The 53559-nt window shown below is 39.2% G+C and overlaps 4 protein-coding genes across 6 annotated transcripts in view; 2 read left to right on the top strand and 2 right to left on the bottom strand.

The window, feature by feature from the left end:
• LOC143857718 (protein STRUBBELIG-RECEPTOR FAMILY 8-like) overlaps nucleotides 1-5673 on the top strand; it is an 18784-nt gene extending 13111 nt beyond the window's left edge. For 2 of the 3 annotated variants that reach the window (XM_077368175.1, XM_077368190.1), the window contains exons 9-16: nucleotides 1-40; nucleotides 137-468; nucleotides 1095-1357; nucleotides 2457-2728; nucleotides 3104-3239; nucleotides 3334-3473; nucleotides 3904-4060; nucleotides 5178-5673. The exon at nucleotides 1-40 is cut by the window's left edge and continues 26 nt beyond it. In XM_077368175.1, coding sequence (XP_077224290.1) covers nucleotides 1-40; nucleotides 137-468; nucleotides 1095-1357; nucleotides 2457-2728; nucleotides 3104-3239; nucleotides 3334-3473; nucleotides 3904-4060; nucleotides 5178-5330 — 1493 coding nt within the window. In that variant the 3' untranslated portion in view covers nucleotides 5331-5673. The remainder of the gene's footprint in view (nucleotides 41-136; nucleotides 469-1094; nucleotides 1358-2456; nucleotides 2729-3103; nucleotides 3240-3333; nucleotides 3474-3903; nucleotides 4061-5177) is intronic. The other variant, XM_077368182.1, reaches the window with a different exon arrangement.
• A 533-nt stretch (nucleotides 5674-6206) lies between these two features.
• LOC143857738 (O-fucosyltransferase 20-like) lies at nucleotides 6207-11262 on the bottom strand. Its single transcript, XM_077368199.1, has 6 exons — nucleotides 10740-11262; nucleotides 10081-10249; nucleotides 9848-9937; nucleotides 9168-9451; nucleotides 7693-7951; nucleotides 6207-6905 (listed from the first exon to the last, which is right to left on the bottom strand). Exons 1-6 carry the CDS (start codon nucleotides 11228-11230, stop codon nucleotides 6675-6677), a joined length of 1524 nt encoding a protein of 507 aa, XP_077224314.1. The 5' UTR covers nucleotides 11231-11262; the 3' UTR covers nucleotides 6207-6674.
• Nucleotides 11263-26501: 15239 nt separating this feature from the next.
• LOC143857710 (histone H4-like) lies at nucleotides 26502-27146 on the bottom strand. Its single transcript, XM_077368161.1, has one exon. It carries the CDS (start codon nucleotides 27094-27096, stop codon nucleotides 26785-26787), a length of 312 nt encoding a protein of 103 aa, XP_077224276.1. The 5' UTR covers nucleotides 27097-27146; the 3' UTR covers nucleotides 26502-26784.
• Nucleotides 27147-45543: 18397 nt separating this feature from the next.
• On the top strand, nucleotides 45544-51222 carry LOC143863963 (protein neprosin-like). Its single transcript, XM_077374776.1, has 7 exons — nucleotides 45544-45729; nucleotides 47250-47336; nucleotides 47443-47658; nucleotides 48790-48951; nucleotides 49278-49331; nucleotides 49436-49582; nucleotides 50739-51222. The coding sequence occupies exons 1-7, from the start codon at nucleotides 45565-45567 to the stop codon at nucleotides 51123-51125; spliced, it is 1218 nt and encodes a 405-aa protein (XP_077230891.1). The 5' UTR covers nucleotides 45544-45564; the 3' UTR covers nucleotides 51126-51222.
• Nucleotides 51223-53559: the final 2337 nt, after the last annotated feature.

The following is a 53559-nucleotide window of genomic DNA, read 5'->3' as shown; positions in this document are numbered from 1 at the left end:
GGTGGATTCCACAGGAGTTTAAATCGATCCCAAATCTTATGTAAGCTGTTAATTAGCCCCATTGCATTTGTTCATTTTTTTTTTTTTTTCTATAATCCTGTTCATCCTTTTTAATTCCATAATTACAATTACACAGAATTGGGGGAAATTCGTTTGATAATGGTCCTGCTCCTCCTCCACCTCCGTATACCTCACCTCCTCCGGGTAGATCTCATAATAACCGTAACCATACTGCAACCTTGAATCCATCTCAAGGAAATGAAGGCCAAGCCTCCCCTCCAGATCGCAATAATAAGAGAAGCCTTACAGTGGGCCCTATAGTAGGCATAGTTATGGGTTCCATTTTGATGGCTCTATGTGCAATCCTGGCTATTGTTTTTTGCCTTTGGAAATTTTCCAAAGGTAAAGCTGAGAAGAGAAGTACCTTGGAAGGCTCTTTGGGATCTCTTTCAGTTGGTACAGATAAAGGTAGTTATTCCTTAATTTAATTTTCTCTTTTCCTCTTCCTTCAAAGGAAAATCTCTTGATTTTCCTAGACAGAAAGCTTTAATTTTGCCTGAAAAGGAGATTTCTGTTCTGTCAAATATTCACTTGTGATGTACATTGTACACAACTGATTTTAGCCCGGGTTTACCAATTTTCTTTTGATTTTATTTATTTGATGCATTAAGTATTCCTATCGGAAATATTTCTGTAGGGTTAGCAGTGTTCACTATTTTGTTACTTGTTCAATGACGCTACTATGTGGAAATTGCTAACCAAATGTAGGGTGGGAGTCAATGTGCCAATTTTCAACATAATAGTAGCATATTGATGTTTTTTTGTTTTGAAATGAGAACATTAATGTGTAAGACACTTAATTATGCATCTATTTGTGGATTTGCCTATAAAACATATGACCTTAGAACATTTTGGCCCATGCATCATAAATTTTTTAAGTACGAACTGTATTCTTTGAATATACCTTATATAATATATGAATCTCTGTGTGTGTTTGTAAGCATTGTAATTTTTTTTGTATTTTATGAATAATGAAAGTTCTCGTGTCATCCATCTTGACTTTCTTCCTATTATCTGTTATGTTTCTTTTGTAGCAGCCAAAAAAGAGATGCAAGAGCAAAGGGGACAAACTGTGACTCCCATAACAAATCTGAAACCTCTCCCACCTGCAGAAAAATTGATGGGCGAGAGGATACATGGAAAAAATGGTTCTGGAAAGAGACCGAAATCCCCCATTACTGCAATTTCTTACACTGTTGCTACTCTTCAAACGGCAACAAACAGCTTTAGTCAGGAATGCCTCATCGGTGAAGGTTTCCTTGGTCGTGTTTATAGGGCGGAGTTCCCTAACGGAAAGGTTGTTAAAACTTTTCATTTGTCAACTTTGCAGTATTGTCTATTAAAATCTATATTTTACAATATATTTTAATCAAACTTCAAATCCATTTTTGTATTCCCTGGAATTGATCAACATAAACCTCAACAAAAAATGGTTTTAGATTCTTGCTATGAAAGTAAGTTTAAAATGGATTTCAGGCTGCCAATGTTGGGGCTAGATTTTGTGAGGTATTTATTAGTTTTTTTCCATTTTAGTGTCATATTACAGAAGTACCATATATGTATTTTGATGAATGCTGTTTTTACTTTGTTTACATTTTGTGTCCTATAGCATTGGTAGAACTATAGTTGTGCAGAGAGACCGATTCAAAGTTCGGATCGCCTTTCATATAAAACACGGTGAAACAAGTTCAGTTTGATTTCCTAAAGATGCGAAAATATGAGAGAAATGTCAGTAATATAGGGAACATAGAAAAAAATACAACAAAACTTCAAGCAGAACATGTATACATGGAAGCAAGTTTCAGAAAGGCTTCATTTCTTTCGACGTAAAAATGGACGTCAAATTTGTGTTCTGTTCATTTTTACAACATAAAACAAATTTTATGTCCATTTTTACGTCGAAATAAATGGAGCGAAATGCAATTTTTTTCTTAAGCATTCCCTCAAATTTTATGTCCATTTTTACGTCGAAATAAATAGAGCGAAATGCAATTTTTTTCTTAAGCATTCCCTCAGCATTCTTGAGTCTTCCCCATAAGTTTCTATTGGTATTTCTTGCTTCTCAGTCTCCCTAGTTCCCAAAGCCCATATTTCTCATTTTCCTTTTATGCGTATGATTCTTGCTCTGGTTATATGTAGAGCTTACACTGCTAAAAAGGATTTGAATATGCTTTTCCTTGGTCGTCTTTAGAAATGAATGACTTGAAATAGAACCCAGTTTTTGGCTTGGAGCTAAATTTATGACGCATTTGTCTTGTGGAGTGTGGGTCTTGCGGAAATCTCTGGTTCCATGCTGACTTTATTCTGGATCACTTTGTTTTGCTTTCCTTTTCCATCTTTGTTTTTCAGTTATTGTCAGAATTAACAAGTTACCATCAATATGTTGCTTGATCTAGGTAATGGCTGTCAAGAAAATCGATAGCGCGGCACTGTCTTTGCAAGAGGAAGATAATTTTCTTGAGGCTGTTTCAAACATGTCACGTTTAAGGCACTCCAACATCGTTACACTACTAGGTTATTGTGTTGAGCATGGGCAACGACTTCTGGTCTATGAATATGTTGGAAATGGAACTTTGCATGATATCTTGCACTTTACTGATGATGAAAGCAAGATATTAACGTGGAATGCACGTGTTAGGGTAGCACTTGGCACTGCTAGGGCTCTAGAGTAAGTTTGTAATGTTACACCATCTCAATTTGTTTTGGTCATGATTTTAAATTTCAGCTGAAATACCGAAATTCCGGCCCAAATCTCAGATTTCGGCTGGGACTGACACCGAAAGTACGTAAACCCGAAATTACGTTGAAATTTCACCGAAATCCGAAATTTTCGCCGAAGTTCAAGATTTTCACCAAAATTTTAAAAATTTCCACCGAAAATTTAAGATTTCCCGTAAAATATTGAAATTGAGTTTCCAAATTTTACATGATTTCGTCCAAAACCGATTTTCGGAAACCGACACTGAAACCGATATTTAAATCCTTGGTTTTGGTTTGGTACTGGTTGTTCCTTGTTAAATGGTGCCCTCAATTATGTGCCCAGGTATTTGCATGAAGTATGCTTGCCTTCTGTTGTTCATAGAAATTTCAAGTCAACAAACATATTACTTGATGAAGAGCTTAACCCCCACTTATCTGACTGTGGGTTGGCTGCACTAACACCAAACACTGAGAGACAGGTAAAACAAATTGAACCAGAATGTAATTCTGCACGTGAGAAGATTATTCTTTGGTTGAATTGTTTGAAAGGGCTACTTGATATGTGCTTGACAGGTTTCAACTCAGATGTTAGGCTCATTTGGCTACAGTGCCCCTGAATTTGCCATGTCTGGACTTTACACTGTCAAGAGTGATGTGTACAGCTTTGGAGTAGTGATGCTAGAGTTGTTGACAGGTCGGAAACCGTTGGACAGGTAAATCCTCTGTAATCTCATGAGTTTGTTCTCTCTATTGAAGTACATGGTTTGGAATTTCGGTTTCGGCCACAACTGAAACCGAAAAATTTCAGTTTCAGCCAAAATTTGGTAAAAAAAAAAAAAAACAAATTTCGGCTTTTACCGATTTTTTTTCCGAAATTGGCCAAAATTTCAGGTAAAAGTGGAAACTTTGGAAAAAAATTAAAAAAATGAGGCCAAAATTTCTGAAATTTCTGCCAAAATCTGGGCGGACACCGAAATTTGTATTTTCGGTGTCGGCCCCGGCCGAAATCCGAATTTTCAGCCGAAATTTCTGTATTTCGGCCGAAATTTAAAATCATGCTGGAGTATTATGCTGTTTCTGATCTCTGATTATTGTTTTTTTTTTTTTTTTTCGGTTTCTACTTTTTCGATGTTTACTGTTTAGTTCGAGGATAAGATCAGAACAATCCCTTGTCAGATGGGCTACCCCACAGCTTCATGATATTGATGCCTTAGCAAAAATGGTTGATCCTGCACTAAATGGCATGTACCCTGCGAAATCTCTTTCACGTTTTGCCGATGTCATTGCCCTATGCCTTCAGGTACAGTCCACAAATCTTGTTTTCTATTACACTGTGCATTGCTTGTAATTGTAATATATTAGGAATATCACTGAATTACTTTATGAAATCTCATGAAATTTTCATTGCATAAAATCTAATATTTTCATCAAGAAAAGTCCTTGAATAATTGCTGCAGATTAACCTTCATGAGATGAGAAGAGCAGATTTTTATTGACTACTACTTTCATGGACCCCTTGATCCTCTGATTAGATGACACTTCATCAATTTCACGAACCTTGCTCTGTCTTGGTTTTTAATGGTTGACACTGATAAAAGTTATCTAATTGGTCCTACTTGACACTAGTTTTTGTGCTGTGACCCATCACCCATTCCTTTGCTAGTATCATAGTATTATCAACTGTGAAGCCATAACAGATATGTGTATTTAGTATTTACTCTTATAGGGCTTGGTAATTTTTTTTTTTTTTTAAAGCTAATTCTATTTGGTAATTCTATTTATAGGGCTTGGTAATTCTATTTGCACGAATAAGTTAATGATATCGACTGAGCTCAATGCCTTCCCTTTTTTAGCCGATTAAACATTTGATGGAGCCTCATCATTTATGTTTATTTCTGTGCGAAAGATAGAAATAAGTGTTTGCATTGATTTCCTCAATACACTTTAATACATTGTCATACACACTAATATGCATGCACACCTTAGTACATGTACAGTTGTATATGTTGGGGGTTCCATGCAAAAGCAAAGATCCCACATGGGAAAAGTGAATGGATGTGGATGGGCTTATAAGGACTTGGGCACCCTCCCCTAAAGGGTTAGCTTTTAAGGGTGAGTTCTACCCAGGTCCCAGCAGTACATGCCATACTAATAGTTTAAATTATAAGTGGAAAAAGATTGCTACTTGGGGATATGTTAAGAATATTTTACTATCCCAATTCAACGAAAGAAAAAATATTTAACCACGCCCTTTTTATTTCTTCTGATTATTTTAGTGGCAAAATTTTCATTTTCTCTTTTCCTTTTCCTTTGTTTTTTTGTTCCCGGTGAGTCTTACTCTTAACAACTAGAAATGATGAATGTATTACATGCCAGCTTTAGAGTAGTTCTAAACAGTGGTTTCATGGTTCTTATAGCCGGAGCCAGAGTTTCGGCCTCCTATGTCTGAAGTCGTCCAAGCATTGGTCCGGTTAATGCAAAGAGCGAGTGTAATCAAAAGGCGTTCTAGTGATGAAACAGGGTTCTCATATAGGATCCCGGATCACGAGGCACCTGATATATCCTTCTAATTTTATGAGGCTTAAGCTATATGCTATTCTTATGACTTTCAATTTTGTATCCGAGCAAGCAATGATCAGGGTCACTTAAAGGAGATGTGGAACAGAATTCAGTTTTCTACGACAACATATTCTCATCTACATCCAATCTTGATGATCTCTATCATTGACAGCCGGCCGATGTCAGGTTCGGATGTGTATAACTATTTTTCCTACGGCTACGTTATATACATTTTTGTAAAATCAAGTGGTGTAATCCAATCTGAAATTCTGCTCGATTGTATTTTAACTTATTGGCATTTTGAATGTATTTTGTGGATATTCTGTTGTCAAATAAAATTGTTCGATTCAACCACGATCATTGGATAGATAGAACCGTTGATTTCTGCTATTGGATTCATGAATCTGCTTGACCAACATCTCGAACAAAACTCTTTTTTTTTATTATTGGTAAGCTATTTCCTTATAGGTGAAAAAAGACCGAGAGGTCAATACAAACAAAGAACATAAAAGGGAATAGAAAAACAAATACAAGCCCTTGCTATGCTCAAGGGGGAAGAAAATTGAAGAGCTCCACTCTCTCCAACCGTCCGCCACTCCATTAGCTAACTAACATGATGAAAGGATATAAAAACATTCCTAACTGTCTTGGATTTAATCGAAGAAAGGCGAATATCCATGGAACGATATTTGAGCCACTAAGCCTAATTTCTTGTTTACCACCACCTTATTCAAATCTTCATTCTCAAGCAGCTTAATTTCTTTCACAAAGCTCATTGTATTAACCTAGAATTTATCTAGGAACCTGGGCCTTCACCTTAAAGATACAAGAATAGGACAAAAAAGAAAGAAAAAAGGACTTGCCAAGCCTCCAAAACCCAAAAAACAAGAAAGAAATCACTTGGACAGATATTATGAATTCCCAATACATCACACCTTAAAGCCCTCCTTCAGGATTAGGGAGTAGGGAGATCTTTCCATTTGAAAAAATCGTTTTACATTTAAAAAATGAGACTACTGAACTGTAATCACTCTGCATTTCCAATTTAAGCTAGTCTGATTTTTTTTCTATGAACTGCTCTATCTGGACTTGCACACTGTCTTCCATCATAGTAAATCTTGCAAACCCAACACTGTAAATGATCCCATAGCGGTGCCACTGGATGAACGGCCCTGATCAGCGTACAGACATGTCGCCTGACCGGCAGGAGAGTGAGATGTGAGAATGATCTATATGTTTATTAAGATGAGAAGATTTTGTTCGATTGATCTGGTCCATTCATCTGGTGGGCCCAAGGTTTTGTTCGAGTGATCTGGCCCGTTCATCTGGCGGGCCCAAGGTTTCGATTTCATCGCTTAGGAGCGGGAATTCTCTCTGGTGCACATGCAATCAGGAACTGGGAACGCGATCACGTCTCTTCCGAGCTTTCCTGTCCTCAACAATGGTGAGCCTGATAAGTCTAAATGCATCATCTTTATTCTTGCCTTCATCTCTCTCTCATCCAAGCTCTTATTCATGGATAGCTCCACCATTCCCTTCTTGTTTGGCGTGATATATTTCCTGTGTCCTGCGAACGCTCGTTGCCCCTAAGCCATTAACCAAACACTTGGGTGATTTAGATAGATTAATGTTATAGAAGCTTGCTTAGTGAGTTTATTACTATGTTTTGCCAACTCAATGTCGGCCTATTCAATGGAAAACTCGTTCTTTGTCTTATCAAGTCATCAAAAGCTTGGTGAGTCACTAGAAAAACTCTTGCCTGGTGAATGAAAATTGAAAAACATGTTGAACTGGGTTGTAGTCTAATGTTGCCTAGAAAAAAAGATTTGGTTGAGTTGAGCCAATGAAAAATCCATCCAAGTTGGCTGACTCAGCTTGGATGAGAACTCAACCGAGTTGAAGGGGAGTCGACTCGGGCGAGTGGATGATTGATGTGGCCAATTTTTAATTAACTCGGATGAGTGAAAGGAGTTTTAATTGACTTGGTAGAGCAAAACTCGGACATGGACGAGAATTCATCTAAGGTAAAATAGAGTCAACTCAAGCGAGTCAATGACTGACTCGGTGAGTTTTTAAATATTATTTTCACCCGACAAAGTCATAAAAAACTTGAAATACGCAATTGGGCCAGTTAAAAAACTAAGTCTATTAATCAACCACTTTAAAAACTCGGTTGAGTCAATGGAAAACTCATTCAAGTGGGCTGTATAGACTCAATTTCGACTTGACCGGGTCAATAAAAAACTTGAAAAACTCAGCCTGGTCAATGAAAAACCGTTCAACTTAGCCAAGTCATTTCCTTTGGGAAGAGCTCGTTGAACTCAGCGAGTCATCTACCCGAACTCATTGACCGAGTTCATGAATGAGAAGTACCTGGATAGAGCGAGCCATATTCCCTCCATGGTTAGCCATGAAGACCGAGCTCTTTAGGCAGACAACATAGTCTATGGCCGCTAAAACCGATGACTTGTGCTTGATCCGATCAAGCTCACCTGCGTCGGCTAGGCTCCACTTGTTATACAACTGAGCGAAATTTGATCGGAGCGGTTCAAGCGCCATTTCGCCCCCATACGGGTCGCCCCCCGCCCAATAGATCCTCATACTTTCGGGTGCGCCAAGTCCTATGAGCAGCCTGTAGTGAAATTTAGGAGTGTCAATATCAAAGCAAGGGAGATTTTCATATCATTTATTTAATTTTTATTTAATTACACTTAGAAGAGTATCTTGAATTGGTTAGCACTACATTGACTCAGTGTTGTAGTAGTTGAGTTCCCTTTTGTTTTCTTCTTCATATCCATCATAATATTGAAAATTCTCGAGAAAATCTCTAGAAGATTTGCCCTATTTCAACTTTCAAAGTTCCAAATATTCAAAAATTCTTCCATTTTTCAAATTCAGTGCATTTTCTTGAATTAAATGCTAATTTGAGGAATAATTCATCAATTTCTTATATATTATTTGTAAAGCTCTTGAGATATTAAAAATAAAAATTGAAGTCATATCCTAATCTAGTTGAGCCAACACATGGATTTTTCCTGGAAAATAAGTGTTTATTGCATTTTACTATGGATTATATATTTAGAAAAATAACCAATTATGTAGTAGATTTAACTGTATAAATTGAAAAAAAAAAAAAAAAACATGTAATTTTCCTGAACTCTTCTCAAACATTTTGAATTTATTTGAACATTTTCCTTGTCAAATAGTTCCCAGAAGGCGTTATTTAATCTTTTATACTTTAACACTCCCCCTCACGAGTGACCCCTTTTTCTTTTGATTGGCCTATACGTGGCACATGTGGCCCCACTTTTTAGGTTTGGCATTTCATGTGGATTTTGCTGTTAAGGAGGTTTGAACCCAGACATTTGTTCTGATACCATGTGAAACAACCAGTAACTCCAAAAGCTTAAGCTATTGGAGAAGGCGTTATTTAATCTTTTAGACTTTAACAATGATCCTATCGATGAATTTCTAGTCGTAAAAAGGTGCAAAATATAATTAATACTCTTTCGGATCCCACCCACCGTACACGCGACCTGTGTAAATCAATCTGTACTGTCAATGTGGTGGGCCGACATTGCATTTTTGCTGGGCCCAAAAGAAACTTGATCGGACCATCCGAATTGTCTGATCGCCAAGAACCAACAAGTGGACGGTTCTAAATCCCACATAAGAAAAATTGATTGATGACTAGATAATTAAGATGGTTCGATCAGATTGACAATCTAGGCCATGGGTAATCCAAGGAGGTGCCCACGAAATGGACAGTATAGATCGGATCAAGGCACGGGCCAAATTTAGCGACCCCACTTGGAAGAACCAAAACAAGGGGTGCCAAATGTACCTACCTAGAGATCTCAACGGCGTTGAGAGGGCACTGGCCGGAAATGTAGCGGTGTCGGGCGGTGAAATTAGAACGAGACGTGAGGAGCTCGGGGTGTGCGGCTCGCTCGATCTTGATCGAACGGTCCGCGTCCTTGCCCAAACCAGGGAGGCAACCAGTCCTCACCCACACATCCTTCTCTAGCCTGAGGTGCAATGCCAGAAATGGGCCCCCATTTCCCATCCTCTTAGCAAGCTTTTGTCCAAGTTCCTCTATCCAAGCTCTGAACTTTAATGCATGAAATGCCACCTGAAAATTATGATCACTTACATTAGAACCCGAATTAAGAGTTCTTTAAGATTAGTCTTGATGTTGTTACTAACATTCTTGGCCCATGATATCAATGGGTGTAAAATAATGGACCCCATGCATGGGCTTGGGTGGAGATCATGGGATCCACACCATCGAAGCATGATGTAAAATGGAGGGCCCTACCAGATGCATGAGTTTTAATGGATGTGATCCACCTTGTCAAAACATGATATAAAATGGTGGGCCAGTGGTGGGCCCCACTGATTTTGGGTGAGGATGGGGGGCCCCACCGTATGTATGGGTTTGGTTAGAGATGGTAGCCGTTACCATATTAAAGCATCCATATCAAAACACTTGGGTAAACACTTTTGGTATATGGATAGATGTGTTAACCTTGCATCGAAGCTTTTGTAAATCCGAATTTAGGTCCTTTGAGAGCCTTGAATCGAACCCTCGGAGAATCAAGACACCATCTTTGTTGATCTGTGATTAGATTAGACAATGAATGAAGGGTGGTGTTATGATCAATTTGGGAGGGCATATCACCTTTAATCGATTTGAAGTGTCTTAATCAATGTACTTAAAGGATAATTAAAAGAGAAGGAAGAAAGGGAGAATGGACTAACCCTTCCCATGAATTGGGTTCGAACCCATGTCTCATCAATGTTCAAAGGCATGATAGTCTTGGTTACTGGCCGTTTTCTCAGGTGACTTGCCGGCAACGACGAGACCACATGCACATCATCCTTGAGTGTCTCTTTGAAGTGTCGATCATCGAAAATATCCGAAAATTCGCTGCACTAAACCATGATTAGGTGTTAACATAGTTATAAAGTTTGGATTTGGGTGAATAATTTGTTGAGGCGCTCAAATGATGGAAAAAATTATATTGGTCTCCATTGCACATATATGTACCTCTGTCGGGCAACTAAAAGTTGATTGGGTCTACATAGGTATGAGAATAGGTGGGACCCAATAGGTGGGACCCAGCCTGGGAGGTTTGAAGGGCCTAGCCTAACACATTCCATCCGTTATGGAGCTTTTGGAACGGATTAGGCTAGGCTGTTTAAACTTGTCCCATACCAGGCTGGGTCCCAACAAATCCCTAGCATGGGTATAGGTGGGACCCAGCCTAGGACAGGTTTGATCGGCCTAGCCTAATGCATTCCATCCGCTATGGACCTTTTGGAATGGGTTAGGCTAGGCCCTTCAAACCTGTCTGTTATGGCGAGGTCCCAACCATTCCCACCTAGGCAGGCCAATGGATAAGAAGGTAATAAAATACCTTTCATCACCCCAAACTAGATTGAATTGAAGTATAGGAAGGACTAGAACCGCGTCGAGAATCCGAGCGATGACTACCGCGTCTATGATCTGATTCCTTTGTTGGTTCAAACCCCCCGAAACCACGGCCATTAAGTACCTCCGCCTTTTCATCGCTACACCGGTCGGTGCTCTCTGATATTCCTTGCTGAAATTCAAACATGGACGGTATCCCAACCCGTCTGGCTGCCTCCAAAATTCTTCTTTGCTACGAGGCAATTTAGAGATTGATCGGAAAAGTTCGGTGATTATTTGCCTATCACTTGGAAGGGGGCGATCGGAAGTGCACAAGGGAGGAGAACTTAGCCGGAAAATGTTTAAGCTTAAACAAATTGCTAATAGGAAAAATAAGTATCCAGCTTTACGTGGGGTTAGAAGGTTGGGAGATGGTGTAATTGCCTTGTTTAAAGGCTTTAGTGAGATGGGTCTTTGAGTTGCCCATTTGTGAGACATTTCACGAGTATGTCTTTCATAATCCACTTGAAGGGAATGATGGAAAAGTGAAGGAAGAAGAAGGCTGGAGCCTTTAGATAAGAACAATTTTGAGAGGGAGCAGTTGAATAAAGCCACCAAACGCTTTTAGTTTTTGAAAATCATTTTCCAACAGCTCTCCTAATCATTTTTTTTTTTGTATTAGAAGGCTACAAAGAAAAGAAAATCAATATCTATTCCACCTACCGTCCGTCGTGAGATAAACAACCAAACCCAAATGGTTTTCTTTCTTGGTTATCAGCCTACCATGTACTGTTTAAGATATGGAATTATATTAGTTTCTGCAATTCTTATATTATTCACCTAATGTCATATCCCTGCCCAATTAATTTAACAAGCGTTTAGGTTGATTTGTGCACGATGTCCCATCCAACCTGGAGTCCTTCAGATGGAAGGTCAAGATCATTCGCTTTTTATATGTGAGAAAAAAACTATTGACTTTATATATATATATATATATATATATATATATATATATATATATAGAGAGAGAGAGAGAGAGAGAGAGAGAGAGAGAGAGAGAGGAGAGTGTTTCTGGCAGCTGCGAGAGCTTTCCTGTGCATAAGTGGCTTAAAAAGCTACCGATTGGTCCGTATAGCGGGTCTACCATTGCGGGGTCCACAAAAAGTGACCAATCGGTGGCCTTTTAAGCCACTTAAGGGCAGGGAGCGCCCTACGCAGCTGCGTAGGAACACTTTTCTCATATATATATATAGAGGAAAGTGAAGCTACACCGCCGGCTTAAAATACAGTGGGCCCACATTGTTTTGGTGATCCAAACCATTCATTTGATAGGCCCTTACATTGATAGGGTGTGCCCAAAAAATCAGCTAGGTAGGATCATCCCAACCCTTCAAACTGTGGAGGCAAAAATGGACAGATTTGTGAAGGTTTTTACACGTTCATTTTTGCCTCCACAAATCATAGGGTTGGGATGATCCTACCTAGCTGATTTTTGGGGCATACCCTATCAATGTGAGGGCCTATCAAATGAATGTTTTGGATCACCCAAACAATGTGGGCCCATTGTATTTTAAGCTGGCGGTGTAGCTACACTTTTCTCATATATATATATATATATATATATATATATATATATATATATATATATATTATGTGTTTTGAGGATGTGTTTTTGGAGTTAGCTTGCCCTCATGGGATTGTGACAATTTGTCCCGGCCATTGTAGTAAGTGTGCTGCTTCTGCTTATAACCTGCAATTGGTTCAGGGTTCCAAACTCAATGGTGGCAATATAGAAATGATATCATTAAAAAAAAAAAAACTATAGAAATGATATCAACTTTTTCTTGTTATTATAAGGGCAATTTAAAAAATTAACCATTGAAAGAGTCTGAAATTTTTGATGATTGATAGTTTCAACTCTATTGACGTAGGAGCAGCGTCGTAATCATTTTTGTCCTATTTGTGTCATTCTTATAATGTTTTCTATTTTTTTTTTATCTCCACCTCCTATGGATGTATTTGTAAAACCCCTAAAGAATAAGAGTAAGAAAGAACAAAGAATACTTAGCAAAAATTGTGTTGTAGTAAAAAAAACAGACTGCAAGTCTAAAAACAGACTACAAGAAATATGCTTTTCACCGGCTGTCTGAATCTTCAACAAGGGTCCTCGAGTTGTTAATGACTTTAAATGAAAATCACTATTTTAAAAAAATTTCTAACCATTTGAGCTCTGTAAGGCCATGTTTAGCAGCCATGAAAGTGTTTCTCATGGAATGTTGCTTTATCAAGTGGTGGGGGATGAGCAAGGAGGGTGGGAGAGGGGGAGAATTGAGAGGGCATGAATGAGAAAAGGTTGAGAAGTGGTTAAAAAAATAAGAAAAACAAACAAAAACTCTATAGTTTTGCTTATTTTTGAGCCACTTGGCATCATCTTCTCAATCATGGTTGCCAAACATGGACTGTCATTTTCTAATCATGTGGGTGGGCTGTCATAGCATTTAAGCTTGGTTAGATGAGTCCCAACCTAATTGACCTGAAATTAGAATAGATTCAAAAATTAAAACACTATTCAACACTAAGCAAATGATATTTGTACCCCCATTGTTTTTATTAGGGCACATCTCTCTTTATTTGACCATTTCTAATTGCTTGTTCACAATTTCCTAAGAACTGTCACAGCCTATACTATTCTAGTGTAAACGTCTAAATCAAAGAAAGTATTGGGAGAAATATTATGACACAACTATTATTATTATTTATAGTGGCCCACCTTTGGTTTATCTAAACCTAATATTTATTTAAATGTAATTTTAATCATTGAATGTGGATGGTCAAAAAACATTGTACAAGTTAGGGTTCACATTTAACTACCAAAATATGCATTATTGGACACTAGGATTCCTGTTACCATGTTTTTCATAATTTTTTTTCTAAGAATTTTTTTTATCTAGACCAAACACCTCTAAATTTGTGTATATAATAACACATGACAACATTGCAGGGGCTATTAGGATGAATTGATGAGTTGTCTAGAGTTTGGCTAATTGTTTTTATAAGGGCACTTCTCTCTTTATTTGACCTTTTCTAATTGCTTGTTCATAGTTTTCTAAGAACTGTCACAGCCTATACTAATTCTAATGTAAACGGCTAAATCAAAGAAAGCATTGCGAGAAACTGTCCACGTACGCATCTTGCAGTGTTTGAAGGCATGCTCCGATCACAGAAACTGTCCCCAGAACAGTTAGCATTGATCTTTCAGATGTCTCTGAAGGGCGTGGCACATAATTGGCTTTTGAATTTGCCTGAGTTACCGACTATGGGTTGGGACCACATAATGAATGAATTTATCAAGCAATTCTCTTATGAAGACGGAACAGAAATCTCTCGCCAGGATCTCCAGACCACTAGGCAAGAACCTATGGAGTCTTTCTCAAACTTCGTAAAACGTTGGCGTCAGAAGACAGCTTCGATGCTCAAACGACCGTATGAGGAAGAGTAGATCAAGATGATGCAACAAAATCTAACATTTTCCTTCCATCGCCCTATGGCTGTCCAGAGTTTCTCAAGTCTCAAACATCTCATTGACACGGGCAACAAGATAGAAGACTCCATGGCAAGAGGGTGGATACCAAGATCAGTACCAGAATTAAAGCGTGTATACTTCAAGAATCTTGAATCAGGGATAGAAGTTAACAGCACTTCAGCCAAAGTAGGAAATCTGGAGGAAAAACAGTCAGCGCGGCCCCACAAGAAATTCTCCACAGTACCATCTGACCCAGTCACGGGTATGATGTTTCTGATCAAGAACAACAAGCTCATTGCTCGTACACTTCCCCTCCCCCAAATCCACTACTGATAAACTACAGTGAGTGGGAATTTTGTAAATATCATAAAGAAAAGGGTCACTCGACCGAAAAGTGTCTCTTTGGAGCATGCCATTCAAAAACTCATCGACAAGGGTGACTTCATCATTCCATCAGGGGCGGATTTTACCTTCTAAAGGTCATAATTGCAAGCGGGAAAGCATGGGCATTTACGTTTTTTTCCCACAAAGTATGATTACCGATGTTGGCAACGCAGAACTCTCCAATTGGTCTGATACCTTCGTCCCATTACTCACTTCGAGTATCCCTTCAGATGCAGACTTCTCGTCTTTTGAATCTAAATACATCGTCGATTCTTGTTCTTCTTTAACAAACGTCAAATGTAATTGAGCCTGACAAAGGCGCGTCAGTCAGTTCTGCCTCTGATGATCTCGCAAATCAATGAAAGAACTTTTTCTGTACTCGCCCTTATCTCTCGATTTTTCTTAAGTAAATGCTTTAAAGTATAATGAACAACCCTCCTCGGATGAGGATGCAGACGAAACTCCCCTCGAGATTAAGGAATTAATCAAACGAGAGGAGAAGCATCAGGCATAACCCTTAGAAGATAAAATTGAAACTATTAACATCGGCCGTGAATCCCTGCTTCAGGAGATAAAGATTGGCAAAACCATATCCCCTGAAGAGTGTGCGGAATTAATCAAATTATTAAAAGAATTCAAAGAGGTCTTCGTTTGGTCTTACAAAAGATATGCCAGGATTAAGCAAGGAAATTGTCCAGCGCCATATCCCTCTCTTCCCAGAAGCTAAGCTGAAGAAGAAGAAGCTCAGAAGAATAAGACCTGAATGGGTCCTCAAAATCAGAGATGAAGTGATCAAACAATTGAAAGCCAGATTTCTATAGGTTGTCACGTATCCCGAGTGGTTAGCAAACATCGTTCCAGTACCCAAGAAAGATGGAAATGTTCGATGTTGTGTCGATTTTAGGGATCTGAACAAAACCAGTCCAAATGATTATTATCCAAACAATGGAACCATGAATGTCAAGAAGCCTTCGAAAAGATCAAGGATTGTTTGTCATCTCCCCCGATGTTATCATTAGCAGTCGCATGGCGACCATTCCTCTTTCAACAACAGACACAACTCTCGGATGTATGTTGGCATGGGAAGATCCTGAAACAAAAATAGAAATGCCAGTATACTATCTTAGCAAGAAGATGTTGGGATACAATTTGAACTACACTCTGTTGAAGAAAACCCGTTTAGCATTAGTATAGGCCACTTAAGGGCTTATCCACTATTTGTTATCACAGAAAATCCTTCTCATATCTCGAATGGACCCACTGAAATATCTGTTCGAGAAACCAACCCTGGTCAGTAGAACCATCCGCTGGATCCTTTTGTTGTCAGAATTCGACATCATGAATGTTACTCAGAAGACTGTCAAAGGCATAGTTGTTGCAGAATAATTAACTACTCACCTATTGAAGAAGCAGAGCTAAGTCGTGAACTACCAGAGAGGGGGATATGGTGTTTAGAGAATGCCCCTACATCGTTGATGAAATCCTGTCCGGAAAAGTCTTCAGACTTCTTGACCAAAATGGAGATAGAATGTCAGAACCTATTAACCTCGATCAAACATCGAAGGCTCCATACGCCGATCAGAGCCTAAAATGACTAACCTACAAATTCAAAACCCCTTTTGAAGATGCCTTCAAGCTTCAACTACGCGGACCTGAGCCCAACCTCTTTGGGGTACGTAGGCAGCCTGATAAACTCAAGTTCGGTCACCCTTTGGCGAAACCAACAAGATCTTTCGCATTATCCCATTCGACCCTTTTCCCCACAGAAAAGCCTCGAACTACGCGGACCTGATCCCAACCTTCCTTGGGGTACGTAGGCAGTCTGGTCAGTCCAGATTTGGTCACATTCTGCAAAGCAACCCAAAGTTTAGAACAAGAAGATCTGAAGACTAGTTAGGTTGAAAACCTGAAAGGGCGACTTAAGCAAAATTTAGGGTCATCATGCCCGCAGAAGCAGAAACCCGAAAGGGCGTTTCTGGCAAAAGTCATGACAAAACGGTCTGCCAAGTCAAAAATTTGCAAAAGGAGACTTGGTTGTTAGCAATGTGTGCCTTCAATAAAGACCGGACGAAGCACTCTTTGGTCTATAACAAAATGCGTTGAAACTCTGAACAATCTAAAGGGTCTTTGGACCATGATTGAAAAATCAGGGGCAAAGATCACTGCCCATATACAAATACATCTAAACTCATCTTCTAAGGTTCGACCTACTTAAAATAAATCGAAAGCATTTGTTTCAGTAAGAGTCGAGCCTTCTTCCTTTCTTCTAAATTCTCTCAGAGAAAGTCAGAGAAAAGATAGCCTTTCCCAAGCAAAGCCATTACCCAGCAAAGGTAATCTTACGTTGTAAGAAAGACACATCGAATCTCTCCCCGATTAGAAGAAATCGGGATATAGCTCAGTGCCCCGCGTGCAAAAGAAGAATGTTTAGAAAGATGTAACCTCATGATCAGGAGCGCTCAGAAAGAACCCTCTTGTCGTTGCAATGAAATTGCCCTCTTGTTTCTTACCTTGTATTAACTTTCTCTTGTCTATGAGAATATACACTAGGGGCATTTTGTATTATTAGCCATAGAAGTGGTTCGGTCCAAGCATAGGACCTACTCCACTCCACCAAGACTCTTGATGGCTTCACTAAAACGGATTCCCTTAACGGAGGGGAATCAGCCCAATTACAAACTCCGGAGAAAGCTACGCGTTTCCAACACTTGCTCTTGAGATGGCTCCGTGTCTCTTCACCCAAATACACTTCTTGAATATTGAAAGAAAAACAAAATCCCTCACATGAGTTACAATGGTTGAAGAAGATATACAAAGTGAAGCCAGTGATCTAAATCCTTAATCTAAGATTAGAGAGACATAAACAAGTTTAAGTCACTCTTGTTATGTTCTAAGATAGCTTAGGAGTGTTAGAATTAGGTTTAGAGAAATTTAGAATCCATATGCATAGGCAACTCCTCAAAACTAGCCGTTATACACTTTCGAACGGTCATCTCAGAAGCCTTTTGGACGCCTCTAAGATTTTGAGTTCCTCGGGACAAAACATGTTTGGACGCCTGAACAGTATCTTCGGATGCTCGAATGACAGATTTCCAGATTTTCCAAGTTATCTTCTAAAATTCATCTCTCTCTCGTTTCTTATCGGATTTCGACGTTCTTGTTCTCTACGGACATTAGAAGAACAATATCTATCTGTTAAAAATATTTTCAAAAACATATAAAAATATTTTGGACAAATTTTCCTAGGATTAAGATTAATGGTCAATTAAGAATGTTCCAATTTGATACTTGTCTTTTTGCTTACCCTTTGGGCTTTTGGTCTATTGATTTTAACTAACTCTTTTGAATTATTTGGGACCTTGTTAGTGACTTATTTCTACCTCAATAAACCTAATCTAAGGATGAATCTTACACATTCTAAAATGGACTCAAACACACTTGATCTTCTCTTGAATTCTCCTCTTCAAGTCCACCATTGCTCCTTGGATCTCTCAATGACTTTGGCACTACAAATATGGTCCAATTAGAGCTTCTTGGCCTCGATCCAAGTTTCTTTGAATGCACACTAATGAGATCTACAACTAAAGATAACCAAACACATTAGTGACTAAAAATCACTTGTGTTTGGAATCATCAAAACAAGAAGGATTGACATATTGGAACACTGTTTATCATCCTCGTCTCGACGTCTGTTAATTTTCTTTTCATTGTTCACTCTTCCAACGAGCTCTGAAACGTTCACATTCATCTCCTCATCTACCACCTTAATACTTATCGGATAGATTTTTGTTCCCACCTTAAGGCTAATAATTGGAATCTGGTAGATCTAGCTTGAAGTAAGAATTTTCGCTGAGGCATAAGCCATGCAATGGTCATGTCTCCCTGTTAAACGGACCTCAGTCACCTGCCCGAAATACTTTCCCAAAGCCTCAATTGTTGAGGTAGACCATTCGTGTAGCGGAATCCCGTAAAACCTAATCCATTTAGCTCTGATTCCAGTGTTGGGCAATGGACTCCAAGCCTGAATCGAGGAGAGGTGACCCCCAAGAGCATCATTACCTCTATTGAGGATCCCTTTTGCTTGAAATTCTGACTCGAAATTGTGAAGGATTAAAGATGGGCCAATGGAGAACGGTTTTGCCAGCTGAGGTAGCCCCCAAAAGCTTTTTGCTCAGGACCATACCTCTTCCAAGCCTGAAGCGAGGAGAAGTGACCCCCAAGAGTGTCATTACCTCTATTGAGGATCCCTTTTGCTTGAAATTCTGACTCGAAATTGAAAAGGGTTAAAGATGGGCCAATGTAGAATGGTTTTGCCAGCTGAGGTAGCCCCCAAAAGCTTTTTGCCCAGGACCATACCTCTTCCAGGATCCATGAGCTGTTTCTCATGCCTCCCACCAAACTTTGTTTGGGGCCAATTTGCGCTCCTCAACCCGGTCCATTGGTATATTAATCTCTGGAGGCCCACTGCTGGTGCTAATTTCGTTATCTTCATTTTTTTCGGTGTTTCATCCTTATCTCTCGAGAAATTCCTACCTCTTGCTCTTGCCTTTTGAGGCACTATGCATCTCATACATAGATTGCGACTTCCAAAATTCTTATACCCATAGCTAGGGCATTTCCCATCTGAATGATAAGAGGGTGAATTCCACCGACTCCTTTCCTTCCAAGAGCCGCAACTGCCAGCTCCATGGTCCTTTTGAAGGAGGGGATCCCACCCACCCGTAAATTCCGAATAAGAATTCCTGGGGATGGGGAGAAGCGAATTAACAACACCTTTTCGTTTTGATACTGAACGAGCTACTAGCCCCAGTCGCTGGGCTTCCCTGTAGAAGAACCCCATTCAAACCCAATTTTTTCTTTCCAACAGGTTATATATACTACGATTTATCAAACTACACATTCAACCCATCCCTCCTAAATCCACCCCAACAGAACCTCACTCATCTCACTCAACAGCCCTTTGATGTCCCACCTCCACTCCCAGCACATAAAATCCAAACCCATCTCATATAACATCTTCCCCCCAAATGGTGCTTTTCCAGATCTATTGATAAATCAGCTCTATAAGTTTCCCATGGCTACAAAAAACAGAAAAGAATAAAACCAAGATTATTTAATTTCCCAACCAAAATGTCAAATAATCCAAGATAACTAACATCCATACTGATACCGCAAACCATCCCAAGTTTAAAATAAAAGAAAAAAAGTATCAGTCTCTTTCCAAACACGAATCTGACTGATGCGAGATTAAACTTGCATCATAAAAACATAAATAAAAACTATTCAAAAAAACATAAATGAAAGAACGATATCGAATTACCATTCAAAAAAAGAAAGTAAAACATACTATGATGCAGTGGAAAAATGGTTAGATAAGACCGATCCACACAAAACGAGAGAAGAAAGAAAGAGAAGTTCACATCCAAGCTCCAAGGCTTTTCTCTAGTAAAAAATTAAACCAAAAATATCTTTTACATGTCAGACTTGGCTGATTCCAGAACAGAGCTGAGGAACAAGCAGAGTGAAATCACTAATTATGTTTAAATAAAAATTTTCAGAAAATGGAAACTTGATTTGGATCTCAGGCTCTACCCCTATGGTGCTGTAATTTGAATTGGAAAGTGTTCGTTTGCCAGACATTGTTTTCATTTGGGTTTCGGTTGGAAGGCTTTCATTGGAAATTCAGTCTAAGCATCACGGACAATTGGAAGGAACTGCCTTGTGGAATATTCCCCAACCTGAGAAACATATTTCTGTCCTCATGGAAATTCATTTGAAGGAAGTTTGACACTAAAATTTCACTTGAGGAGCTTGTTTCCAGGGCTTGTAGCTATTGAAGGATATTAGGCTCATTAATTGGACGGCACTGATCTAGCTGTCTAACATTGCAAGTTATTTTTTTCTCAAAACTGGAATGTTGATATAAGCCAGCTGCACGACAAACCGCCATTCAGAATCGTACTGCATTCTATTACCGCCAAAATGAATTAGAGAGATTCTTTACAGGAGCTCAATTTAGTGTCCAGCTTTCCATTGCCAAGAACCTCTACCAACTGTAATTTTCAGTGGCTCAGGAATCCACTTGAGACAAGAGTCCGAGAACTTAACTTGCATTGGAGTGCAAATTCTGCTCCATAACATTCAAGTAGCTTAGCATACATTCAGCTAGTCAGAGCTCTTCCATTCAGAATCTTCAGTCACATTCAACTGACGATTTTCGCTGAATGCATCTTAGACTGACCGTAGATGGAAAACACAAAGGGACTGTTGATAGCCAGTCATGATGCACTAACAGTCATAGTTGGTTAGCTATCGAGCACAACTAGGGGCAGACAGTAAGAGGACAAGTTCAGCTGGTTAATCAGTCCATTGTGTGGTCTCTTGTTTACTACTTTGGACATTATATTTGCTTTGGGACTGCATCGGATCAGATTCTGTGTTGTTGGCTGCTATAGTTTGTTTTGAGCTGGGTTTCCATTGTGGCTGCTAGTATTTGATCGGTGATTGATTGTTGGATCCATCCATTGCTTCCACTACATATCCACTTCATTTTCATATTGATTGGCTGACTTTTTCATTTTGCATTTTGTTTGGCATGGCTAAGATGAATTACAATCAGCTGCTAGACCTATTGTTATAGTATGGGAAGGGTCAAGATCGATTGTTGGAGTGTGTAAAGAGACAAGATGCATTGTTTGAAGAAGTATATGGCCTTAGCCGAAAACGGGATAAAACTAAAGCTCAACGATACCAATATCCTTCAATGAAGATGAAAAATTTTCAAGAAGGGGAGAGGGTTTGCAATGGGTTGAAAGAGAAGCCAACGGATCATCCTAAATTGAAATCAAGGCCAAGGGTGAATCGGCCTTCTTCTCCATCGTCGTAGTTAACCAAGGTGAATTCCAAACCTTCTCCTTGTGTTGTCTTTACTTTCCCTTGTTTTGCACACTACGAGGACAGCCAAGGCTACCAAGATACACTACATTTGCATAAAACGAACTCCAAAGTTGATGAACTTGTTGAGGAAAGCACACATGATAGTCCTTCATTAGTGGAATGTCAAAGAGAGGCCAATGACATTATTGTTTTGGAATCGGGTGATGACGATGTCGAGTTAGATGATCCTAGAGGCTATGGCAATAAAATTCCTGAGTTAGAAATGTATTCCACTCGTGAACAAGAGGCAATTAGGCAACATGATAATTTAGGAAAGCAAGTGCCCATGGATCCAAAGGATGTTGATTTCCAGGAAGCTTTCCTATTTGACCATGATGAGGAACTTGTGAAGTAGCAAATCACATAAACACTCTAGAGGGAGCTACAAGTGGTGTAGCACTTGAAACCCTCAATAACAAAGAGAGCCTTGAAGTTGTACATGAAGAGTTGAGTGAGTATGCTTCTATGGAGGAAATTCTTTCTCTTGAGGGCTATGACGGAGGCAATAGTGCAAGTGATGAAGAAGAGTGGGTTTCTCTGCTTGAAGGTGACAATGGCAATGGAGTTCAAGCAAAATTTGAAGCTCTTACATTTGACATGGACCTAGAGAGTGAACATGAAAGCTTTGAAGATGCTCATGGGGATGAACAAATGCTACTACAAGAAGAGGAATTCATTCACTTTGGGGAAATATATGAGGGACAGCAAGAGGGGACTTTTAGACATGGCTTGGAGAATAAGCAGACTGAAATTTTAGAGTGTGAAGATTTCATGGTGCTGCCCACACATACATGTGCATTACAAGAAGATTTCTATGAGGTATATCCTATTACCTTGCACCATAAGCCTTTTTCTACACATACATTCAACCATAGCATTGATTTGCAACCAAGGAGGTCTCTCTTAAGTTATCTTTCACATGAAGAAGTTGATAAGGGGTTCACAAAATTAAATGAGGGTGACTACAAAGGTCATAGTAGCAAGAATCGAGAGATGGTCATATATGTATTTGATCCCGGCGGAGATTCCTTTCACATGGCCGATGGGAACTCGAGGCGAGTTCTTTCAAGAAGGGGAGTTTGATGCTGGAGCATCTCCTTAGCAAAGCTACATCGGCTATTCATCGCTCATTAGTATAGGTTTTTTTTTTTCTTTTATTTCATTGGATGTAGTCATGTGGGGGTAGACTAGGAAATTAGTACTTAATTGTCATTTATTTTCATTAAATAAGGGTAGTTTAGGGATTCAGGGTTGTAATGGGCTATAAAAGCCAATGGGCACTCATTTTGGGGGGACTTTTCGGAAATCAAAAGGAGATTGGATCTGGAGCTTTGTTTTTGAGAGAACTCCATCACACTGGGAAAGGAGTTCGAATTCAAGAGAATTGCAGCATTAGAAGGCAATTGAGAGGTAGAATTCCTTCCAACTCTGTAATTGGTTGAATATCCTTGTTGCATACAAGGAATCTGATATTCTCAGAAACTTCGGTAAGTTCTATTTGTCCCCACGATTAGAGCATATTTGCCGAGTTTCTTCACTTTCCATCTATCCCTGTCTTTCGATTGAAATTTTCTGCATACAATCATCAATAAAACTCTGCCAAAGAGGCTTCCTGTACATCCTTCAATTTTCTTCTGAGTTTGTTCTATTAGCTGTATCAAGAGAGAGTTAGTTGTTGTTCAGATCTCTAAATAAAGCTCTCGCACACTTGCATGTTGGATCTAATCTAGATCTGAACTGTAGTAGATTTCAACTAGTCCAGATCTGAGAAACACAGACTAATGACTTTTTAGTTCAAATTTTGAGATGGATTAATGGCATGGAAAAGGTAGTCAGTCGATTCTTTCCAAATTAGCATTTAAAGCTTTGTTTCATGCTGGATTTTAAGAACTGAGTGGCAATTTGTCTACATGCACCTCTTTACATTTTCCATGAATTTTCAGCTTTGTATTTGCATGGAATAAGATGCTATACAAGTTCTTGAAAAGAAGATAACTAGATAAGCATAGTGCCTTGAATCTGTTTGAAAAAAGGCCTCATCCAAGGAGCAATTTTCAGCTTTGTATCGCGCTCTACATCAGATGCCTGTTGACTGGCTACTTCAATGATTGGTCCAGAGATAGAGCGACCCAATGTAGCTATACTCACTTTCAACACAGGCTTGATGTCATTGAGAGGATTCAATAAAAAGTATAAATTCAGTTTCACGGAAGGATTCTAATCCACAAATTCGATGCTAAAATTAGCCCCAAAATTGTTGCTGCATGTTTGACGCAATGTACTTCCAAGGAAATGTATTGAAACAGTGTATTCTAATCCTTAAAAAAATGTTCCTCGCTGTTCCAACTATCAAGCTTTAGATTGAAGTAAATGTATTGAAACAGCAGAGGTTAGAAGCATGCAAGTTGAAGGCTAAACACTTGATTCGAACCCATACTCAGAACATCCTAATGCACATCATAGCACTGCACCAAAAAGCATTGTTCCAAAACTCAGTTATATGGTGAACTGTCCCTCTCAGTTTCATCTTTAATTAACCCAGGATTAGATATGAATCAAGATGAAGTTGTTGAATTGATGACTCTTCTATAGGCAGGTCGTTCCTGGGCACATTAAAGGCTCTTTTGAAAAGGAGTGTAACGGCATCACTAAAGAGTGGAGGTCCATTCAAGGGCAGCACAGTACTAAGTGATACCACAATGGCTCAGATTTTTTATTTTTTTTTGCTAATGATTGGAAATTTAAGGTAGCTCAGGATGTTCAGTTGGTGTGTTAATACGCCTTGAGCGACAAAAGTGTAGAATTCTTGAGTTAGTTGGAAGAATAAATGGGAATGCTTATCCTACACAGTGCTGTGATTGTAAGTTCCAAAGGCGGCTGTAATTCAATGTAACATGCCTCACTGGTAGCTGCTCAAATTAGATCTCAATACTGCTCTGTTCCGGGACAGATCAATGGATAAAAGCAAAAGCAAAAGATCATCTTCCAGGACTGTAGAAGGATGGCACTTCTAGATCAAACTGCTCTGATACATTTTATGGCGCGGAGTTCAGGCAGCAGAAGCTCAATCACAATGTAAAGGGACACCGACTTAAATTATAACGTAGAGTTCGGCGGCGGAAGCACAATCACAATGTAAAGGGAAATCAATCCGAAGCTCATGGTGTGGTGGGTAGAGCCTGCAGTGCATTTACCTGAGCTTTTGACAAACACTTGATGGGCCATTAATTGGGATTATTCTCTTAATGGTTGGCTAACTATATAATTCCAACACCCAATGTCATTCAAGCAAGAGAAGAAGGTCCTCAATTCCACTCAAGATGAATGGCATTTCATCAAACACCTCTCAGGTTTTGACTACTTCAAATTGCCTCCTGTTCGAATCAAGGGTCTGGCATATAATTTCCATCTCTTTCCTATGTATTTGCAATGTACGATTTCCATGATGCCTGAGCCAAAATTCAATTAGCTCATTAGGATTAGTGACCCTGTTCGATTTGAAAAGGCCTCAGGAAACCATTATCAGCCTGGAGAAACGACTCACAGCCAAAATCTTTTGGAGGATTATAACAAAAAGAAACTATTATCAATGGGAAAAATTAACATTAATTGAATTTGATAGAGTGAGCAAATCCATCAGCACCGAACCATCACAATGATATTTCAATGACAAATGGTGGGTTGGAGTAGATAAACCAAAATTCAGTTTAAATTTCTATTGACGGGGCAACAAAAACAACTGCATGCTTGCAGCATGGGTAATGGATAAATGGGATCAAAGAGATAAGGTACTCTCCAACATCCCTTCTTATTAAATGATAGAAACATTCTTCTAATCGAAATGGTGAAAAGAGCCCTTCCTTAGCTTGCCGAGCAACCCGACTCTGAGCTCTAGCAGCTCTGTGTTAGTCGGCCACAACATACCAAATCTGTCAACGAACAAATCCCATCTCCCAATTTTCTCCTAATTTTCCCTCCTTTCTTTCTTTTCGTAACCCCCAATCCTTATCAAACCCCCCCCCCCTCTCTCTCTCTCTCTCTCTCTCTCTCTGCGTTGCTCACAGCCGGTGAGCGCAAGGAAGGGGTGACTTTCGACTGCAGTGATGTGTCGTCGATGACCGCGAGACCGGCCGAGCCCTGAAGCAACCTTGCCCCGCGGAGGTGCGTGCTACTGAAAAGAAGGGGGCCTGAAGAGGGAGAGATAGAAATCTGGGCTGAAGTTGCTTTCCGGAAAAGATCATCTGGATTTTTGTTATGATTTCTCAAAGAAGAAAGCATCAGCTTGATCTCATCGGGTTCCTGCATACCTTGGGCTGAGGGTTCAACATCTGAGTATGCAATTTCATCTTCTTGTTCTTCTTTTAGATAGCTACTTCTATTTGCGTTTTGCCGATTCAATGTACTTTCGGTTTCGGTCTAAACTGACACTGAAATATTTCGGCCGAAATTCAAAATTTAAAACTATGCCATGTAAAATAAAGCTTAATCATTGATGTTTGTAAGTGTCGATCTTAAAAATAGATGCCTGTTCCGTGTGGATCAAGACAACATGTGTCACACCATACTGTCCCAAAAGATCAACGGTCCTTATTACAATTTTGTCTTTCATGTGGGACCCAAGACTGGTCATTAGGATCCAATCCTTAGTCAAGATTTTGTTTTTTTTTTCATTTTCAATTGAACTGAAATATGAATTTAGCTTTAATATTGTTAGGGTCAAGTTCCATCCACCAATAAGTGCACGACACGTGGCACTAACCTAATCCCAAAGTCTGAATTCTCCAAATAGAAATCGGGGATAGGAAGGTCATTTCACACCTCCCCCTCGAGTGATGGTATTAGAAATCCTATTCAAACACGATATTGTGTTAGCGCCGAAGAAAGAAATTGAGCCCCACATGACAACTTTCCAGTGGCCTATATAAACATGGAAATCGATTCCATAGGAAAGCCTACCAATGGGAAAGTCTCCAAGAATAGCAAGTTTCCTAAGCTGCCTAGGACTCCACTCTATAAAAGGACCCCATGCTCGAGGTAAGTATATAAGCTCACAAAATTCTATTGCTACTTTGCTCCTTTGTTACTCGGATTTCATTACCCAAAACCCATTACATATTCCTCCTTTCCAAAATCAATCTTACTAAAAAAAAAAACCCATGAGCAAAAGGGAGGAAAAATAGACAATAAGGGTGGGTTTTGGGGTTTTGATTTAACCACCAAAAACATAGAGGGTCCTACCCTGCCTCTTAAGGGCATAAACAACATCCATTGCTGTCACAGTCTTCCTCCTAGCATGCTCAGTATAAGTAACAGCATCATGAATAACGTTCTCCAAGAAGATCTTAAGAACCCCTCTTGTTTCTTCATAATTAAGACCACTAATACGCTTCACACCACCTCTACGAGCCAATCGCCGAATAGCAGGCTTGGTAATCCCTTGAATGTTATCCCTCAACACCTTCCTATGACGCTTTGCGCCACCCTTTCCTAGCCCTTTTCCTCCCTTCCCTCTTCCTGACATTTTTTTTTTCAAACTCTGTAAAACCCTCGGAAATAGAAAAATGCTTTCCTTCAGCAGTTTAGCTTGTGCAAGTGTAACTGCTTAGCTTAGCTTAGCTTAGATAAGTCCAAAGCTGTGAGTATAGATAAGTCCAAAGTGCGTAGCTTTCATGGCCATTAAATGAATGTTGCCATCTATTTTTGTCTTATCTGTTCCCATCCGTCATCTCCAAACAGTTTCTGTGAGTAGATAAGTCCACGGCTTGTGCATGTGTAACTTGGGGATTTGGTTAGCAACCTGGCAATTGCATGTCTCTGATGGCTGCCACTTGTATAATTGTATAAAGTTGAATCGAATGCAATAAAGAGCCTCAAGTGTCTCTTTTGTTGTTAACAAATTAAATGAGTTCCACTAATATCTTGAATAACAAGAACCGACTCCAAATAGATAGATGCTCAGAGATGAACATTAGAGTGGAAATCAGGATTGTGCTCAAACGACCAACATAGCCTCTTTAATTGCATTAGCATGGTTTGTTAAACAATTTGGATACAAGGTTCACAACTCCATGGTTATAGTATTTGGAATCCATAGTTCTACATACCTGCTATAGAGAATAATTTCGAGTACTCCAAGCACAGGCAAACGTTTGGATTTGAGAATTATTTTTACCAAGCCATGTGTTGAAGACCAGCTGCCACTTACATTTTGTTGAAGACCAGTTGTCACTTGTGAAGCTTGTGAACATATTCCCATAATAAGCTCCTTTTGCATACTGTTGAGGTTGGAAATCCTTCAAGGAGGTAGAGGAAATCTGCTTCTTTAGTTTTTTTGAGTATTTATTTCTGTTAGTGGACTATTTGGTAGGGCTTAGGGGGCGTAACTTGCTTTATATCTGGTAAAGAACATATTCTGTGCTATTTCTTTTCCGTTTCCTGGCAACTGAATGCACATTCCTGCTGTTTCTTTTCCGTTTCCTGGCAACTGAATGCGCACTCATACTGCTTTCTTAGCAGTTTCTTTTCCTTTCCATTTCTTTCTGCCACGTCATTTCCTTTTCTTTTCCGTTTCCTTCACGTAACTGAACAGGCCCTAAGGGACTCTCACGTCACTTGTGATTTTTTCCGAGAACCCATTTGTTCGGTCCTCTGCTCCATGGTACTCTCAGTTTCTATAGCACTAGTAAGCAACCCCGTGCAATGCATCGACGCCGAAGAAAATACAAAGGAATCATAAAAAGATGGGACATAAAGCCATGGCCATTAAAAGAGAGATGGGAGAGAGTCTTGGGTGGAAAGAGTTAGGGGCTAGAAACTAATGTTGGATGGTGAAAGGGCACAAGAGCTAGAAACGTCTTTTGAGATACGACAATGAGAAGCTAGAGACGTCTTTTGAGATACGACAATGAGAACCAAGGCATTCAAAATCAGTTGGCCAGGAGTAAAATTGTGCAGACCAAGGAGAGATGGGCCTGGGCATAAGAGCCATAAACAAACTGAACTTGGCCTCTGCAACCAAGCTTGAATGGACTCTTTGGGTCTAGATCAGAAGGAAAAAGTATCATTCAGTGTACAGGTGGGTGTGTACATAAAAATGGATGTAAATACCTGTCTGTCATTAAAAAATGGAGCCAAGTTTTGTTCTGTTCGTATGAAGAACGGATTTTTTGAAACACATTCTCTTCTTTGCCATTAAAAAAGAAAATCTTTGAAATACATCAAAGCAAATGCTAAGGATCAAAACTTCAGTTTTATCCCTGTCTTCGCTTTCTGTTCCAAACTCACTTCCAATAAAAAAATACATCAGAAGATTCACAGCCAAAACCAAACAGAAAACAAAATACATTAACCTGTAATGAAGAAAAACACAGAGCATGGCAGAGGAAGCTGCAAAATTTCTAGCAATAAAATATCCACCAAAAAAGAACATCAAAATTCTTATAGTTCAGTGCAAAATTCTTAAAAAGTAGGCCACCAAAGTTCTTGACAATGCTATCTAGTGCTGAAAAACCCTCTAAAATATCAAAGAAAAGAAATGAAAGTAATCAAAACAGAGATGTTTTAATTAATAATTGATACCAAGATGCTATTTATGAAGGCAAAAGGATGCTTAAAAGATGACAATAGCCTTTGACAATACTCCCAGAGCAATCACTAACACATTTACAGATAATGGTATTAATTTGAACTTTATTTACCAGGGATTTGCTTGCGTCCATCGCAAAAGCATTTCGCAAATGCTCTGTTGCATGTCAGACCGAAGACAAAAGCTGCTGAAAAGTGAGCCTGTGTGGCTGGTCCAACATGCGACCGACCACCTGCCAAATGCACTTTACAATAGACGCTAGCAAATCCCTATTTACCATTAGAAATCTGATGCCGAAAATTAGTACCCTTCTATTTTAAACTACAGATATCAAAGGGAAAAATATGGGAAACTCCTAAAGTTATAAGGGAATTGCTAGCGTCCATCGCAAAAGGCAATTAGCGGCTGGTCTGTCGCACATCAGACCAGCCACCTCATGAATGGAGACAAAAGCTGTTGTCTTCATTCATGTCAGACCAGCCGCGAAACGCCTTTTGCGATGGACCCTAGCAAATCCCAAGTTATAAATACAGTACATTATTCAAACCTGACAGAGAAAGGGTATTAGAAGTTCATTGAAGTGAAGAAATGAAGAGTGCAGACTAAACCCTCCAAGTGGAATTTTCCAGATAAAAGGAATGGATGTTGCTTCTCCTCCCTCTCTTTGCACTTTGTGGTGATTGGTAAACTCTACCATTTTTTGTATTTATGTTTTATTAAAACAAGGGTTAGGGCAAATAGGCTTAAAGTAATATCTAAACCCTAAATGTCATTATCTTGAATATTTGAACAAGGGTTAGATTAATAAGTGCTTAATTAGTAAATTAATTTTAATTACTCATTTAATTAAGCCCAAAATTTTTAATTGACCAATTCACCCCCTTCCCTCTTGGATTGTCACACCTGTATTTCATTTGGTATCAAAGCTTAGGCTCTTAAAGAGATTTTTAAATTTAAAATCTAAAAGAGAAAGATCCGTCACAATCCAAATGGATTTTTAGAGAGGTCGATTCTCCCTAATTCCTCCATTTCTTGATGGAACGAATTATAGAGCTTGGAAAGTGCAAATGCTTGCCTATCTCAAATCCATAGATTATGACATCTTAGATGTCATTGAAAGGGAATTTTCTATTTCAAGAAAAAATACTAAAAATTATTTAAAATTATTTTCTTTAAATTCAAAGGCAATGATTACTTTATGTTGTGGTATAAATCCAAATATTTTTGAGAAAATTTCAGCATGCATCAATGCAAAAGATATTTGGACTTCATTAGAAAATAGAAAAAAATGATTAGAAAAATGCAAAGTTTTGTCTAAATTGTGAATAAAGGGTAGTGATTTGAAAATTATAAAAAAGGTGTTATCAGGTGAGAGAAGATGGCTTTTAGGACAAATATACCCCTCTTACCTCTTTTTTCCCTCCACCTTTTTCACCTATCCCTATACACTTATTACCTTCTCACCTACCACCTTCTTCTTCCTCAAGGCTTTTCTAACGTGGAAAACTCCATGAGAGGGTTTTGAAGGTTGCCATTTACCTACCACCTTCTTCTTCCTTAAGGCTTCATGGAAGGTTTTTGAAGCTTGCCATTGCCATTGTAGTTTTGGAAAAAAACTTCATTGCCAACGTTTCCAAGCTCCATTGCCAACGTTTCCAAGCTCCATTACCATTGTAGTGTTGAAAAAAAAACTCCATTTGCAACGTGATAAAGCTCCATTGCCATTGTACTTTTGGAAAAAGCCCATTGCCAACGTGATATAGCTCCATTGCCATTGTAGTTTGAAAAAAAAAATCTCCATTGCTTATTTGGGTGATAAACATAGCTTCGGTTAGGTTTAACATCTTCTCTTCATGTTTTCATGTTTTTTGTGCTTTGGTTTTTTCACCCTATTTATGAGACTCTTTGTTTGATTGCCATGGTTATCTTGACCTCTCTCTATCTATCTCTATGTATACAATCATGTTTGGTTACATGTTAGAACCTAGTGGTTCCGGGGTATAAAATGTGGTTCTGTAGTGATTCAGAGGTAGAAAATGTGGTTCCCTAGTGGTTCCGAGGTATAAAATGTGGTTCTGTAGTAATTCTGGGGTATAAAATGTGGTTCCATAGTGGTTCCGGGGTATAAAATGTGGTTCCCTAGTGGTTCCGGAGTATAAAATGTGGTTCCCTAGTGGTTCCGGGGTATAAAATGTGGTTCCCTAGTTGTTCCGAGGTATAAAATGTGGTTCACTAGTGGTTGCTGTGTATAAAATGTGGTTCCCTAGTGGTTTCAGGGTATAAAATGCCGTTCCCTAATGGTTCTGGGGTATAAAATGTTGTTCCCTAGTGGTTCCAGAGTAGAAAATGTGGTTCCCTAGTAGTTCTGAGGTATAAAATGTGGTTCCCTAGTAGTTCCGGGGTATAAAATGTGGTTCCCTAGTGGTTCTGAGGTATAAAATGTGGTTCCTTAGTGGTTCCGGGGTAGAAAATGTGTTTTCCTAGTGGTTCCGGGGTAGAAAATGTGGTTCCGTAGTGGTTCCGGGGTATAAAATGTGGTTCCCTAGTGGTTCCGGAGTAGAAAATATGGTTCCCTAGTAGTTCCGGGGTATGAAATTGGTTCCCTAGTGGTTCCGGGGTATAAAATGTGGTTCCCTAGTGGTTCCGGGGTAGAAATTGTGATTACGTAGTGGTTCCGGGGTAGAAAATGTGGTTCCGTAGTGGTTGCGGGTTATAAAATGTGATTCCCTAGTGGTTCAAGAGTAGAAAATGTGGTTCCCTAGTGGTTCCGAGGTATAAAATGTGGTTCCGTAGTGTAGACACCCCCATTTTGCTACACTTTAAAAAAGTAAAAGATTTGATAGTTTGTCAAGTTTCTAGTCCGTATTCCACCTAAGATTAAGCATCTGTGCATTTTAGGGTAGATTTCGCCTCGTTGAAGGAATTCTGAAGTTAATTCGCCATCCTAAAGGTTTTTAGGGTGTTCCAATGGTATCTAGAAGATGAAAATTCAAGTTTCCAACCAACTGAAAAACCTGTTATTTTTAGAATTTTTGGGGTTTCTCTCATTTTTGCCCATTTTTACGCTACATGGGTATTTGGGTAATTCCCGATGTGTCTCGTCTGACCCTCGAGTTATATTTGAGAAATCTTGAGTGATTTTACAAATTTTGAAAAAGATCATATTTTTAGAAACTCATGGGGCTTCCACATTTTCATCATCTTATGGATATTTCAATCATTTCTCATATATCCAAAACCATCTTGAGGGTAAGGCTGATGGATTAGGGTAATTTTGTAAGATTTGGGAAACCTGCTAAATTTAGATCTCTTAAGATTTTCTCTTAGTCTTGCACTTCGGGGGTATTTTTGACAATTTCAACATCATATTGGGTCCGTAATTTGTGTCAAAGAAATCTTGAGTCCGTTCATAAATTTTCGAAAATCTGCTATTTTGGAAATTTCTCAGGATTTTCCCTAGTCTCGCCAAATTCTAGCACCTCAGGGTAATTTGGTCTTTTCCTGTGTAATTCTTTTGATCCCCGAAATACGTCTCAAAGATTATGAATGATTTCCTGAATTTTGAAAAACCTGCTAAATTTAGAATTTCTCAGGATTTTGCTTAATTTGGAAATTTTGAGTGTTGAGGGCATTTTGGGTATTTTTAGGGGATACCAAATGATCCTGTTTAATATTGCTCATCGAAAGGACCCAATTTTAAAAGTTTCTATTTTTGAAGTTTGACCACAAAGACTTTCCATTTTTAATTTTTCCCTTTAGGGGTGAACCAATCTGAGGGTATTTTGGTCACATTTAGATGTCTAACAGTCAAATAAGGGCATTTTGGTCCGAAAAGTTATTTTCCAAAAAAGATGGTCCGATCATGTGTGAGGGATGCACCATAAATGTCAAATGGGTTGGGTCCATATATAGAATGTTGAATTTAGAAAAATTTTATTGAATTTTTACGGCAAAATTCGAAACTCGTGTGAAATGGCCCATTGGGCTAAAGCCCGCAAAGATGGAGCTCATTGCTCGAACAGGTGGTGATATTCATAACAGGCTGATGAGAAGCTATGACCCTACTCCACAATGGTGGTTCTGCATTATCTTGGTTTCCACTGTTGTTTTGTCAATTTTCAATTGTAGTTACTTTAAAAAGCAACTCCAGCTACCGCCATGGGGAGTTCTACTGGCATGCGCTATGGGCATATTTTTGGCCATTCCTGCCTCTGTAATCTCAGCTACAACTGGTATGGTAAGAAACTTATAGAAGTCATTAAACTGGGAGGATCTGAGCAATGATATTGGTATATGTTGTTGGATAATTTCAAAATATTTTATTTTTTAAAATAGAAAAAATGAGTTTTTTTTTCTAAGAGACCCTTCTTTTTGGCGAAATGGTATTTCCATCCAAATGACACTTAACGCAAGTTGATTATTCAAAAGATTTATTTTAAATGAAAGGGTACTTTAATTTCAAAGGGCGGCTTCGTGTCTTTTTATCATCTATAAAAGAAGGGTTAAGGTCTCATTTTAAATGTCTCTTTCCCGTCTTTTACTTTTTTCATTTTTCTCTAAGTATGAGCATACTGGGTTTCTTGAACTCTGGGTGGCGCACCCCCTGTTCTTGCATTCACCATACCAATTTATCCTAACAAATATCACATCTAAACCCGTTTAGGAGTATGGGGGATTCAGTCGCTCCCATATATACGATCAGGGTGCAACTTGGGTCGGGCTAAACCTGTTTTCGGCTCAATTTTGATTGGTGTTTCCTCGGGTTGGGTTGAGAAAAGCCAACCCGATTTAATTTTAGGTTGGGTTAGGGTTGACACATTGGGACCCAACTAGAACCCGACCTCCGTCCTCTAATTTTCTATTTTTGTCTTGGCTAACCTGAACCCGGTCTAACTCATTTCGAACCCGATATGGAAAAAAACGGGTTAGACGAGTTGGGATGGGGTTGACAAATTTAGAGGCGGGTTGGGTTATGGTTGACCATCCTCGACCTCAGGCTCATGTTTGGTTGGGTTAAGGTTGTGGAAATTCTATCTCGGGTTGGGCTATGGTTGGCCTAAACTTGACCAAACCCAATCCTTGCACCTCGGATGAGCAAAGTTCTTCCATTACACAAAAAAATGGAAAGTAGGTTTTAAGTGATATAGAGCTACAACCTTTTCATTTGATAACAGGGTCTGCTTGAGAGAGATTATCATGTTTTCAACTATACTCCCCAGTAGAGTTGCCAGTCTATGGGAGCCGGTTTTTTCCCTCGTTGCGTAGGACGGCAAGGGATCACCACAATCAGGTTTTCAGGGGAAGGGGGGTGTTATTTGATCTGCGTATCTTACGAACTCGGGACCGAGGTCCTAACTTCACGAGATAGAGAGAATTCAGAAGTGCCACCTATGTTAGGGCCTAGGACCCGTGTTTGTTCGTTCAAGGAAATGAGCATTGGGCTTGAATTTTGTCGAAAGAACAGAAATCAATGGGGTTCTTTTGCTGTGGCCTTGTGAACCTTATATTTTGCTCTGTTTTTAAGGCATGGTCCTTATAGATATCTTGGTAAGGGTTGTGGCTACAATTAGGGAAGGTGTTAAGCACCCCTCTTGCCCGGTTTACTCCGATCTCTTAAGTTAGATTGGCATTTTCAAAGGATTTGAAATGAAATAATTTGATTTTATTCCCTTGTTAGATTATGCTTAATTCCGTATGTAAATGAAGTGAATTTACAAAAGAAATAAAAAAGAAGCGCGGTTCGGTTAGATCATGTTTGAGACCATATGTCACAGACTCCAAAGGAATGCTGCAACTGATCCCAAGTAGGCTCCCTCTACGTAAATCAAATGGAAAACGACTATACAGAAAGTAAAACAAAAGAAAGATAGCGGGGTTTATATAAATTCAACGTGAGCCGAGGAACTTATTCACCACCACATACCTTACTTTTGTAAAGTAGTAAAGTGCATAAAGTAAAAAAGCAAGTCAGAGGGATTTTTGTCTCGAGCGCTCGGCTGTAGCAGAACAAGTCTCTTTGACAACTCAACCTCATACCTTACTTGTGCAAAAAGCTGTAAATTGCAAAAAGTAGTAAATGGGGAGGTAGAGGAGCTTGACATCAAGATTGATGAAAACCCACCCTACCCGATTTGTAAATACCCCAACAGGAATAGTAAATGGATTACTTTTTTAGCTTCGTATCGTAAGTTGCTTTCGGCAGAGCCTGATTTCGCAACTTACTTTACGACAGAAAAGTAAATGGATTACATTTTTTAGCTTTTTTTCTTGCCACTAGAGAGTTGGGAAGCGTAACCGCGCTTGTTGGAAAGGGGCCTCCGAGGCTGTGGAGAAATCGGTGGCGTAACGACGCTGCATAGCTGAATCACCTCTGAATTTATCGAGATTTCAGCAGAACAATGGCGCTACTATTGAAAAGCAGCTTATAGTTCTGCAAAATTTGGCAGAACAACGGTGCAAAAAGATAATGTCGCTCTGAACCTTCAGAATTTCGGCGGAGTCCTGACGCCCAGTGTGAGCTATCTAGTGCTTCTCTACTTTCTCTCTTCTAAAAAGCAAGCTAACTATTGTTTTTTTCTGATTTTCAGCAGAGGTTTGAGGCTTGAAAAGGGGGAGAGATACACCAAAACAAGGTGTATACACCAGAGAGGGAGAGTGAGAGAGAGAGAGAGGAGGAGGAATGAAAAATCCCTTACCCCCTCTCCTCTACTTATAGTGGAGAGCGGCGGGGGGGGGGGGGGGGGGGGGGGGGGGGGAGGGGGGAGGTATTTCGGTTATTGTGGGGGATAACATCACCCCCAAAAAGGTGGGTGATGTCACACCACACACACCTCTTATTTCGTCCCGTAGTATTTTCATTTTCGGTCGTCCATATCTCTCCCGATTGGACTTCAATTTGCACGTGGTGAAGTCCGTTGGATTCCTTGTCTCCAGGGCTTTCTAATGAACCAGAAATCGGGTGCTTTCGGGAAGTCGGGTGTCGTTTGGATGAAGAAAAAAAGGAATTTCGAACCCAAAGTTAACCGACCGATTGTGAATCTCGTGTGCAGACGGGCTTATCAGTTTGTGCCGTAAATGGCTAGTGCTGAGTAGACAGGCTTCTGGTTTGATGAAAAGGTCGTTAGCTGTGTGAAAACAGGCTTTCCGGTAATTCGGGAACGGCTTTTTCGTCCTGTAGTGATTTTTGTCTTCGGTCGTCCACATCTCTTCCGATTGGACTCCGATTCACACGTGGTCAGGTCCGTTGGATTCTTTTTCTCTAGAGCTTTTCAAGGGACCAGAGATCAGATGTTTTCGAGAAGCAGGGTGACCTTTAGATGCCAAAAGAGAGTTTCGAAACCAAAATTGACCTACCGATTTAGAATGTCGTGTGCAGACGGGTTTACCGACGGATGCCGTAAATAGCGGGTGCCATGTGAACAGGCCTTGGGTTTGCCGAAAAAAGTGGGTGCTATGTTAAAACAAGCTTTCGGTGGTTGAAAACGGCTTTAGAAAATTGTTTGGTACCCTAAAGAGAGATTGAGAGAAACACAACTGGTGCTCTGGGACTCGTCATAAGGTTCTTCCTCGCGACACCTATCACTAATACTACTTTGACAAAATTGGGTGTCTACACTCCTCTTTTACTTTTTTCATTTTTCTCTAAGTATGGGCATACTGGGTTTCTTGAACTCGGGGTGGTGCACCCCTTGTATGTTCTAGCCTTCTTGGCCTAGGCATTGTATCCTCGGGACTTATTTCCACAGTAGCCACTCGGCCCACTTGCATATGTGAGGAAATGAAGTCTATAAGAGAAATCTTCGGCCTGCCTTACCTTGCCTACTTCTTATTTTTCTAACTACTTCTAATTTCCCTTTGTGTTCTTCCTTTTGATTATTTGTGAATCCACCTGTTTGAGCATTCTCCATGCCAATTTATCCTAACAAATATCACATCAAAACCTGTTTAGAAGTATGGGGGATTCAGTGGTTCCCATATATACGATCAGGGTGCAACATGGGTCGGGCTAAACCTATTTTCGGCTCAGTTTTGATTGGTGTTTCCTCGGGTTGGGTTGGGAAAAGCCAACCCGATTTAATATTTGGTTGGGTTAGGGTTGACACCTTGGGACCCAACCAGAACCCGGAGGTCCTCTAATTTTCTATTTTTGCTCGTGGGTAACATGAACCCGGTCCAGCTCAATCTGAACCTGATATGGAAAAAAAGGGTTAGACGGGTTGGGATGGGGTTGACAAACTAAGAGGCGGGTTGGGTTATGGTTGACCATCCTCGACCTCAGGCTCAGGTTCGGTTGGGTTAAGGTTGTGGAAATTCTATCTCGGGTTGGGCTACGGTTGGCCTACACCTGGCCAAACCCGATCCTTGCACCTCAGATGAGCAAAGTTCTTCCATTACACAAAAAAAAAGAGGGAAAGTGGGTTTTAAGTGATTTAAACACTACTATTCCGTTTTCTCATATTTGGGTGATCCAAATATGTTTCTACACACAAGTGTAGATAAGTTATCTACACACTAGCTCAAAATACAGTGGAGGCCCACATTGTTTGGGTGATCCAAACCATTCATTTGATTGGCCCTCACACAGATAGGGTGTCCACAAAAAATCAGCTCCATAAGATCATCCTAACAATTTCAGTCCTTTTGCTCGGAGGGTTTGCAAGCCTTTTGGGAGATTGTTCTGGTATTGTGTTTTCTTTGGTAACTTCCAATTCTAGTGTGTTTCCTTCCTCTTGGCTGTGAAACTTGATGACAGGTTGACAATTCCCTCATTGCAGTGAGAATACAAGGAGATTTGCTTATATCAATTGGGAAATATTTTGCAGGAGAATTGTTACAATTGAAGGTATCCCTATGGGTTCACTTTCCTCACTGATTTATGTCTTTATGTGAATCCTACACATGCGGGTTTCTAGCTAAGCATCTTTTGGAGCATATAGGGGTAAATATCTAGCTGAGGTACCTTGGTAGAAATGTCAGAGCATTATAGGGCTGATATTATTCCATGTCAGGTAATGGAATAAGATGGAGTTACTTAACAAAAATAGTTTTTGGGTTCACATCACTCTTGGTTCGTCAATTCAAATTGTATTCTTTTAGACCATTTCCAGAAAATGGAGAAAAACCGCTTTTGGTCTTGCTGTCTATTTGCAATATTTCTTATCATGGACCATATTTCTTTCATATTTTGGTCTATTCCATAGGTTGTTATTCTGTCGATGTTCCTATACCAATTCATTTGTTATCGCCTTGGTTAATTACCTTCGTGTCTCTCACATTTATATATGATCAGAGCTACCGTAGAGTTCGAATTGTGATTTGTTCTTGAATCTAGTTCGGAAATTTCTGAGGCATTAGTCGTGTGATGATTTGATTTCAAGGAATTTTAAAATGATGCTTTCGTACGGTAGGTTTTCTACTTAGCCTTTTCGGGATTTTATTCTTATTCGTTCTTTGCAGGGGCGATGAGGGCGTTAGCCCAAGCCCATCCTTAGGGGGACTCACTTAGTCTCGATAGTATCCTCTTCCTTCTTCCCTTCTTTATGGAGACTTTATTAGTCTTTTAGACAACCTCAAGTCATTAGTTCCCCTTTCTTTGCTAGGGCGATGAAGGCGATAGCCCAAGCCCATCTTTAGGGGACTTGCCAAGTCCTAGTAGCATTTCTCCATCTCATTTAGTAGACTAATCGAGTCTTTTAGATACCTTTAGATAGAATCCTGATCTCATTGCAAGGGCAATGAAAGAGTCATTTGGAGCCCCAATAGGAGACACACTCTGTTTCATTCGGCTGTTCTCTCATGGAGACAAGCCTTGTTGTTTAGAGTCTATTGCTTAGGGTGTTTGCTTTAGTTTTAGTAGAGAGTTTACCCATAGGAGGCATGCATTGCCTCGTTTATAGAATCCTCCCCAAGTCGTACCCCAACTTGTACCCTCTACTAGTTGAGGACTAACTTGGTCGATTAGTTTCCTCATTCCCTCTTTTCATCATTGCATGGGTGATGATGGGGATACTTGGAGCCCAACTTTGTGTCTAGAAGGCATGTATTGCCTCATTTGTAGAGCCCTGTTTGGAGATAAGCCTTGTCTCATTTAGAGAGTTTTCCCTTTAGGAGGCTTACCCAGCCTCATGTTAGAGCCCCTATTATAGCGAGTCCTTGACTTGATAGTGTTATTAGAGAGTCCTTGACTCACTTGAACTCCCCTTTTAGTTTGGTTAGTTAGGAGTTTCTCCTTTAGAGTTGTTACTTTATCTTGGTTAGAGACTAGCTCAGACTTATTAGAGTTTTGCTTGTTTAGGATCTTAGATTGTTCTCACTGTTCTTGGGATGCTTGTTTGCTTGTTGTGGATCGTCTCTTTGAGGCATTAGCTGCTTGTTCGGGGTTTTCCCTTGTGATTTAGGGCTTTGCCCTAGTTTGTAGTTGTGCTTGCGTGTTCCCTTTAAGAGTGAAAACATTCTAAGATTCGAAAAGCATTGAAGAATTTTGCAATCCAAAAGCATTAAAAAAAAATTACAATCTCAAAAACATTTGAAAACATAAAAAACCTTTAAAATCTAAAGTTTTGTGTTTTTAGGAGTAGTTTGGAAAGTTCGTTTTCACCCAGAGTTCAAGAAACCCAGTATGCCCATACTTAGAGAAAAATGAAAAAAGTAAAAGAGGGGAAAGAGACATTTAAAACGAGATCTTAACCCTTCTTTTATAGATGATAAAAAGACACGAAGCCACCCTTTCAAATTAAAGTACCCTTTCATTTAAAATAAATCTTTTGAATAATCAACTTGCGTCAAGTGTCATTTGGATGGAAATATCATTTCGCCAAAAAGAAGGGTCTCTTAGAAAAAAAAACTCATTTTTTCTATTTTAAAAAATAAAATATTTGAAATTATCCAACAACATATACCAATACCATTGCTCAGATCCTCCCAGTTTAATGACTTCTATAAGTTTCTTACCATACCAGTTGTAGCTGAGATTACAGAGGCAGGAATGGCCAAAAATATGCCCACATCGCATGCCAGTAGAACTCCCCATGGAGGTAGCTGGAGTTGCTTTTTAAAGTAACTACAATTGAAAATTGACAAAACAACAATGGAAACCAAGATAATGCAGAACCACCATTGTGGAGTAGGGTCATAGCTTCTCATCAGCCTGTTATGAATATCACCACCTGTTTGAGATCGTCCTTGCCAGGTTTCTTTCAACTGACACCAAAGTGTTCTTGAATAAAAATAATGACAACATATTATACAATCAAAATGTACGCTGCTTCTGAAGGGGCGAAAAAACATGGGGAAGAAAGAGCCTTACCTCCCATAGAAGAGACCAAAATGAGTCAGTGTGGCACTCATAGATGAGAATGACAATCCGTAACCATACGCATGGAACGTGCTGAGATTAATCGGCGAGTAATTATCATACCCTTGTTGATCAAAACTGAAGCTGTTCTTGTCTAAAACCCGTGAAATGTTATATCTTTGCCCATCATCATCGAATACATCTGCACTGAAAATAGGGAATCGCTTGGAGTTGTATGAATTAGTCCAATAAGTAATGGGGGTTATTACGTAAAATACTAGTAAAAATCCAACAAGTTTGTTTATGACTGCATCAAGAGGGTATTCTAAGGGACTTCCTAAGAAAGTACTAATGGTTGACCAATCTAATGTAAATGAGCCAAGGCCAAGGCCATGGTAACCTGAGCGGAGTTGTTGCGCTGTGACCGAATTCTTCCATATCCAACAAATAAATGAGAGTGCGGTTTGAGAGGGGAAGAAATAGTTAGGGATGATGTAGTAAGCAAAGCTCGAGATGAAGACAATGAAAAGGAATTGAATTCTTGTAAGTTGACCCTTGGGCCTCACTTCTGGCCTGCTGCTCATGCAATGTCCTATAGAATCAAAATCAATCAATTAATCAAGATATGGGTTAGCTACCAAAATGGACAGAGAGAGAGAGAATGAGAGAGTGACCTGAAGAAAGACACCGTAGATAGGTTTGAAGGCCACCACATGCAATGTCCTATGGATCATTTCAAGCATAGCAGGAGCTGATTTCTTGTCTCAAATGACTAATAAAAGCTACTCACAGCAAAGTTTTGTACAAAATGCTACCAAAAGAGCGACAATAAATCACAAATAATCTGTGATGATATTAGCAAACTCAATGTGAAATAGACATCTGTGGGGTAAAATCCATGGAACAACTGCAGATAACGTCCTAATCCTATAAGTGAAAATCCAACAAAATGAAATATTTTGTGTTGAATCAGCTAATTAGTGAAATACTCTAGTTATGTTGGTTAATTGAATGATCCAGCTCCATTTTATGGGCAAGATAAAAATTGTGAAGAGCCTACCTCTTCCTTGGTGTTAAGTGTTCTCGGACTCAAAAGGAAGAATAACAACAAAAACATAAGAAAACATGTAGCAAGGCCATCTCAGTTGTTCGATTGAGTGGCACCCAATGAATCTAATGGCAACAGATTACAAATGATAACCACCCAAATAACTGCTATTGTAGAATATAATCAGGGAGAAAGGAACCTTACCATTAGATGCCTCCATGAGAGAGATCTTGTTTGTAAATCTATAGAAAATCTCTGGCCATCTTCTGATATAAGGAGGAGGAACTAAACAATTTCACTACCATTTTCTTTCAATTGACAGCAAGTGAAATGCGCTTAATTTGCTAAAAATAGAGATTTTAAAATCTATTTAGATATGTTCGAATCCACCTTATTTATGACAATTGGTAATTAATAAATTTCCATAAATGTATGGATTATTATATGTTTTGAAAGTATTTTCCTACGTTATTTGCCCCTGTATGCATGCACCGACCAACTGCCTTCCTATACAGGTGTCGGCTTCTGTCCCCCCATCTTTTTGAACAACTTTTCTCGGTTTGATTTGCTTTGATATTTTTTTCCCAATTTGTTTCCATAGGTTGATCCTAACCCTCTGATCTAAATGTTAGAGGGTTGATCCTAACACTCTATAGATCGGAGGGTTAGGATTAACCTATGGATATTATTTTTGGGGCATAACCTATTTAGGCTGTGGCCCATCTAATGGACGGTTTGGATCATTCTATGGCACGGGCTATACCATACTTTTAATAAAGTGAGAGTGTCCTCATCAAAATATAGTAGTGCTGATAACATTTCCCTTGAGAAAAATATGATTGTAAAAAGAGATGTGAGAAATAATAAAATATTCAATAACGCCAACGATCTCAATCAAAAGAGATGTGTAAATAATAAAATATTCAGTAACGCCAAAAGATAAGTGTGAAATAATAAAATATTACTTTACAGATAATGATCCACTTTGGGTTTTGAATTTGTCAGGAAGGGCAACATACGAGGACTCTGACATGTCAGAAGGGTATTGGCATTTTTTTTTCCACCCCTTTTTTGAAGAGTCATTGTGTTTGATGGTTGTTTTAAAAAGTACTTAAAATTCGTAATTTGTCAAAATTATTACCCATCCATACTTTTCTCAAATTTTAAACTAGCTGTGTCTCTCCCTGTCTCTCCCTCTACCTTTGACTTTTTGTTGATGATTTTGCTGATAGATAGATATCCGACTGCTTTTTTCATGGCCATTTCTCTCTCACGGTTAAAGATATACAGATGGGCAATAGCAGATCTGTATATTAAGTGCATGTTGCGAAGACATGGTGATTCTTACAAGTTCTCTCGGGTTTAGCTCGGGTTAGGGTTTGGGTTGGCCCTCCCGGGGTTGGAGCTCGGTTTAGGGTTCGGGTTGGCCCCTCCTCGGGTTGGAGCTCAGGTCGGGTCGGGTTCGGGTTGGAACTATGCTTCTTTAGGTTGGGTTCGGAATATTGGCCTAAACGCGACCCAATCCGACCCTAGTTGAACCCCTAATTTTAATGTTCTTCACCTTCTCATTTGGAATTGGTGATGGGACCCATACACTACCAACTTGGAAAGAATTAGGGGTGCAACTTGGGTCGGGCTCAACCCGAACTTGAAGGGTTCAACCCGATTTTTGCTCGGTTTTAGACCTGGAAAGAAGTGACCCAGACCCGCAGGACCCAGCTCGCTCGTATTTTCCGGGTCCGAGTCACTCCTTTGTGACCCGTTTGAAACTGACCCGGGGGTCCACCCGGCCCATAAAACTAAGCCGGTCTGGGTGGACCCGTGGTGCCCGCAGAGAAGTGAAATAACATTTTATTTGGCCCTTTTTCCCGTAGTTTTTAGATATTCTTGCATTTTTCAGTAGTTTTTTCTATAGAGGTACCTTCTTTTAGTAGTTTTTTGCGTAGTTTTTATAATTTGAAGTCTCATCCCCGTAATTTTTCTTCTAGACCTTAGTACCTAAGCGTGGGCTATAGGGCGCATAGTGGCGCTTTATCTAGTAGCCGATCCGTGCGATCCAGGCCATGTAATGATGATTAGTCGCAATCTAGCGGCTATAGGAGAGGGCACGGGTTTTACACAGCCCAACCGTCACTCCAGGATCGATCTGGACCGTTGAATCGCGAATAGGTGGGATCTAACGGTCAGAATTTAAACCAATCTAGAAAGTTGCCATGTAGAGGTGCTTTTCACATTGGAAAGACATCAGAGGCTCTATAAAAAGAGCAGATTTTTGCCATTCGGATATAGAAACGAATTGGCAATTCTCTAGTGCTATTCTGATGAATTCAACACTCACTTCTACACTCCTACAAAATCCCAAGTGTTTGTACATACTGTTTTATTTTCTTTACTGTTCTAGATACTGTTATTCTATAGAAACAGTATCTGGGAATTTCTCTAAAGCTTGAAATTTCTGAAGGGCATTTTGGGTTTGATTCCGCTTGTGCGAGGCATCATCAAATATTAGTAGGATTTTCCTACTGGGCTTCATTGTATCTTGGAGGCAATTCGCGGATCCCCTTTGCACACTACTAGTGGGGGCAAATCTTGTCTTAAAGAAAGTTTTCCATTTTAGTTTCTTCTTATCTTGTTGGATTACTCCTTCCTTTTTTATTCTCGATCTTTTAGCAAGTCTATTTCCTTTTTAATTTATTGTTATCTTGTTGGATCACTCCTTACTTTTTTATTCTCTCCTAGTAGTAATTGTGAATCTCTTTTTAAAGAATGGGGGGTTTTTTTCCTTAAATATACAAGGAATCCATTCTATATAAAAGGAGGTGGGGGATTTTTTTTTTCAATGGATTTGAGAGAGGAGTTTCTTAATCTTGGGCTATGGGTTTGAAGGAAATGTTTCTGCTACTTTTTCTACTAATTTCTCTTTCTATCAATGGCAATGTAGTGGAAGGAAGAGGGAGCATAAGTCTGTCCAAAGAAGAAGATTTGGAGATTGAGAGGCTACTGGAGATTATCAATAAACCAGCAGTCAAGACCATTGAGGTATCACTATGTCTTTTGCAATAAAACAAACCTGCCATAAAGGTACCTTCTTTTAGTAGTTTTTCTATAAAGGTACCTTCTTTTAGTAGTTTTTTCCGTAGTTTTTATAATTTGAAGTCTCTTTCCCGTAAATTTTCTCCTAGACCTTAGTACCTAAGCGTGGGCTATAGGGCACATAGTGGTGCTTTATCTAGTAGCCGATCGATCCAGGCCATGTAATGACGATTAGTCGCAATCTAGCGGCTATAGGAGAGGACGCGGGTTTTACACAGCCCAACCGTCACTCCAGGATCGATCCGGACTGTTGAATCGCGAATAGGTGGGATCTAACGGTCAGAATTTAAACCAATCTGGAAAGCTGCCCTGTAAATGTGCTTTTCACATTGAAAAGACATCAGAGGCTCTATAAAAAGAGCAGATTTTACCATTTGGATATAGAAACGAATTGGCAATTCTCTAGTGTTATGCTGACGAATTCAACACTCACTTCTACACTCCTACAAAATCCCAAAGTGTTTATACATACTGTTTTATTTTCTTTACTGTTCTGGATACTGTTATTCTACAGAAACAGTATCTGGAAATTTCTCTAAAGCTTGAAATTTCTGAAGGGCATTTCGGGTTTGATTCCGCTTGTACGAGGCATCATCAAATATTAGTAGGATTTTCCTACTGGGCTTCATTGTATCTTGGAGGCAATTCGCGGATCCCCTTTGCACACTACTAGTGGGGGCAAATCTTGTCTTAAAGAAAGTTTTCCATTTTAGTTTCTTCTTATCTTGTTGGATTACTCCTTCCTTTTTTATTCTCGATCTTTTAGCAAGTCTATTTCCTTTTTAATTTATTGTTATCTTGTTGGATCACTCCTTACTTTTTTATTCTCTCCTAGTAGTAATTGTGAATCTCTTTTTAAAGAATGGGGGATTTTTTTCCTTAAATATACAAGGAATCCATTCTATATAAAAGGAGGTGGGGGATTTTTTTTTTCAATGGATCTGAGAGAGGAGTTTCTTAATCTTGGGCTATGGGTTTGAAGGAAATGTTTCTGCTACTTTTTCTACTAATTTCTCTTTCTATCAATGGCAATGCAGTGGAAGGAAGAGGGAGCATAAGTCTGTCCAAAGAAGAAGATTTGGAGATTGAGAGGCTACTGGAGATTATCAATAAACCAGCAGTCAAGACCATTGAGGTATCACTATGTCTTTTGCAATAAAACAAACCTGCCATATGTTTAACCAAAATCTTTAAAAAACACATCGGAACCCTCCATTTGATAAGAATTTTTTTTACATAGAAGTGAGAAAGGTACCAATCTGCCCAACCCTCCATTCGTCACTAATCTGCCCAACCCTCCATTCATTTAAAGCGATATGAAGAAATGATTCGTTTCTCAAATTTATCCAGAAACTGTAACCGGCCTTGAAAAATATGGTAGGATATGAAGAATGAGAGGGAGAAAGATTTGCAATATAGAATTTCATATTGGAATATTCCACTTCCCTTGAAACCGGATTTAGTTGCCAAAAAATTGAAAGTTATCTTAAAATTAAATACTAGCACCAGAATATAATTGGTAATGGTAAATTAAAACCAAATTAGGAGGAGAATGTATCGGTTAGAGCAAGTCTAGACAGGCAAATAATAAACAGGCAAAATAATCGCCCATTTCCTCTTGACCACAGGATTGCATTAATTTAGAAATGAAATCCATTGGTTTCTACACACTAGCTTAAAATACAGTGGAGGCCTACAGTGTTTGGGTGATCCAAACCATTCATTTGATTGGCCCTCACATAGATAGGGTGTCCACAAAATATCAGCTCAATAGGATCATTGTAATCCTTCGAACCGTGGAGGTAAAAGATGGATAGATTTGTGAAGGTTTATACACGTCCATTTTACCTCCACAAATCTGAATTGTTTGGATCACCCAAACAATATTTTTAGCTAGTGTGTAGAAACTGTTTTCTCTTGTTAAAATACCATCACTAAAATCCCTAAAAAGCCATTTTTCTCTTAATGAGGTTTAATGGAGAGAGAGAGAGAGACTGTTTAGGTGAAGGGCATGGGGAAAAAAGAGAAATTATATGGTTGCCGGCCGTGCATGAAGCCCAAAAACAGTGGGCCCCACATTGTTAGGGCAATCCAAACCATTCATTTGCTGTTCATTTGCTGGGCCATAGGTGGATAGGGTGTGCCCCAAAAATCTTCTCTGTAGGATGATTCTATCCCTCGGATTTGTGGAGGATTAAAACAGCATGGTATAGAAATCTTCACAGGGTTGGAATCATATTATGGAGAAGATTTTTGGGGCACATCCTATGTAACTCAGGAGTCAGGGCCCAACAATTGAAGGGTCCGGGGAGAGAGAGAGAGAGAGAGTATATGGTGGCCGGCCATGTATGCACGTGCACGGTGCATCTGGAAATTACTGTGGGCCCACATTATTTCGGTGATCCAAACCGTTTGTTTGTTGGTCCCTAATGTAGATAGGATGTGCCTCAAAAATCTTCTCCATAGGATGATCCTAACCCTATGGATCACCGAAATAAATCTACACAGAACAAATGCCCAACAAGTTAGGCGTAAATATCAAGGTTTTAAATTTCGACCGTAATCCCAAATCTCGGTTTCGAGTCCGAAATCCACACACATACACACATATTGGTAAAATGATACAAATATTGTTGGCCTTTACAATTTTTGCAGGATGGACATGGACAGACATTTAGTTGTGTTGATATCGACAAACAACCTGCTTTTGATCATCCCTTATTGATGAATCATAAGATCCAGGTTTCTTTATTTTTCTCCTTATGTTCTTAATATTTGAATTGATATGTTCTTAACTATGAAAATTATGTTTGTTTCTTGGTAGAAACTAAAACCACACTTTATGCAGATGGGCCCAGGATCTCTTCCAAAAGTTATTAAAGATAAAAAAGCTTCATCATTAGGTATGTCTTTAAATATAGGGCTCAAGAATGGAGGGTGCCCACTAGGAACAGTTCCTATTAGGAGAATTAAAAAGGAAGACCTATTAAGGGCTAAATCTTCCCCAAATTTTGGGAAAAGATATCATTCAAATGCTCAGGGCCCTGATCCAGCCAATTTTCACGTAAGTCACATTTATTAGCATCCAATGTTACTTCAAATTTAATTTATGATGGCAGGAAAGAGTGGTTATGTTCAACAATAATTCAAATAATTGGAAACTTAGACTTGAAAAGAGATGTGAGTCAAGTCTACCGGACCTACACGCTCAATACTCAATTAAAAATCAAGTATCTTTTTACATCAAAATCTGCAAATTTTATAAACTATGTGCATTCTTGTAAAATTTCGTTAGGAAACCAAATGGAATCATTTGATAACTCAAACACGTTTTCTCTCAACTTTACTCATTGTCAATTCCACTCGGATTCGAACCGAGATGCTCTAGCACTGCTTCCTAAGAGCATCTTGTCTACTGAACCTTTTGTTGATTTTTTCTGGTTCGGCTATCCCACCGAGCCGAGCCATTCCCTTTTATGACACCTGGCGGGGCCAAACCCTCAGCCAAATAATGAGGCGAATCAAGTAATTGAACGCGCTTTTGAGTTTTTAAGTTGAATTTCTATGTAAAGCTGAGTAGCCATCTCTTGTTAATATTTGTTCAACTGGAAGCTTTATATTATTGATAGTCTGTTATGTGCATAATAATTATGGTGTGGGTGTTAGTTGTGGGAATGTGTTTTTAGAGTTCTGGGTGTTAGTTATGGTGTATGTGTTAAGTAGTGGGTGTTGGTTATTTGTGATGTGTCTTGTTAGTGAGTAAGTGTGCTTGTGATGTGGCACTCTCTCTTGCTTGTATTTATGGAGTAGTAATCTAATGAAAGGAAAAGAGGAGAAGATAATTTACAGCAAAAGAGACTTTGTTTTGGAGAGTCATGGTTCCTCTCGAATCGAGCCGCTAAGAGGTCCGGTTGCCTCGAATCAACCAATTCCTCCCCCCCCCCCCCCTATTTCTCTTTTATTTTGTTTATTTCCGTTACGGCCGATTAGGCACGTAACATAGTTAGTAGATAGAGATACCAATTTTCAAGGATATATCTAACAACCCTACCTTTCGCACCATGTGTTCAACACCAAATTAGTAAAACTTTTCATGATAAGGTAATTTTTATTTAAATAAAAATATACCCCTAGTTTCATGCACATGGAAACAGTAACCGAATAATTTGTTATAATCTGTCTGTTTATTGCTCAGTTTGCGTTGCAATCTACTTTAACGGGTAAGGCGTATGGATCCAGGGCAGTCCTCAATATATGGCAGCCAAAAATTATAGGCAACCAAAATAGTGCTTCTCTTGTTATACTTCTTGATGGGTCACCACTTGACGAAATACGCTCCATACATGCTGGATGGGTGGTAAGTTTTCCAATTCCACCATCGATTATTGTTCGATACATACTTTATAAAAAGATTGAATTATCTCTTGAATGTAACTCATGACAGAGTATTAACAAAATGTCATAATTCCAAGATATACAACATGCTCATAAGGTCCTTTATATATTTGGTTGTTCCCTTACGACCTATTTCTTTCCACGTAAAATGGGCGTAAATCAAATTTTACGCTCGTAAAATTTCTTCTACTCATATTTTACGTTGAAAGAAATGATCAATCATAGTAAAAAGGCTAGATCATATTTCGTATTTTCATATTCTAATGTTGTAGTTTTTCAAATCTCTAGGTAAGTAACGGATTATATAATAACTTTCTCCCGCACCTATCCACAGCATGGACGGTATGCTTCAACACTAACTTATTCTTTCTGTCATTTAAATTCAATAAAAATTTTCACTAAGATGCTATACTAATTTTTTCTTCCTTTGTTCTGCTTACCTATAGAATGATGATCATAGAAAAACGGGCTGCTATGATGTTCTCTGCCCAGGTTTTGTACAAGTTTCCAGAGACTTACCAGTAGGCATCGGTCTTTCCCCATCTTCGATCTACAATGGAACCCAGTATTACATGATCATCACTGTGTACAAGGTAATTCTGAATCCCTTAACCTTGAATTGAAAAGCATACATTTTATTTTCATGAAAATGGAAATGATATAGATAGCGCTATATTTGTTACATCATGGAAGCTAGGGGTGCAAGTTTGGCCCTGTCAGCCCTGACCCGCCCTGAGGGCAGGTGAGGGTTCATTTTTTAAGCCCTGACTCAGTGGTCGGGTTCAGGGTTAATACCTCAGGTCAGCCCGACCCGGCCCGACCCTAAGTTTTCTATTATAGAATTGAACCATCTGGGCATGTTTCTTTTGCTAATGTTTTCTATTATCTTGGATTGATGTTTCTTTAGATTATTATTATTAATTGTCTCTCCTGCTGGTCATGTTGCTGAATTCATAGCCTTATTTTTTTCCCTTTCTCTGTTTATTGATCATTTTGTTCTATATGATGTGTGGTTGCTTTATTTTTCCACTCTTAACTGGTATTTGCACTAGGGTCAATCAGGGCAGGCCCGGCCCAATCAAGGCCAATCGGGGCGGGCCAGGGCCGCGCTGAGCCCTGTAGGGCGGGCAATGGGTTGAGGTTTTTCGGCCCTGACTTAGGGTCAGGGCCGAGATAATGGGATCCAGGGTTGGGCTAGGGTTTTGAAAAACCCGACCCAACCCGACCCTGTTGCAGCCCTAATGGAAGCCATATTTTGCAAAAGAAAAATAATAGTGAGGAGAAGGAGAAGGTGTCACAAGTCTTGCCAAAAAATTATCTCCCATTAGATGATTATAATCCCTTATTTGCAGTCTGGCCGATAGAAAAGCAATAGCTAAAAGAGATTTTGCAGCATAATAAAGTTAAAATCAAGGTTTTAAATTTCGGTTTCGGAAAGCGTTTCGGTCCTCACCGAAACCGAAATTTTCAGCAAAAATTTCAGAAATTCGGAAATTTCGAGCAAAATCCAGAAACCAAATAAAATAATATTTTATTTCATAGAAAATTGTGGCTGAAATTTAAGGAAAGTATTAAATAATTAAAAAATCTAGATTTTTGGGTGAAATTCCTTAAATTTCGGAGAAAACGATTGAAATTTCGAACGAAATATTATAACCTTCGGGTATCTACAATTTCAGTTTTGGAGTTCTAACTTCACGTTCTAATTCTTTTATCTTAATCATTTTATGATTTTTTATTTTATTGTAGGATCCAGTGAATCAAGATTGGTGGTTATTATATGGGGATGATCGTAAGCAGGTGGGCTATTGGCCAAAGGCCCTCTTTAATTCTACATTCGCTGACCATGCTGATATTCTTCAATGGGGAGGGATTGTATATAATGCCGGTATTAAACCTTGGCCTGAGATGGGGAGTGGCCATATGCCATCTGACGACCAACAATATAGGAAAGCATGTTACATTGGGGGCATGCGTATTTTATTTAAACAAGGCGATTCTATTCCCGTCAACGACGGCACTCCTAGCGATATGATTCGAAGCTCCCCATCATGCTATGGAGCTTGGGTTGATCAAGTAGTGCCTGGTGAGGATTATGCTATACTTTTGGGGGGGCCAGGTGGAAACAATTGCTAGATTCACTTGAATCAACTCATGTGTAGGACTATATGTTTCCAAACTCAAATAATGCGTGTCCAAACTTATATAATGCAAACATTTTAAGCATATAAAAAATTGAACTTTAGCTATTGAGTTTGTCATGCTCTTAGTCATATTGGAGCCCCATTACCTCTTCTTCTTTTTTGAATGGTGGGAGCCTTATTTATCTCTGTACTCTAATGTTTATTTTATAATTAAAATGCTAAGAAATAAGAGTGGTTAGGCTTCTTCCTAAATTGTGTACAATGCTTATACTTTGTTTATGAGATAGGATCCATTGATGATCCATTTGTTAAAGATTTTTCAAAATCAAGTGTTTTGTGGTCAAAACAAATTTTGGAAAATATTTTCTTTTAGTTGTTTTGGGAAAAGAAAAACTATTCTTTGAAAAAGTTGCTTTTTGCTTTTGCTTTTGGAAAGAGTGTAGAAGTGCATTGAAAAGATAGTCCCACGTTGCTCCGGAGAAAAGTTAGAGATGGGCATATATTAGTTCACCCATTCCTTTCTCTTGTTTGTGTGCACGTGGACTCTTAGCCATGGGTGGAACCGCGGGATGGTGCAACACACCGTTCGCGCTCGCGTACGCGCGATCCGAGTGAAAATCATAATTATCATCAAATGTTGTTGAGAACACCTTGAGAAGATCATCTTTGGCCACTGATCTTGGGACGGGCACAATCTGTTGGAATTTCAGCTCACATTTTCTCAAGTTGGGTTGGTTAAGGTTGGGAATAGTCAATCCTATTTAATTTTGGTTTCGGTTAGCGTTGAGCCCTTGGGCAACTCGACCTGATCCAAACCCGGCCCGTTCCCTCTAATTTTATTGTGATTTTCAAAATTATAGGTTCATGGTTTCTTTTATATATATTTTTTTCTATTTTTTTTTACCCCGAGCCAACCCGAACCCTACCTACCCGATTTAGAAAATCGGGTTAGATGGTTGGCTTAGTGTTGCGAGATTTAGCGGCGGATTGATATTGGGTTGACCCTCCTAGACCCGAGGCTCACCTTGGGTTGGGTTAGACCTTCGTTCAAGGGCATTTCAAATTCGCTTTGAACGTCCTTCGCTTTGTGATTACTAAACCCATTATAGTTATAATATTTCCAAATATTTAGGTAATTTTGGCCATCTGAGTAGCCACAATAGGATTTTTAGAATTTTGAACTATGATGTATTGTTATATGCATTCAAGCTTAAGTGTTGGAACCACACGGGTACTGAGTGTCAAATTCGGCTAACTTCAATGTTTCAAGTTTGTAGATTTGTAGACAACATATTTTGACCGAACCCCAAACTTTTATTTTGAATAAAATTCCCTTCAAATAGGTGAATTTTGGTAAAGCCTATAATGTAAGGCATGACAACAGAGTGGCTATAGATATGAATGTTAATGTATAGCCACATGACCTTATCATGATGAAGGATATCTTTATCTTCAAAAACACATGATAAGAAACAACTTCATAGGCAATGGTATGATAAATTTAAGCACTATCCTTTGAAGGAGAGTTCTAGAGATTTTTGAGACTTTAGAACAAGATACGTATCATTGGAAGAGATAGAAACACATAAGTCCATCCAAGATAAGTATAAGGCTTAAAAGGATATGGCACTAAGGATTTAGGCCAAGGGAACTTGTCAGAAGATGAGAGATGACCTCAAATATAAAGAATAGGACAAGACCCAACTACAACACATATGGAGCAATGTGGCTCCACATGAGTGTACTTATCATATGTGATGCACATCAAACATCATATGATAAGATGGAAATGACAGATATAAATGTAAAGCTCCCCCTTATGTGGGGCGCCCACCATGGTGGTCGACCCATATGGGTGAACCCACATGAGCTCCATCTTTGCGGGCTTTAGCCTAATGGGCCATTTCACACGGGTTTCGGATTTTGCCGTAAAAATTCAATAAATTTTTTTTAAATTCAACATTCTATATATGGACCCTACCCATTTGACATTTATGATGCATCCCTCAAACATTATCGGACCATCTTTTTTGGAAAATAACTTTTCGGGCCAAAATGCCCCTATTTGACTGTTAGACATCCATATGCAACCAAAATACCCTCAGATTAGTTCACCCCTAAAGGGAAAAATTAAAAATGGAAAGTCTTTGTGGTCAAACTTCAAAAATAGTAACTTTTAAAATTGGGTCCTTTCGATGAGCAATATTAAACAGGATAATTTGGTATCCCCTGAAAATATCCAAAATGCCCTCAACACTCAGAATTTCCAAATTAAGCGAAACCCCTGAGAAATTCTAAATTTAGCAGGTTTTCCAAAATTCAGGAAATCATTCATAATCTCTCAGACGTATTTCGGGGATCAAAAGAATTACACAGGAAAAGACCAAATTACCCTGAGGTGCTAAAATTTGGCGAGACTAGGGAAA

The sequence above is a fragment of the Tasmannia lanceolata genome, unplaced genomic scaffold (assembly GCF_043159265.1).
Source record: "Tasmannia lanceolata isolate RefF3 unplaced genomic scaffold, GAP_Taslan_0.1 ptg000003l, whole genome shotgun sequence".
NCBI lineage: Eukaryota > Viridiplantae > Streptophyta > Magnoliopsida > Canellales > Winteraceae > Tasmannia > Tasmannia lanceolata.
This window is presented reverse-complemented; position numbering and strand designations above follow the sequence as displayed.

Bases quoted from the DNA above. Each gene is read 5' to 3' on its own strand.
- LOC143857710 (XM_077368161.1), bottom strand. From the start codon at position 27,096: ATGTCAGGAAGAGGGAAGGGAGGAAAAGGGCTAGGAAAGGGTGGCGCA.
- LOC143863963 (XM_077374776.1), top strand. From the start codon at position 45,565: ATGGGTTTGAAGGAAATGTTTCTGCTACTTTTTCTACTAATTTCTCTT. The intron at 47,337-47,442 runs GTTTCTTTATTT...CACTTTATGCAG, and splicing joins TGATGAATCATAAGATCCAG to ATGGGCCCAGGATCTCTTCC. The intron at 49,332-49,435 runs GTATGCTTCAAC...GCTTACCTATAG, and splicing joins ACCTATCCACAGCATGGACG to AATGATGATCATAGAAAAAC.
- LOC143857738 (XM_077368199.1), bottom strand. From the start codon at position 11,230: ATGTCTCACAAATGGGCAACTCAAAGACCCATCTCACTAAAGCCTTTA. The intron at 10,250-10,739 runs GTATTTTATTAC...GGTTTAGTGCAG, and splicing joins CTAGTTTGGGGTGATGAAAG to CGAATTTTCGGATATTTTCG. The intron at 7,952-9,167 runs GTAGGTACATTT...ATTTCACTACAG, and splicing joins AACGCCGTTGAGATCTCTAG to GCTGCTCATAGGACTTGGCG.